Source organism: Erythranthe guttata, chromosome 8, assembly GCF_056151865.1.
Source record: "Erythranthe guttata isolate IM_541 chromosome 8, IM_541, whole genome shotgun sequence".
Classification (NCBI taxonomy): Eukaryota; Viridiplantae; Streptophyta; class Magnoliopsida; order Lamiales; family Phrymaceae; genus Erythranthe; species Erythranthe guttata.
Window position 1 is genome coordinate 22,620,817 of NC_142540.1, and position 60,845 is coordinate 22,681,661.

The 60,845-nt window shown below is 34.1% G+C and overlaps 3 protein-coding genes and 1 long non-coding RNA gene across 4 annotated transcripts; 3 read left to right on the top strand and 1 right to left on the bottom strand.

The window, feature by feature from the left end:
- The first annotated feature begins 7,509 nt into the window (after positions 1–7,509).
- On the top strand, positions 7,510–11,053 carry LOC105965086 (rac-like GTP-binding protein ARAC1). Its single transcript, XM_012989600.2, has 7 exons — positions 7,510–8,243; positions 9,045–9,132; positions 9,324–9,433; positions 9,519–9,582; positions 10,375–10,439; positions 10,530–10,595; positions 10,695–11,053. The coding sequence occupies exons 1-7, from the start codon at positions 8,145–8,147 to the stop codon at positions 10,794–10,796; spliced, it is 594 nt and encodes a 197-aa protein (XP_012845054.1). The 5' UTR covers positions 7,510–8,144; the 3' UTR covers positions 10,797–11,053.
- Positions 11,054–13,929: 2,876 nt separating this feature from the next.
- On the top strand, positions 13,930–16,451 carry LOC105965199 (ubiquitin-conjugating enzyme E2 10). The gene is made up of 4 exons (XM_012989727.2): positions 13,930–14,084; positions 14,233–14,360; positions 15,227–15,331; positions 16,135–16,451. Exons 1-4 carry the CDS (start codon positions 14,015–14,017, stop codon positions 16,276–16,278), a joined length of 447 nt encoding a protein of 148 aa, XP_012845181.1. The 5' UTR covers positions 13,930–14,014; the 3' UTR covers positions 16,279–16,451.
- Positions 16,452–23,772: 7,321 nt separating this feature from the next.
- LOC105965088 (vacuolar protein sorting-associated protein 35A) lies at positions 23,773–34,079 on the bottom strand. The gene is made up of 22 exons (XM_012989602.2): positions 33,762–34,079; positions 33,570–33,666; positions 33,353–33,476; positions 32,644–32,829; positions 31,653–31,740; positions 31,422–31,478; positions 31,241–31,330; positions 31,035–31,157; positions 30,831–30,905; positions 30,707–30,766; positions 29,815–29,931; positions 28,764–29,003; positions 28,625–28,690; positions 28,372–28,458; positions 27,082–27,171; positions 25,646–25,735; positions 25,443–25,511; positions 25,285–25,365; positions 25,054–25,161; positions 24,773–24,876; positions 24,544–24,657; positions 23,773–24,439 (listed from the first exon to the last, which is right to left on the bottom strand). Exons 1-22 carry the CDS (start codon positions 33,852–33,854, stop codon positions 24,229–24,231), a joined length of 2,370 nt encoding a protein of 789 aa, XP_012845056.2. The 5' UTR covers positions 33,855–34,079; the 3' UTR covers positions 23,773–24,228.
- Positions 34,080–57,662: 23,583 nt separating this feature from the next.
- On the top strand, positions 57,663–58,591 carry LOC148768847 (uncharacterized). The gene is made up of 3 exons (XR_016032924.1): positions 57,663–57,705; positions 58,085–58,285; positions 58,395–58,591. It is a non-coding gene; the product is annotated as an uncharacterized LOC148768847 (long non-coding RNA).
- Positions 58,592–60,845: the final 2,254 nt, after the last annotated feature.

The following is a 60,845-nucleotide window of genomic DNA, read 5'->3' on the forward strand; positions in this document are numbered from 1 at the left end:
TCATAGAATAATCTGCATGCCAGGTCGGTCGTATGCGCGTTCGATCAGAGTGGCGGGTTATGGGTGCAGGTGGTGGATCAAGTGGCTCAGCTTGGGTTGATGGAATGGTGGAAGATTGGGGTAGCTCAACATCCATGGATATGGATTGTTCTGCGCCTGAAAGGTCTGTTACCACTTGTGGTTCGTCAACGGAATGAGGTTCAGTGGTAGATGAGATGGTGTTTAGAGGATAGATATGGGGAGGACTCGGGTTAGGTAATGGTGGATTATTTGGTTGAAAAGGAAAGGTATTTACATAAAATTTGACGTCCCGACTAGTAAAAAAATTATTAGTGGATAAATCGAATAATTTGTAACCTTTTTGACCAGTAGGATATCCGACAAAAACGCAACGACTAGCACGTGGTTCAAACTTGGATTTAGATTGGACTATAGTTGCATAACATAGGCATCCAAACACACGAAGATGGTCGTATGACGGAGAACGACCATATAACCGTTCAAATGGAGTAAGATTAGAGAGAAGAGGTGTTGGCAAACGATTAATTAAATAAACAGCGGTTTGCACACATTCTCCCCAAAAAGTAAATGGCAAATTAGATTGAAAAATGAGAGCTCGGGCTACTTGTAAAATATGACGATGCTTGCGTTCGACAACCCCATTTTGTTGTGGAGTGTAAACACAAGATCGTTGAAATTCAATTCCATTTGTGATAAAAAAAATTGCTTAAGGAAGTGAATTCCTTACCATTATCACTCCGAAATATTTTTACGTGTGAGTTAAACTGATTTTGAATAAAAGTAAAAAAAGCCTTGAGCAAAATGGAAGCATCGGATTTGGTTTTCATAAGAAATGCCCATGTGCAACGAGTAAAATCATCAACAATTGTTAAGAAATAACGAAACCCTGAATGTGTGGGACATTTATGGGGACCCCAAATATCACAATGAATTATTTGAAATGGCAAACTCGAAGAAATTTGACTAGACGGAAAAGGAAAACGAGTTTGTTTAGCAAGATGACAAATATCACAAATATCATTAAAAGGTTCATCAAATGAAGAAATGGACTTAGATACTAGACGGAGGCATGCAGGAGATGGATGGCCAAGACGGTGGTGCCATGTATGCTTGTTGGTGTGGGTATGATGTACGAGGGGCGCATCGGGACCTGGTGACATGAAGTATAGACCTCCACTTTGCTTACCCCAACCAATCATCTTCCCCGTAGCCAAGTCCTGCAAAATACAATAATTTGGAAAAAGAATTACACAACAATTCAAGGTCTTAGTGATTTTACTGACGGATATCAGATTTAATTGAAAAGAAGGCACGTGGAGAACATCCTTTAGAGAAATATCTTTATTGAAGTAAATTGTGCCGGTAGAATGAATAGAGGCAGTAGAGCCGGTGGGTAAATTAACATGAGGTGTGTTTGGTGTGTGTTTGTGAACGAGTAATGAAGAATCAAAGGTGATGTGATCCGTAGCCCCACTATCTAAAATCCAACAATTCGACGAAACAGAATTAATAGAGGGATAACTATAAAGACCTGCTGCATTTGCATAAATATCACTCTTACTCTGAGACATAGAAGCCATGGCAGTGGTCAATTGCTGAATTTGTTCCTTAGAGAATCCCGAAAAGATGGCTTGTACGTCGGGGTTGAGAGAAGGTGGAACACCAGTTTGATTTTGCTGATTACCCATGTCGTTCGTAGCCATAGAAGTGGTGGTAGCGTGTGCAGCAGCATGCTTTAGTCCAAAAACAGGATTGCCAGATGGCTTAGTATGCTTTGATTTGTATTGAGGATCATATCTTGATTTGAAATTGGGATCATGTCTCGGATGGCCAAGAGGAAATCCGTGAAGTTTGTGACATGTGCTTATATTATGACCATCTTTTTTACAGTAGTGACAAAAATGATCTTCAGGCTTGGAAGAAGAATTACCGAAAGACTTTGTATGCACTTTGGATGTGCGCATAGCTGCTGCTACAGAAAATAATTCATTGGCAGCACCATTGCCGACCTCTTGTTGTTTCTCCTCTTGAGTGACCATGTTATATGCCTCTCGAATGTCAGGTACCGGCTTCAAGAGTAATATTTGACCACGAACGTTCTTGTACGAGTCATTGAGTCCCATAAGGAATTGCATGAGTCGATCCTCATTATGATACGCATCTCTGATCTTCCTTTCGTCACATTTGCAACAATCACATGAGCAAGGAGGACGATATGAATCGAGTTGGTCCCAATACCCACGCAATTTTGTAAAATAGTTTGCGACTGACATGGTCCCTTGAACGTGTGAGGCAATAGATTGTTTGATCTCGAAAATCCGGGGCAGATTGCCTTGGGAGAATTGAGCGCGAAAATCCTCCCAAACATGTTGTGCAGTAGGAGCAAAGAGAACATTCGGAATAAGATCCGATGAAACAGAATGGGAGAGCCATGAAATCAACATATGATTTGCTCGCTCCCATAGGTGATATTCTTCAGGATGTGTAGCTTTGGAAGGCTTCTTGAATCTGCCATCAATGAAACCTAATTTGTTACAAACAGAAAGAGCAATCTCGACTGATTTGCTCCATGTGGCCCAGTTTTCTCCATTTAATAATTGTGATGAAAGTGAGAGTGATGAATTATCGGAGTGATGAAAATAATAATAACTTGAGGGGTCAAGGTTTTCTTTTGGTTTCTCTTTAGATTGAGCATCAGTCATGATGAATATATTATTATATGAGGAATTGATGAGATAAGACAAATAACTATGGATTAATATGGAATAAAAAGAAAAGAATAAAGTTGGAAGCTTTCATTAATGGTGGGTGTAAATAAATGGATTTGTTGAAGATGGTGGAGAAGAAAGGATCGTTCTGTAGTCTGATACTATGATAAGAATAATAAGAATAATAAGAATGGATTTCTGTATATTTATTTTGTGATCACAAAGATCAATATATAGATACATACGAGAATCTATTCTAGGAAGGATATTGACCACAATATTCTATGCTATAATAAAGGTTACTTACAGGGCATATATACAGCAATTAATATATGCATATCACGGCACAAATTGTGGGATTTGTTCCAACATTCCCATCTTATTTTAAATATCATAATTAATTATTAATAAAATATAATAGCCAAACATAAATTGATGGATGTTAGACACGGACAATAAAATTTATCTATAAAATTTGTTGAATTAAAAAAGTAAAGGCTTTTATTTATAATGAAGAGTTGTTGGATTGAAACACAAAACCTGGTTGAATAAATTGCGTGAATCGGGTTACGAGAATTAGACATGCTACAGGTATATTAAAGGAAAAATATGGGGGTATTGAGAGGGTGATTGCTGAGTACTTTGAGCACATCTTTAAATCTATGAACCCTAATAAAGAAGAGATAGATGAGGTACTGGAAGACACCGAGGCAAGGGCTACCAATGAAGCTCGTCGGATCCTAGCCCGCCTATCTAGTGCCGATGAGATTATTCGAATTATATCAAATAGTGATGGCCTTCCTTATTTTTTTTATATATAAAGTATTGGCACATTTTGGGAGCTAATGTGATTTCTTGTATTCTTAATTTACTTAATTATCATTACTTCCTCAAGCCTTTAACTTCACCTTTATTTATTTAGCTGTTGTTCAGAAGCGCTCATAGCCATGATTTCGAAGGCTGTGGGACATCTTCAATTTGAGGGGGTTTGAGTGGCCCCAACGGCAACAACTCATGTTATCTCATCTCTTTGTTTCAACGATGACACATTCATCTTCACCCGGGCAGCCGAGGATAATGCGCTTTTATGTACGGTAGAGTATCTCTGCCCAAGAGATGAATTGGACAACTCGACTATGATGTTTATAGTCCAGCAACACGTACATCAGACAAACAATAGATTCACCAAATTATTGATTTCAAGGTAGTTGATCTCCATGAAAAATATATGGGAATGTCAGCTACAATGGGGAGGAGTCGGAAGGAGATTGTTGGCTATCATAGAGACAGATTATAGAATTAAAGGATGGGGAGAGAAACAATTATCCAAAGTGGGGAAAGAGATCTTAATTAAAATTGGTCTTGGTTAAGTCGGAGAAGAGTTTGTGAAGATTGTGAGTTGTGAAGGAGAAGATTGGCTTGTGGGGGTTGAGAAAAAGAAGATGAAGTTTGTGAATTGTGAAGGAGGAGATGGGCATGTGCATGGGTTTGTTGGTTTTTTAGTTTGAGTTTTCCGTGGTCTTGTATTTCATTAAGGGGAAAAATGGTATTTTCATGTGGGTGGTCTTATACTTAGTAAAAACTGGTATTGCAAATAGCCATCATTATCGAAAAAAAATGTTGGACTAGGGGTAGAGATCGGATCGGATATGACCCTTTGGAAAATTTCGAATTTTTTTCGGAAATCAAATATAGGTTCTGGTTCAGATTCCGATTTTTTCAAAATTGAAGAACTGATTCTGATTTCGATTTTTTCGGTCGGAAAATCGGAATTTTTCGAAATTAATTGGTTTTTTTTATTATTATTATTGTTTTAATATTTTGGAATATTTCATAATTTTTTGGAAGAAAACCCTAAATATTTGGAAGCATCTTCCAATAAACACGACGCCGGAATCACAAGAATCGAGACCCCTCAATTGCACAAAAAAACAAGATATGAGTTTTAAAAAATCGAAGCAAGATTACTGAGGAAAAATCTCCAATATATTAAGTCGAGATTGTTTAGATCTTGTGGTTGATTGAAAGAAACAAGAATGTTTAAATTTTCTGGTTGATTGAAAGAAACCAGAAATACCGTACGAGATTACGATGAAGAATAATCGATTAGAGAAAAAGAAACACCTTTTAATTGTTGGAACCACGGCTGCACTTCGACGATTGATCACGAAACTTGTGGATGAGGCTTGGACTCCATTTGTTCTCTAATTTTATAGGTAACAAGTTGCTGCAATAAAAAAACCACGATAATATGGAAATAGGCAAGGTGAGGCGCGGACTAGGTCGCTCTCTTAAGACGAATTTCACGACCCCTTCTCTAATGAGGTGCAAAAAGGTTCCGATTGTGTCGCCTATGGGATACAACAGCCTAGCCTATCTCTCCGCTGTAACTTCACCGAAATTGCACGTTCAAGTGAAGCAGAAGCTTACACCCGACACACAACAAAAGCTCAAAGTATATGTATATAGTATAGATGAAAAGTGTTTGTTTTTCTCTTCACTCCTCTCCATGTAAAGCCACAATATCCCCTTTATATAATATATAATATAACCCCCATAAAACCTCAATTTAATATAGAAATTATGGTATTTTATGTAGGAAAATAATGACTTTGAAGGTTTCAAAATAGTGGTCTAATGACCCTCATAAAAGTGGTCAAAGTCATTATTATAATTTATAATAAAATATATTGTTTTTATTAAAATAACCCAACAAAAACAATAAAAAGAAAAGTGCACGAGAGACGGCTTCGCAGGTAGAGCGGCTGAGCGTTGAAGGGAAAAGGAAAATTTGAGCGATGGCGCAAGAAAGAGAAAATAAATGGAAGGGTTTCTGTATTGCCCCTCTTCTTTTGTTGGTTTATAGACATGACCATAGTTCGATTTAGTTCTGGTTCCGGTTCCAAGCAGCCAGTTCCAGCTCCGGTTTTGGAGGAACCGGAACCGAATCGAATATTTCCACTTCCTTGAGGTTCAGTTCTTTACGGTTCCCGATTAGAACCGGTCGGTTTTGACTTTATATTATTGTAGACATCGAAATTTTGAGATAAATTACTGATTAATAATCAATTTATTTTAGTTATTAATTAGGTCTCAAATTAAAGTCCATGATATATTTGGGTTTTAAAATGTCCAGGTCATGCTGTAAATCATGAAACCCTAACTTGTGCTAAGAAACCCTAGCTTGCTTCTATAAAAGAAGGCATTCTATGCATGTAAAAATGAGACTCACACAGACACATATCGAGCTCTCAAGCTCACGTCTCGAGTCTCCGCCACGAATTCATAACATATTTGAATTCGAGGTGTTCGTGATAGGAAATCATTCATTCGATTCAAGAATAAAAGCTTTTAAGCTCTTGAATCAAATCTAGAATAGGAATGAGAGGGGAATTCACGGAGATTGTAATCCGCTTTCCTTTGATAATAAATTTATTTGTTTCCTATATTTTTCCTGTCTTGTATTTATGTTTTACAGATTCGAAAATTTGTGGTTTACAATTATATATATATATATATATATATATATAACTTAAAATATATAGTTAATCTTAAAAACAGTTGAAAGAATACTTCAAAGACTTAAATTGTTTTTTTTAAAATACTTAAAAAAAATACAGTTTTAAACAAATTGAAGGAATTAGTTTTAGTTTTAAAAATTAAAAAAGAAAAAGAAAAAGGAAATAAATTAAAAATTAAAAGAGCTTGCACTTAATTTTTAAATTTTAAAGTTTAGAGTTTAACATTAAATAATTTAATTTTTTTAATATGTAACTTAAAAATATACTTAAAAAATAGTTAATTTAGAAACAAGAAAAAGAAAAGTGGAAAGAATACTTCGAAGACTTACAAAAATATTAAAGTTTTTTTTGGAAGTACTTCAGAAAAATATATTTTACTTTTAAAAATTTGAAATTAGTTTTAGTTTTAAAAATTAAAAAGGGAAAAGGAAAAAAATTGAAAGGGCTTGCACTTAATTTTTAAATTTTAAAGTTTCAAGTTAAACTTTAAATATTTTTTTTTGGAAAGTACTTCAAAGACCATAAAACAATATTTTTTACTTTTAAAAACTTTGAAGGTATTAGTTTTAGTTTTAAAAATTAAACAAAGAAAAGGAAATAAATTGAAATGGTTTGCACTTAATTTTTAATTTTAAAGTTTAAAGCTAAACTTTAAATAATTTGATTTAAAAAAAAATGAAAAACCGGTTCGAACGATTAGAACCGCAGTTCTAACTGTCGGTTCTGGGTTCCAGAAATGGGGAACCGGAACCAAACCAAACCAATTTTCTCGGTTTTGGTTCCGATTCGGTTCTAAAATCGTTGAACTCGATACGGTTCCGCTTCCGGTTCCAATTCCAACCGAAGTGATGGTCATGTTAGGTCCATGAGGTCAATGTAGTTAACAAAAGGAATGTAGTTAAGAAAATGTCAGCCCAATATAAAAAAATTATACGCCTGAGTAGGTATGTATTCAATATGCATAGCATAATTTTTAAATATATAAAAAAATTGAAATTGTTCGGAATATTTTCGAATCAGAGGTGGGAACTTCCGAAGATTTATATCAAATTCCAATTTCGATCCGACTTTTTTTCAGAAAATTCGGAAATCGGATTACAAAAGTTCGTCCCAACATCGAATATATTTGAATCGGAATCGGCGAAAATCGAAAATTCCGTTCCAATTTTCACCCCTAGGACCATCATATTAAAAAAGTTAAAATAAAAAATTAAAGTAGGGCCACAAAATCATATAAATAGAAATAAAAATAATAATAAGACAGTATTATTAGCACATTTATTTTGAAGGTTTTGAAATTGAAGGGCCAGAGAAAATTGTTGAAGAAAAGAGGAACGGTTCCATGGCAGCATTTCCCGGCTAAATAAGAGGCATTATTTATTACCCACTCATTTATTCCTCTCCCCTCTCTCTCTCTCTCTCTCTCTCTCACACACACACACCCACTACTTCTTCGCTACTACCCACGCACGACAAATTTCTCCTCTTCGATTCACCATTTGTTTCTTCCTCTGTTTGTTTCTCTCTCTAGATCTCGATCCCCCATTTTCTCCCCCTCCCCCTTACATACATATGCCTTCCTTTAAGGATTAGGGTTTGATTTTTCCGCTGATTCTCTCCGTATGCCTGCCGGAGTTGAAACGGGGTTGAAAAACGCTGTTGATATTTTTTTTTGATTCCTGATTTTTTGCAAGGTGTGAATACGTACGTGTGAATTGTCAATTGCGGATTTGTATCAGGTCTTCAAGGGAAGATCTGAGTAACGTAGATAGAGAGAGAGAGATAGAGAAAGAAGGCGTTAGAGAGAGAGAGTGGAGGTTACAGGCGGCGATTTTTGCGAGGAAAAAAAAAACAATTAAAAAAAAAAGAGAGATAAATTTCCAATTTGTGAAGAATGAGCGCGTCGAGATTCATAAAGTGCGTTACAGTAGGCGATGGCGCTGTGGGCAAAACCTGCCTATTGATTTCCTATACCAGTAATACCTTTCCCACGGTTAGTTTGCCTCTTCCCCCATTGCCATTGTTTTTCTTGTTCCTAATTTTAATGCTGATATATCATGTATTTGTTTTTTGGGTGGTTGCATTTTTAAAGTAATTTTGCATCATTTTAATCTTGAAGAAAATGGTGAAACGGTTGCATTTCCCTTTCTCGACGTTCCTGGATCTACATTAGGATGATTTGTTTGTCAGGTTAGGTTATCGAGGCCAAAGGAAAAAAAAATGTATCGAAAGAAAATAGAGAATGATTAATAGAATCTTCGTGTAATTGTAGATTCATTTTTACGATTAATTTGAAAACCAGCACATTTTGAAATTAAAGACCAATTGGATTTGCTGAATGTTTCTGCTGATGGATGAGATAAAAGGAACGATATGTTTGTCTAAATATATTTTTTTTAATCTACAAATCCGGAATTGTTAGTTCATTGGAAAATTTTATTTCATGATCTTGGATAATTTAATTAATTTGAAGTGCATCTATTTTCAATTTAATTAAATCCACTATGTAGGGACCACATATCTGCTTGAAGCTTGGTCTAAATCATTTGATGCATTTGTTTTTACCTGTGTTTTTGTATTAAAAGAATGCTCGTTCATTGGCAATTAGCGTGTGAGGTTGTCTCACTAAGGGAAGGCTTTTTTATTTTTATTTTATTAAATTCTGAATGGAAGTTTTATCTATCTCGAATTGGGACAGAGATCTTTAGTGCTTCGTTAGTGATATTCTGCTTCTCGTGTCACTAACATATTTATTATCTATTAACATTTTTTCTCTATATTTTTAAATGAACAGGATTATGTGCCTACTGTATTTGATAATTTCAGTGCAAATGTGGTCGTAAATGGAGCCACTGTTAACCTTGGCCTGTGGGATACTGCTGGTAATTACCTTAAATATCCTTCATGACGACACCTCGTGCAGTCATTTTTTCATTATATATATATATATATATATATATATATATATATATATATATATATATATATATATATATATATATATATATATATATATACACTTCTGTTTTGTTATACCTATAAAACCTCCACTTTTTTCGATTTTATGGAACAGGACAGGAGGACTACAACAGATTAAGACCACTGAGTTATCGTGGGGCCGATGTTTTCATTTTGGCATTTTCTCTCATTAGCAAAGCCAGCTATGAAAATGTTTCCAAGAAGGTAAGTCCCAACTGCTCTTGATAATTTCATTTGATTCCGTTAACTTCCAAACTGAAATTATTTGGGTACCATTTTGTTTTTGCAGTGGATTCCCGAGCTGAAGCATTATGCACCTGGTGTTCCAATAGTCCTTGTTGGCACAAAACTCGGTGAGATCTCTGATTATTCTTTATTTAAAGTGCCGTGACGCAGCTTCTTCGCTCAACATATTCTTTTTGAATCTCATTTCGATTTGAATACTTCACATTGGATACTCTATCGAAGGATGGAGATACCATTCCCTTCCTCTAGAAGTCTCCACACTGCAATTTTCAGACAAGTGTTTGCTGTTTAGTGAAGGGTTCGGCTTTATATTATGTGCTATTTATATGTTATAAGTTGCAAGTCATCTCCAATATAAATGATTCAGTTGAAGTATGTAGAAGTTGTTTGGCATTAGCGTTACTGTTAGATTTTTCGCGTTTACGTTTTCTCATGTGGAGTTGTGACTTGTCCAGTCGTGGTACAGACCTACTAGAATGTTGCTTCTTCTGTGGCCTTTATAATATTTAGGGTAAATTACGTCTACACCCCTGAGGTACGCAAAAATAACTTTAAGATCCCTATGGTATCTGTGATTACAATCACCTCCCTGAAACATTGTTAGAAACCCTAACGGAATAATACATTGGGTAAGTTATTCCATTAGGGTTCTAACGGACTATTTGTTTCAGGCAGTGGTGCAGACAACATAGAGCGGGGAGGTGACATGGCACATATAACATTTCTTAAATGCTTATGATTGAAGGGTGTGGCTGTAATTACAAATACCGCAGCGACCTTAAAGTTATTTTAACATACCTTAGGGGTGTAGGTGTAATTTACCCTAATATTTATTGTAGAAAGTGAAAATTGTTGAAATATGTTAAAAATAATTGTTTTGTATATGTTGAGTGATTTAGATCTGCGGGATGACAAGCAGTTCTTCGTTGACCATCCGGGTGCTGTACCAATCACTACAGCACAGGTAACATATATTTGTTTCTATTACAGTTTGGCCTATTATATTTGTTTCTATTACGATTTGTTTATTCAGTCACTGCTCTAAAAATTGCAGGGTGAGGAGCTGAAAAAGTTGATTGGATCTCCAGCTTACATTGAATGTAGTTCAAAAACACAAGAGGTTCGTTCGTTCGTTCCTATGAAACTAACTAACTAACTATATTATTGTTATTACATACGAGTTTGTTTGTTGATATGTTTTTGTAAAAAAAAAAAACAGAATGTGAAAGGAGTGTTTGATGCTGCCATTAAAGTTGTGCTCCAACCACCAAAGGAAAAGAAAAAAAAGGGCAAGGGACAAAAAGCTTGCTCTATATTGTGATCAACCAGCCCTCCCCTCCGTCGCTCTGTAGATGTAATGATTTATATAAATATATATATGTATCGTCCGTCCACTTTTTTAATGCGTCCCCGAGTGTTAAAAATCAACACTTGAGGCCACTTTTTTTTGTGCTTAACGTTGTTTTGAATTGTTTTTTTTTTCTTTTCTTTTTAATTATTTTTTTGTTCATTTAATCAGACAGATTAAGAGATTTTTATGATGTTGGTTAATGCTGAGGGTTATCTTATTTTCTTCTATTCTGTTATGAATCCACATTATAATGTTGTAATTATTCATTTTGCTGCTACAACAGTATGGTCTCTTATTTTGTAAGATAAGTTATAATTAACTACGTAATTAGGTCTTATATTTCATGGATCTAGCAAGGGAGTTAAACTTTACATGTTAAAAAAGGGGCAATTTGCTATAAGTTAATTGTACAATTTATGACAAAAATATCCTTAAACTCCTACAAATATTTCTATCAAATCAAATTTCCATATCCCTCTCTCCGCATTTAAAAGAAAAAAGAGAGAAAAACCCACCACCTCGTCTCCGGCTTGGTTAAATGCAAACAACAAATCCGCTAAATGCAAACAACAAATCTGAATTATTTAATTGCGAACAATAAACCAGTTGCACATCACGCATATTCCGAAACTAACAGCAAAATAAGAACAATATGCTCTTCATATCCAAAAAAATGCAATTTGCAGTTTGGGAAATATCTAGTATTATAAATTACAATTTGCAGTTTATAATTTAATGTTGCAGATTTTGATTTTTTGTATTATTTTTGTTGAAGCAAAACCAATTACGAAATACAAAGAAAAATGATAAATCAAGTAATCAACTACAACTAAATATTGAGTGAGAAATATATATTGGGACGAGAGAGACATGTGAGAGAGAGAGAGAGAGAGAGGCGTGTGTGTGAGAAAGAGAGAAAGACACATGTGATTGAATATTGATCTATACATATATTCATCTAACATAATTATCCGGTGAAAAAAATATGTTATAATGTATTCCAACGACCAAATTTGATTGTGGCTATGATTAGTGGCGAGCCCAAGAATTTGTTACATGGTGAGCTTAAAATTTCGGGGGTTCGGGAGCAGCTCCCAAATTTTTTTGAAGGATTTTTTGGTGACAAAATCAGAAAATAGGAAAAGAAAAAAAAGGAACAGTAAAAAACATTAGAGCTTTTTTTCGTTATAATTTGAAATTTGAGTGGGCTAATTAATAAAAATTGGTGTTTTTCTTACATTAATTTGGATCTTGGGTGGGCTAATTAATAAAAGTTAGGTGGGTTAAATAGATATATATATATATATATATATATATATAACATAGGGTTAATATTATAAATTGAGGGAGGGCTTGAGTCCACCCTTGCCCAAGCGTGGATTCGCCCTTGGCTATGATATAAAATGGTATATCGTTAGTATTATATAGAGAACATTGTAATTTTGGTCATGTATGTTGTTCTCTATAGGGATTTGGTTTTATAATTAGTTATCTTACTTCAACTTTACATGCAACAATTATGCAAAATTAGTATTTTTAGTCCTATTTTACTCGAACTTTAAATTTTAGCCGTTGTTTATTAATGTACCTAACAAACTCGCAGAAAATTATTTACATGGACACTTAAAATCTAAAAATGCTCCTCTAATTTGGTTTATAGATGTCTCATCTCACATAATTAAAGCTCTACCAATGGTAAAATTAGATGTCGAATTTATCGATTTCCAAGCGTCAATATAAGTAAAATGCGTCAAATTTATTTAACGCGTCATAAAATTAAAAATCATGCAAAATAAGACTAAAAACACTATATTTGCAAAGTTATTGCATGTAAAACTAAAACATGACAAGTTAGAGGACTACATTCCTAAATAGGCCAACATAGAGGACCAAAAATATAAATTTTCCAATTATATAAATGGGTGGGTAGCCTAACTATCACGCGACGTGCTTACTATTTATGTATGTACGTACCACTACTTCTTGTTGTTGACATAAAGAAATAAATGGAATAATAATAATAATTATTATTATTTACAAAAAAAAATGAAGAAGAAGATTCCTTTTTATTTTAGGTATTAATGGAGTTCCACTCGTTTTTGTTGAAAATTGAGTCAAGCGTCCTACCTCCCCACAAGTTTTCTTCTACTATCAAGAATCATTCACCACTTACACATGACTTTGAACTTGGACCATACGTGTGTCTTCGTCTTCTTTCCTTTTCAATTCTTTTATTTATTTATAATTTATTATTGTTTCTTGCTACTTGATGCTATATTCGGTAAAATACATTAGGTGATTATTAACTGTTGATCTGCCATAATCACATATACACGCACATATATGTGTACTTGTATGAAATTATTTCACCTCATCAATGGTTTACCAATACCCGGTATATCTCATCAGATATAGCATCTGCACTGCAAGGGCATCAAAATTCAAAAACATATTATGGAATAAAATCCCCAATTAAATAATCCATTTATTCCATCCAGCTACTAATATATATATATATATATATATATATGACAAATTACGGTCACTCTCTGAGGTATGACCAAATTACGAAAAAATTCTCTTATTTGGGTAATTACAGCCACTCCTCTCCTTTTAAACATTTTTACTAAAAAATTATGTAATTCGAACGGTATGGAATGTTGGCGTAGCGAAATTTCGGTTTGGTTTGACCGATTTAACATCCCTAAATTTACCTCTTGAGGGGTATTTTTGTAGGATAATATATATTTGAGAGGAGTGACTGTAATTACCCAAACATGAGGGTGGTTTTCATAATTTAAGCATAACTTAAGGATGACGGTAATTTGCCATATATATATTATTTATTTATTTATTTATTAAAAAATGTTATCCTTATGGAATGTAGTATTTCATAAAGACCATATTGACCTTATTGGGGGGTGGATGGGATTGATGCTGTTGAAAAGCAAGTAAAAAGAGAGTATTATTTATCTCAAGGTCAAACAAATAAATAAATGGTCCACTTAACTTTTGTATCATGGAATTTGTACCATCAAACAATTTCTCCTCCATCTTCTATATAACCCATTATAGCACTTGCTCTCATATTTATATACATATCCATTGCTATTTAATTTCCTATATATATATATATATATATTTACAAAATTAAATTTCTGATAAATTAGTGTTTGTTTAAAGAAAAAATGGCGTCCAGAAGAATTCTCAAGGAGCTTAGAGAATTGCAAAGAGACCCCCCTACTTCATGCAGCGCAGGTGCTTTTTTATTATTATATTATTAATATTTTGTTTTGAAAAAAAACTATTATTTATTTAATTATGGATTATAAAAATAATAAAAATTATAAATAGGAAAGAAATAAAATCAATTATAAATAAATAAATAAATAAATGTTGTGACTAGGTCCTGTGGCTCAAGACATGTTCCACTGGCAAGCAACAATAATAGGACCAAATGAAAGCCCATATGCTGGTGGTGTTTTCCAAGTTACCATCCATTTCCCTCCTGATTATCCTTTCAAACCTCCCAAGGTACTTAATTAATTTCCACTGCATTTTGATCTCTCTCTTTTTTTTTTGTTTTTTTTTTTTTTTTATTATATATATTTTTTTTAATATACTTACATTTTCTGAAAATTAAACAGAGGTATAATTTGTTTTTCTATGTAAGAACTTTAAAGAGACTATATTTTTTTTATTTTTGTTAAAAAAAATGGATATTATAATATCGTGTGATAACAATTAACACATGAAACCAAAGAAATTCGAACATCTGACCTCGCACCAATATTTTTTAATACCACTATTTAGGTTAGGATCGGCCCTAGGCCGGTGCAAAAGAGGCAATTGCCGAAACAGTCTTATTAAAGAGATTTTGTTTCGATTTTTGAATTATGGAAGCTTTTACTAAACGGCCCTTTATAATCTCTTTTGGCCGAAAAAATAAAGAAGAAGAAAAAAAACGAATGTTCACATTCGAAATTTAGGCAATTGACAAATTCAGTTTTAACTTTCAAATATTTCAAACTATCTATTTTCTTCGGTTAATAAAATCAATCATCAGTTTCAAATTACTTTTACATTAAACTAATTATTATATACTTCTTGCTTTATTAAATTAAAATTCAAACATTTTTAAAATTTTATAGCTAAATATTTGTATGTTTGATATTATTTTACATATATACATCTTCAAGAAAAAGTTCTAAGTCGTTGCCCCTAAAACCCCGTATAAATAATATGGCTAACCAAATAGTTAATTTTGGCCAATCTTATCAACCAAACGAGACCGGAGCCTACAAAATATTAAAATATCTATTCTTTTATTAAAATATGTCTTTTTAATAAATAAAGTAATTTAATAACGAAATATTAATATTAATAATGATATGATTCAGGTAGCCTTCAGGACCAAAGTATTTCATCCCAACATAAACAATAATGGCAATATATGCTTGGATATCCTCAAGGATCAATGGAGTCCAGCTCTCACCATTTCCAAGGTATTAATCCTTTTTATTTTTATTTTTATTTAATATATATATTTTTTATATTTATTTATTGAAATAATGGAAATATCTTTATTTATTTACTATTATTGTTTTTTTTAGTAACTGGAAGTATCTTTATAGCCACGGTCCTTTAGCATTGATTTGTTGTCGAGATATGATTCACCAAGATAAGATTATGCATTTTATAAGAGCTTATTTATTGTGTAATTTACAATTTTATGATAAATCAAGATAAGAGTTCATTCTCCACATTTTTTTAGTACATCCAAATTAAATCAATCTCAATTATTTAATAAAAAATAACTTAGTTTAACGATGAAGCGAAGCCTTAGAAAATAATTAATATTGTCTAGATCAAAGTCTATTATTGCATATAAATTAGAAGCTTACATGTAAAGATTTAGGATGTTTGACTAAGTTTATAAGCTGTCAAAAGAAGATTATCAGGTGTTTAAGAGATTATAAACTCTTTCAAAGGGTTTGGTAATTGTTTTTTTTTTTAAATCTTAAAAATTCAAAATAAGCTGTTGGTCGGCAAAATTGATTTTTTTAAAAATAAATCAATCCCACATTTACCTTTTTATTTAAGATCTTATAAGTTCATTATCCAAACACTTTAAAAAGTATTTTTAAAAATAAAACACAATTGTTTATCATCTCTTAAAATAGCTTATCATACGTAAGAGCTTACGAGCTGTTTAAAATAAATTTAGTCAAACAGGTCAACTAGTACAAGTATATATGTATAAGTTGATGGTAATAATTGACGATGATAAGATATTGGATGGTTGCAGGTTCTTCTTTCGATATGTTCGTTGCTAACAGACCCAAACCCAGACGATCCTTTGGTACCTGAGATAGCACACATGTACAAAACTGATACTTCCAAATACGAATCAATGGCTCGTAGCTGGACCCAAAAGTATGCTATGTGCTGATCATCGATATATCACTATTTTTAGTTAATTTCCTAATTTTCCAGGATTTTTATTTATTTAATAATAGCAACCACATACGTACTTGTGTTGAGTGCTTCTCATATTTTCCTTGATTGTTCAAACTTGTTTTCGTTTCACTTCATGAATCGAATATCTATATAATATCATCAAAATACTGGCAATTATACTATATATATATATATGCTTGTTGGTGGCTTTACTTTTGTCATTCTTTAGACATGTTCAACGGTTGAATCCATATAATAATACGGGGTTTTAATGAATAAGTATCTGATGCAACCATTTTTATTATTTTAGGTTCAGGGATCAATAAGTTCATTTCTTTAATATTCATTATAAATAAAGGTAAAATTAATGTATATCACAAAATTACCTCCAATTCATTTAAACCCAATTCTTAATTGTAATCCCAATTTAATTTCAACATAATAAATTTTAACTACAAAGATTCAAATTTGATTTTTTCTTTTTTTGAACTTTTTTTTTTCTGATTTTTCTTGCCGCCGGTTTCAAACGTTGACATTTTTTTCTTGTTTTTCTGCCGTCGGGTTTCCGGCGTTGACCGCCGCTGATCTTCGACATTGACTTTTTAATTTTTAATTTTCTTATTTTTAACTTTTTTCCCCTATAAATTTTATTCATTTTTTTAAGATCACCGTTGAACGTTGACCGTAATTGTACTGTCATTAATTGTAATTATACTATCGCTGACAGTAGTTGGACTATCGTTGATAGTACATTTACATAATTGCACTATCAACCGATAGTACAATTACTATCAACCACAACAATTTTTAGTTTTTTGGTTTTTTTTTCTTATTTTGTTTGATTTGTTGACAAGTCAACGTAATTATATTACTGTCGTTGAAGGTAGAATTACTGTAATCCAATAATATTACTATCAACCACATCAATATTTTTTAGCCTTTTTGTTTTGTTTAATTTGTTGATCGATTAACGTAATAATGTTACTGTCTACTATTGTAATATTACTATAAACACAATAATATTATTGTGGTTACGTTGACGGTAATATTACTGTGGATGCCAGTAATTGTTGGGAATCAGACACCTGTACGCAGCGGAAAATAAAAATTTTATGTGATTTAAACAAATTTAAAACACATAACACATGCCCGATAATTGAAATCAATTAATTGCGTACCTTTGCGCTTCCAGCGAAATTAAAAATACCATACATGCTTAATTACTTAACCGAAATTAAATCAATTAGCATGCTCGCGTTTAAATCAAATAATCATGCTCGCAATAATATAATCAATTTCATGTAGTCACATAAAATCATACAATCATATTACTAAAACGAACATGCATATATTAATTTAAACATAAACGAATCGAATGACAATAGATTCGAAACATTACCTCTTGAAGCGTGAGGTAGGCGCACTAAGCAAAGCAAGATTGCCACGGAAACCAATCCGTGCAATCCGGGGCAACAACGGCGAAGCAGCAGCGGCAATAATATGAGCTACGACGGCGCGTGTGATTCACGGGCTGTCTTCGGGCGGCGCGTGCGTCGTCGATTCGGGGCTCCTCCTCGATTCTTCGATGTTTCGATTCTTCGATCTTCCTCCTCTCGGATTTCACCTCAAATACTTCGATCTACTAAATACGTGGCACTAGACACGTAATAGTTAGAAAACCGGAAGAATAAAAAGAAAGAAAGAATTACCAAAGGGATCGGCCAAGGGGTGGTCGATTCCGGCGAGTTGGCGGCAGCGACGGCGGTGGTGGCCGCGGGAGAAGATGGCCGAGATAGAGAGAGTGGAGCGGCTAGGGTTTCGTTCGTGGGTTGTGTTGTTATCTTATGTGTAAGACCTATAAATCAAGTATTTATAGTGTCTTGCATAAAACCCTAACGGGCTTAAGTTGGACCGGGCCCAACAACTTAAGTTCGTTAGTTCTTTTACTTGCTCGTCTCTCTCAATTCGATGATCGGAAAACTATAACAATTACATTTTCGGAATCATTATAATGTCCTCGTCATTACGAGTGCCAACTCTCGATTTCCAACTTTCCAAAAGTGGAAACCCTAATTCAGTGCACTTTCTAAATTTGGAAACTTCCCGATTAAGAATATTGGGACATGAATACGCATCAACAAACATGCACAAAAACACTCGCTCTAAAAGACATGCAAAAATTACAAGTACAAAAGCATGCGCAAGAGTACTTGCGCAAAAGTGCAGTTGTTAAACCACTCATGAAAACACGAACTACAATACTAAGACATGAATACGCATCAACAAACATGCACAAAAACACTCGCACAAAAAGGCATGCACAAAAGTGTAAGTACAAAACCATGCACAAAAGTACTCGTGTAAAAGAGCATTCGCAAAAACGCTCATAAAAACACGAACTACAATACTAGAGAACGTATACATATCAACAAACATGCACATAAAGGTATGCAGAAAAATAAATGTATGTAAAACCGTACACAAATTACTCACACGAAATTGCATGCAAAAAAACTCTCATGAAAAGACGAACTACCATGCTAGGACATGAATACGTATCAATAAACCTGTACAAAAATGCTCATGAAAACACGAACTACAATATTGGGACATGAATATGCATCAACAAACATGCACAAAAACACTCGCAGAAGAAGGCATGAACAAAAGTACTCGTGCAAAATTGCATGCACAAAAAAGCTCATGAAAACACGAACTTCAAGACTAGGGCATGTATACGCATCAACAGACATGAATAAAAAGACAAGACATGAAGAATGTCACACGCACAAAACCATGCACAAAAGTACTCGCACAAAAGTGCATGCGCAAAGAACGCTTATAAAAAGACGAACTACAGTACTAGAACATGGATACGCATCAACAAACATGCACAAAAAACACTCGCTCAAAAGACATGCACAAAAGAACAAGTAAACATGCAGAAAAGTACTAACACAAAAGTGCATTCGCAAAAACACTCATGAAAGCATTAGGACATGAATACGGATCAACAACATGCAGAAAAACAAGCGCTCAAAAAAACATGCACAAAAGTACAAGTACAAAATCATGCACAAAAGTACACACGCAAAAGTGCATTCTCAAAAACGCTAATGAATACATGAACTATAATACTAGAGAATGTATAAATCATTTACAAACATGCACAAAACACATCCAGAAAAATACACGTACAAAACCATGCACATAATTACTCACACTAAACTACGTGTACATAAACGATAATGAAAATACAAACTACCATACTAGGACATGAATACGTATCAATAAACATGCACAAAACCTCTCACACAAAAATACAAGTACATAAAAATCCACAACACTATTCGCGCAAAGGTGCAATTGCAAAAGCACTCATGAAAACTCAAACTGCAATACTAGGACATGAATACGCATCAAAAAACAATCCCAAAACACTCGCTCAAGAAGACCTGCACAAAAGTACATGTATAGAAGCATGCACAAAAGTGCATTTGCTAAAACCTCATCAAAACACGAACTAGAATACTAAGACATGAATACGCATCAACAAACGTGCACAAAAACACTCGCGCAAAAGTACATTCGCAAAAACGCTTATGAAAACCCGAACTACAATACTAGGGAACGTATTCGCATTAACAAACATGCACAAAAAGATATGCAAAAAGTATACGTACAAAACCATGCACAAAATTACTCGCACAAAAGTGCATGCGCAAAAATGCTCATGAAAAGACGAACTGCAATACTAGGACATGAAAACGTATCAATAAACGTGCACAAAAACTCTCGCACCAAAAGTCATGCACAAAAATAAACGTGCAAACCCAATTCAGAAAACTTCTCGCGCAAAGGTGCATGTGCAAAAATGCTCGTGAAACCACGAACTACAATAGTAGCACATGAATACGCATCCATAAACGTTCGCATAAACACTGGCTAAAAAGACATGCACATAAGTCAGAGTACAAAAGCATGGACAAAAGTACTTGTGCAAAAGTGCATTTGCAAAAACTCTCATGAAACATGAAATACAATACTACCACATGAATACGCATCAACAAACATGCACAAAATCAGTCGCACAAAAAGGTATGCATAAAAGTAAAAGTACAAACCATGCACAAAAGTACCCGCTTAAAAGTGCATTCGCAAAAACGCTCATTAAAACACGAACTACAATACTATGGAACGTATACGCACCAACAAAAATGCACAAAAGGATGTGCAGAAAAATACACGTACAAAACCATGCACACAAGTACTCGCACAAAATTGCATGCGCAAAAATGCATGAAGAGAAGAACTACAATGCTAGGACATGAAAATGTATCAATAAACGTGCACAAAAACTCTCGCACAAAAATACACATAACTACTCGCGCAAAGATGCATTTGCAAAAATGCTTGTGAAAAAACAAACTGCAATACTAGCACATGAATAAGCATCAACAAACATGAACGCTAAAAATGACATGCACAAAAGTATAAGTACAAAAGAATACACAAAAGTATCCGCGCAAAAGTGCATTTGCAAAAGCACTCACGAAAACACGAACTACAATACTAAGACATGAATGTGCATCAACACACATGCACAAAAATACTCGCACTAAAAGGCATTCACAAAAGTACAAGTACAAAGCCATGCACAATAGTACTCGCACGAAAGTGCATTCGCAAAAACACTCATAAAAACACGAACTACAATACTAGGACATGTACATGCTTCAACATACATGCACAAAAGCACTCGCTCAAATAGACATGCACGTTTGTTTTTTCACAAGCATTTTTGCAAAAATGACATGCACAAAAGTATAAGTACAAAAGAATACACAAAAGTATCCGCGCAAAAGTGCATTTGCAAAAGCACTCACGAAAACACGAACTACAATACTAAGACATGAATGTGCATCAACACACATGCACAAAAATACTCGCACTAAAAGGCATTCACAAAAGTACAAGTACAAAGCCATGCACAATAGTACTCGCACGAAAGTGCATTCGCAAAAACACTCATAAAAACACGAACTACAATACTAGGACATGTACATGCTTCAACATACATGCACAAAAGCACTCGCTCAAATAGACATGCACAAAGATACAAGTACAAAAGCATGCACACAAGTACTCGTGCAAAAGTGCATTTGGAAAAATGCCGATGAAAACAACAAATACAATCTTGGGACATGAATACGTATAAAAAGAACATGCATAAAAACACTCGCACGAAAAGGCTTGAACAAAAGTACATGTACAAATCCATGCACAAAAATTCAGGATCGGTGCCCCTGAACCCCGAAAAATTTAACCTACGGCTACATGTACTATTTTCAAACACTGGCTAAAAAGACATGCACATAAGTCAGAGTACAAAAGCATGGACAAAAGTACTTGTGCAAAAGTGCATTTGCAAAAACTCTCATGAAACATGAAATACAATACTACCACATGAATACGCATCAACAAACATGCACAAAATCAGTCGCACAAAAAGGTATGCATAAAAGTAAAAGTACAAACCATGCACAAAAGTACCCGCTTAAAAGTGCATTCGCAAAAACGCTCATTAAAACACGAACTACAATACTATGGAACGTATACGCACCAACAAAAATGCACAAAAGGATGTGCAGAAAAATACACGTACAAAACCATGCATACAAGTACTCGCACAAAATTGCATGCGCAAAAATGCATGAAGAGACGAACTACAATGCTAGGACATGAAAATGTATCAATAAACGTGCACAAAAACTCTCGCACAAAAATACACATAACTACTCGCGCAAAGATGCATTTGCAAAAATGCTTGTGAAAAAACAAACTACAATACTAGCACATGAATAAGCATCAACAAACATGCACGCTAAAAATGACATGCACAAAAGTATAAGTACAAAAGAGTACACAAAAGTATTCGCGCAAAAGTGCATTTGCAAAAGCACTCACGAAAACACGAACTACAATACTAAGACATGAATGTGCATCAACACACATGGACAAAAATACTCGCACTAAAAGGCATTCACAAAAGTACAAGTACAAAGCCATGCACAATAGTACTCGCACGAAAGTGCATTCGCAAAAACACCCATAAAAACACGAACTACAATACTAGGACATGTACATGCTTCAACATACATGCACAAAAACACTCGCTGAAATAGACATGCACAAAAATACAAGTACAAAAGCATGCACAAAAGTACTCGTGCAAAAGTGCATTTGGAAAAATGCTGATGAAAACAACAAATACAATCTTGGGACATGAATACGTATAAAAAGAACATGCATAAAAACACTCGCACGAAAAGGCTTGAACAAAAGTACATGTACAAATCCATGCACAAAAATTCAGGATCGGTGCCCCTGAACCCCGAAAAATTTAACCTACGGCTACATGTACTATTTTCAAACCCCCAAACCCCCCCCCCCCCCCCCCCAATATGGCACGGATCCGCCCCTCATTTACCGTCTTTTGTTGCGACCTCTACAATTATATTTCTGTCTGTTATAATTCTATAGATGATGATTTTTCACCTGAGCTTTTACTTGCAAACTTACCTCTCGCGGCTCCAAAGATAGATCTCGAGGTGCCCGCGAATTCTCCGCAATCTCAATAGATCAACCCGAAGTTAGGGTTCCAATGATACACCAACAGTATGTATGTATGTATGAAAACGGATAAAATCAAATGGGGAAAGATGATCCTTTTCTTCATTAGCTCGTCTATATATAGGTTTCCGAACGCAAATTACCACATCATTATGACCAACTATAATTCATTAAGTACTAAAAGACTCAACTAACTCTAACCAACGCTAGTACTCATAGTGTAAAACGGCGTTGTGCTCTTATTAATCAAAAAAAAAAAGAAAAAAAAAAGGGCGTTCTGGCAACTTATTCAGAAAACCCCACATCTTCTAAATGTCGGCGACTCGGCGTTACACCTTGAATAAACGCGTGCTTTAATTATTGAAATAGTAGTGCAATTGTTACTTCATTTATCATCTTATGCCATCATTGTCGAAGTGCCAATTATCAACATCAATAAAATATCAGAACTAAATGTACACGCTTACGAGTGTAGGGTGTCGACCTTTTGGGTCAAAACAGCGAGCGGTACCACCGATGGTGAGACGTTACAGGGAAAAATTCTGTTGTCAAACTAAACAATTGCTACTTTAACCAATCTCTGGAACTTATATTTTAAGTAAAATAAAATAAAAAATCTATTTGGTTACATCATCATGCAAATCAACGATAACGTTGACTGAATCGAACCTTAAGAGAAACTTGAATATTTTTTCAAATTTCAGTGTCTAGATGTATAACTTACCATTGTTTATTCACACGATCTTGAAATATTTTAAGGAGTATCGGTTTGCTGCTGGTATCATGAATCGGCTGTAGCATGCACAACTGCTAGAAACTGAGTTACCTGAGTTACAATTCTATGCAGAAAATATACAGTAACGCAAATGCTTCATTAGGGAGAAAAAAAAAAACTCGAATACAAAACCGTCAAGAGACTTCTTAGCGTCAAGCCTTCCCATGCCTCAACTAAGCAACACTCGGTAAAAACTTTGGATACAGATAAAATTACAGATAAAAAAAAAAATATATGTACCAAGGATGTTACATAATTCCGTGAACAATAATATTTCGACAATTCAGACATACTCTCTCAAACGATGTCAAACATTATTACCGAAGAAAATTACTACAAGTATCAACACTTCATGTAGCAGTGCTCCATGGATGTTAGCATTTGTCGAGCCAGCCAGCCACACTTTTTCATTCAGCCAAAAGAAAGGCTGACACATTCTCCGGGTGTCGGAAGAATCCAAATTGGGTTTTGCCTCCACCGGTTATACTTTTATATTTAGCTATGAAAATTTAATTCCGAAAAAACTCTCAAGAATTATACAATTATGAGCTTATATTTCTCCCCCACCGCACCACCTTTGTCCTTTTGGAACTGTATATAACGCAGTGTGCTTGCAAGGAAAGCATCTGCCGCTGGATCTGATGATGAACCGTCACCTTGCATCTCGCTTCGGATCAATTCAATCAGGCCTTGGATCGATTCGACGGTTATCTGTGTAACTCCTTTCTCGTAGAAGTAGAGATACCTACAATAATAAATTAGCAACAAAAAAAAATGGAATGAGTATTTCTCAGAAAATATAATGGAAATTGCATATAGAAGGTGAAATAGTATGAGTCGCTTCATCACTTGTTCAGTATCTCTATAAAAAGTACGACTGATCCACTGTTGCCTTTAGTTGCATTCGACATTTGCTGAACAGCATTTCCAATTCTTATGGCACGCTTTAAGCAAAGCAAGACCCTGAATAAACATTCAGCAATCACATACGATTGGAACAAAAACATACAGCCAATCAGATATGCAATCAACGCATTTTTCGTCGCTTTTGCATTAAATAAATGTTAGTAGATCGTACCTCTCTCCATCTCTGATACTATCGTGTTCATCAAGCCAGAACATATGTGAACATGCATAAACAGCTCTACATTGGTCTGGCTTCTTCAACAACTTTGCAGAATACTGGAGACAAAATTAAAGATAAATGAACAGACTATAAGTTTCATTTCTATATACCAACAAAAAGATCTGCGACATATAAATATTAATATACTAACTCAATACGGTATTATCCGTTATTCATCGTCCGGGGTTCACATACAATAATATTATGACTAGATAGGGCTTACAATAATTTACCCCAGTGGCCTTGTGTGTTAACGCATCTCGATTCTCAACCCCAAAGACATGCATCCGCTGGAGTGTTCCTATTATTAGGTGTATGGAAGTCACCTGAGCTTTTGAATCCTACGAAAATAATACATCCACCGGTGAAATTATAACATATGTGGGCTCTTTAACTGCATCCAATCAACAAATTTATTTGCTACTACACAGAAGCACGTGATAATAGAAAATTGTTAATTTTACCGTAATTTCTTCTTCGTATAAAATATAAGCTTGGGTGAAAAATTCATATGCCACAGGTTCTAGGTCAGAGTCATTTGCAGCCTGATAATGAACAGATTAGTAACCACAGGTCAGATAAAACACAGATAATTCAAGGTTTGAGGTGAAGAAAGAAATACCTCAGCGCACTGCAGATACAATGCTAAAGCCAGTTCAGGTGCTGGAATACTTGTCAAAGCCTCGATTGTCTACAATAAATAAACCGGTCATTTTATTGCCAACTAAAATCACAAGGTCTAAATTGAAAACTAATGAAGAAGATAGATATTTGCAAGCAGCCAATAATCAACGTAGGATCATTCTAAGGTAAAATCATTAACACCTGTGCCACTATCTGAAAGATCTTCTTTGGTGTAGTTGATGCTTCATCGCCCGATGCACTTTCATCCTGGCCTTCTAGTCGCCGTACTAGCTGCACATGAGACAGAACATCAGAAGTGCAAATAGATTTTGAAGCATTGTGCTAATCATATAGATATTAGCTTTGGGGAATTGATAAGGAGTTTGAATCACATACTGTGGAACTTTTACATAAAAACATGCGTCTACTTATTATAGACCCATGGAAACAGGACCTAGTTCTACAGTGGCCACTTTCACCCTTACTCATGCTAATCACAAGCCACACAAACATATCTCCAACCAAAAATGCAACGGAAAACTTAATGATTCTATGTTACAGCTCATCATTACGCGGACTGAATGGCAGAAACTGTGAGTCAATGGTATAGGATTTTGTAAATTGAAATTTTCTTTAACTTGCTTTTAGTTTTGCAGGGCCGAAAGAGATGCCCGACTCATCTTATTGTGCTCTTATCAAATAGATTCATGAGAAAATATATCTCAGAGCTAGAGCTTCACAAGCGACTTCAAACTCACTAGCTTGCACAATTGTCCATTACTTTGAATTCAGAAACTCTTCAAATGAGATAACAACTTCTATAAGTTGAATTATAAAACATGCCCACAACTGCCACTCTATCTCCACCCTCCTTTAGAATCAACAGCCACCCTTTGATTCAGCCTGAAATGTATCTCCTTTTCTCCATTATAAATTGAAAATGAGCAACAGGGCCATACTGATATCTTAAAGGATTCATAAATTCTGCTGATGAGAATTCATGAAGGATGCTGCTCACTTTAACAAGCCATACAGCCATAGTGTGTTTTTTCTTTTCTTTTTAAACAGGCCATATGTTCTCTTTCATTAGGAAATAAGAGCCGTCAAATGTTTCTAGTCTTATTATTCGGAAATAATAATGGTGGGAGGTAGTTTATGTTGAGCTTGCTGACCTTGCTGCCAGGAATAGTTTAGACACATATTATGCATTTTCATCGAATCCGTACTGATATCTGAAAGCATTTCTGTAAACTCATATTTAAAAAAACCATTTTGTTCATTGATTTTTTAACTTGCAACTAAACTCTACCTTAATGTTCATGTAGTAAATAAAGCTTATCCGTGTTTTAGAGAAAAAAGGTTTACAGGTATATCTCAAATAGCATTAACCACATGTTTGAAAAATGGCACTCTATGGGCAACTAGGACTGCATGCCTCATTTCGCACAATTAAGTTGTCTTTGCCACAAAATGAAATACAAGTACCAAAATGAGTGTTCATGCTCTTTTACATTGAAAACAAAATTAATCATAGCGTGAACAACTGCAGTCATGACTGTACAGTTGATAGGATTTGTTCTGAGAAGGATCAAGCATAAAATTTGAACTAAATAGGATATAGCTGAGAAATAATATACCTTTAGAGAATCAAATATAAGTGGAGGGACCGTGTATGGAAGCCTCTTTGGTCCTCCGGTCAAAATATGCTTCCTCACAGTATTGATTATCTGAAACTCAACAAACATATGACTTGTGAAAATAAAGCAGCAAACAAACGAAAACAAAAATGATTAACATAAAATGTATACACAAAATCAATCGCAAAATCCAGCGTCAAAATATTTCCGCGGTGAGACATGCAGAATAAAAATGATACAAATGATCTGACAAGAATCATTGCAAAAATAACAGTAACTATAAAGAATGCCAATAATAAAATGAAATCACAAGACCGTCGAATATCTTAGACATGTATATGTATTAATAGAATGTGTCTCGCTATTTGTATTTACATCAAATCAATTTGATTGGAAATGAGGTGTGATGCTTTTATATTAATTCAATATAAATTGAAAATATTAGTTGCTGAACCACATTCTCATTTTATATCTCGCCTTGTGACAATGTTAAAATTACATGGAATGTGATATCGTCAACTATGTGATGCTTTAAGCTTAAAAAGTGATCAGGGGCCAAAATGCTTTATGTCAACTAGTGGCAAAGGATCCTTGCCAGTCTAAAAGGCTCTTGTCATGCCCAGTCAAATACTGTAGAACTTACAGACTCAGGGAGCTCTACTCAAGCAATACTAAATAATAGAAATAATTAATAGTACCCTTCTCAGAGAGAGAGAGAGGAACTGGAGTGTCCTTTTCATGAGTTGCAACATTTGAGCAGAAACTTGAATAGAGGGAGAGGAGAATAATATAATCTGGGACATTTTTTTCATGTATAGAAGGGTAAGAAGGAGAGGAAGGGCAAGAGTAGCAGCTGCTAATATTGCTCCATCTGATTATACATCTCTAAGGAAATATATCCAGCAAATTTAATGTTGAGGCGAGAATTAACCAAGAGTACTACTTTCGATGTTTAACCTACAAATCAATACAAGTCAGATGATGCCAACTTGTGACTGACTATACACGTACTATAAAGATATTGGCAACTTCTAAGGTGTATAAAAAGAGATACCTGACTGGCTGTAAACGTATGGAGATATTGGCAACAAGGTGTATAAAAACAGATACCAACTTATGTGTATATATTGGAGTTGCAATAATAGTAAAAAGCATGAGAAAAAAATTGCATTCGAGTTTCCAAATTGAAAAAGTCAAGAAGAAAGCCAATCAATATACATAACAGAAGTGAAAGGGTTGCAGATACAAACTTATCAACTTGAAGCACCAATCAATAAATAATGGGATTACCTTCAACATCTCTTCTGGATCATCACTGTGCAGCATTTGTATAAGACGTGCAACAGAATTCTGCTCCTCTTGAAAGTCCTCATCAAGCTGATTATACATAGGAAATAAAGTACCTCAGAGAAAATAATGATAAAAACCATCAAAGGGTAGCTTATGTTTCAACCTAAATTAGAAGAGAAGACACCAAATAAAATAAAGAAACATGCCAATTTAAGCCACACATAAATTGATAAAAAAAACATCTAGACACTACCTCATCATTATGAACATCATCTAAATCCCTAATGAGCCCCTTTATCAATTCAAACAATGCATCCACCTATAAGAAAAGTAAACCAGGGTCAAAGAGGCGACCAAAAATTCATAATGGAAGGAAACTACGAAAATTATACCTTCTCAGCAGTTGAAATGCGAGTCTTGTTTTTCATTATATTTTGTATAATAACATTGGCCATCTCTTTATTTGTTCCATCATTTAGAAACTCCATAACACGGGGATAATTAGACAGCTTTAATGCAGTGTCTATATCTTTATATTTGTCGAGTGGAGCACTTAGAAGTGCAACTATCTGTTTTGTTGCTTTGTTATCATCAAGTTTTTCTCTTTCTGAAAGTTTTAATACACATGCTCCCTGCAAGAATGGTGAATGGGATTTGGTTAGTATAGATACATTGGAAAAAATAACACAAAAACTTCGAGCACGAGTTTCATATTACTCACATATGCAATTCTTAAAAGAATTCTACAACACTAAGGGCCACATGGAAAAGTAAGATTAACGTTAAGTTTTTCGATAGAATCAAAGTCATCACAGAATTTTATAGTACAGCGAAGGACAAGTGAAAAAGCAATATTACCTTCTGAAGAGGCGAGCTCTTCAATAGAACTCAATAAATTATAATTCCTATATACATCAGCTTACCACCAATATTTACAGACTTTGTGGATCGTGAATAACAAGAACGTGAGAAAGTGATACGAGTTAACAGTTCTTAATAATACTTGGCATTTCCCATCTCATATAAAACCCTTTTTGCTCCGCTTCGCCTTATCGCCCTCTTGAGGAAATTTAGTGATAGCTTCTCTAGGAACTGAATGATACTTGGTCAAATACCTAGGAACTCAACTGCTAAATATAAAGAATGCGCCAACTAATAATATAATGCCGGATATAGACTAATATCAACTGTTGGCTTCGTTTCTTTGTTCCGTTTCTTGCAGGGTGGAAGAGGGGCAGCAGGAAGGTTTTGTTATGTGTTTTTAGAGGAAGAAGCACATGGTTTTAAATCAACTTCATGATATTGTACAAGGCATTACCATTTACACGAAGCGTACTAGATACCTATTCATTCAATCAGGATGGTAATTAAACAATGTTTTGCCACAATAGTCAAGCCAACCAGGGGGACAGCAGTAAAACTACGTGCTATAAAAGAACTTACCAGGATTTGATCAACATAATCAAGCCGGTCAGGATGTACTTGTAGAGTAAATGTCAAAAGAGATGCATATAAAGTTACTACTCCAGCAATAGGCAGACTGTCTTGTGCCTCTATCACCTGCATAAAGAGTTGACATCACTTAAATGGAAGCGAAAAATCCAAAAAGGGAGAGAAAAAGCCTAATGTGGTCCAAGTCAATTCACAGCAACACTTTTCTAAATTGTGTTATTATTCGTAGCGATGACATCTAAAAGAGACAAACTGCATAACCAGAAAAGGAATGCAAGATATACGTATGTAGACAAGAAACAATCATAACAACCTTCAAATGATCAAAATTGCACAAAGCAGAACTAAAGAGATATTCAAGTCAGTTAATATCTCTAATGCTTCATGAACACGTGTCATTAATTCAAAGCGAGCAAGACTTACAAGATGCAAAGATCGAATCAAGCCCAAAGAAATTTGGTGTCTTAATAGGCATTAACCATGCTTTCTAGTAGATGGTTAGTCTCGAAGTCTTGTACCGTGATAGAGATGGAACTCATATATTAGCCAGAGCATGTAGAATCTACGATAACTCTTGGAAACTTTATGTGGCAATTTAAAATAGCATTGAACTCTTTCTTCACAATAAGTTTAAGAGATCAAGAAAACATATGCTCCAACAAAAGAACCATATTCATCATAACCATTGACCACCATATCAATATTTACAGGACATGTTAGATATTGAATTTAAATTCTTTTAATCGAAGTTATTAATGTTTCTTATCAGTTCAAGTTGTTTAGGCAGAGACAATAAACAGACAATAATCATTAGATTCAAACAATTCAAATCACCATTGAATTCGACATATCATTGAAAGTGAGATGGAAACAGAAAATTTACCTTGCCTATGGCATTGTTCAGTTTTGCAAAAGCTTCCACTTGAAAAAATTCAGTTAAGACCTGAAGCATGAAGTCGTGAGGCACAATCCTTTACACCTAATTTCATTAACTCATATTTACTTACTTCTCCACCAGTAGCAGCGTAATTTGAAAGCCTTTCCATTAGACGAGAAAGCACTGTTTTCACATCAACAGAAGACTGGAAAAGCGTGCAGGAGGAAAAATAGAATTTAGCATGATGAGTGATACAACAGTAATACCAATATGCATTGAGAGCTAGCATACACTTTTTAGGCGTTGCATATAATAGAGCTGAAAAAGTACCTACCTGAAGTTGAGGGCATGCATTTAATAAGGTTTCAAGAGTCTGCAAGTGGTATTCATCAGGGAAGACTTGAATTATGCAATCCATCAAGTAATACTGTGCAAGCTCATCCTTGCAGTTAATAATCTGGAGCCACATCACAGTTTCATAAAATCAAAATACAAGTAAAACAAACGTTAACAAATAATCCAACCTAAGAAAACAATTACTTGCTCCAACAGTCTGGGAAGCACAATTTCTTTGTACATTTCAAGGTCAACCCCCTCAATCTGGCTGAGAACGTGAAGGTTTTTACCAACCTAACCAAAATGAGTGGAACAAAACAAGAGTGTGTGAGTACATTCAACCACTGTGAAGAATTCTAAATTTACGAAGATTGAGGATTTTTACAAGCTCACGTAGCTCACTCCTTTCCTTTTCTCTTTTATCCTTTTCCCGTGTAGGTCCCTGCAAATTAAAAGGCCCAATAGCAAGGGAGAACGTGAGCAGAAAAAAACCTTTCGAGAAGGAAAAAAACAGTATAGACATGAACTTGCTCCCATGATCTACTTTTATCTTCATGACAGGAAACTTAAATCCATTACGAGAACAGCTACAAGATTTTGCCAAATCCTATCTCACCTGATGTTGCATTCTGACCCAAAGTTTGTTCATTTCAGTGAAATTTTGGAGCACAAACTCAACAGCATCCATGACAGTATCAGCATCCCTATCAGAGTCAAGGAACAATTTTAGCAAACAAGGTCCGTTAGGAGTTCCAAAAAAGATGATTGCATAAACATAACATGCACAAACAGCAGAATTACAAACAAAAATAGGACCCACCATGAGGGAGAGATAGAAAATAAACAGTTCAGTGTATGCACACGTAAGAACATAAGAAAACAGGTCCTTAAATTACATGATTCATAGTATGTGAAAATGAAAAAAAAAAATCATGCTGAATATTATAATTTGGAAATACTATATACAATTATATATACAAGCATATGTCCAATTTAAACCTAGAATTAAGACTTAATCCCTAGAACCAATCTATTAAATTTAAACTCCCGTAATTATGCTATCTAAAGAGTAAAGAATCAGTACTACGATTAAGAATCAGAACTATACTCGAGTATATATTACCTACACAATTTCTGACACTGACAATAAACAAAAGGAGTACTAACTGCTAAGCCATCCCCAACTGGTTTCATACTCCTTCACAAATAAAATCGGACAGGCAGATACCTAAACCTCCACGACCAAGTTATACTGCTATATGTAACATAACTATCTAAAGGAACACCATGCTAAAAAGTACAATTTCAAGAACAAGACAATAATATATGAAGTACCAGAAAATGCTGCCATTTGTTTCTATGACGTTTACGGAACTTAGTTTACTATTGTTCAAATATGAGGCAGATCGGGCATGGGATAGATGTTAATATGCAGCAAAGTGTAAAACGTAAATGCAAGCTCATGACAAATATATCATGTAAATGGATTTTCAAATAGGAATAAGTGTTACTTTATAGGTCGTCACAAATTTATATGAACCTTAATACATGAAATCTTTGGAAGATACATTCAAAGAGAAGTATATAATACCACATCACATTCTTACCCTTCATATTCAGAACCAATGTCAGGCAGTTTATCTCTACTGACTTGAGACAGATAACTCCTTAGAAACAGCCCACGCAGAGGATGCTCGATTCCACGACACATTTCTACAAGATCTTTAAGAACATCCTTTGCAGGAGCTTCTTTGGATTTTATGTAGACAGAACCCACGGTACAGAGCAAATATCTACGATAAAAGGACATATAAATATCTGTTATAACCAACTTCATTGTGTAGACATAATTTTAATTAAGGAAATTGAGACCACAGTTGGAATCAAGGAAATGAAGTTTTTACTATCAAGGGTAAGCTAAGCAGATCCAACTTTCAGAAACCATGGGATATGGAGTCTTGTGCATAAAATATGCGATATTTTGAACAAGTTGTTAAAAACAATTAAGTGGTTGGTATTCATGAGTATAGTTCGTAACGGATGTGCATATATATGATAAGATCTTTTAATCTTAGACAAGTGGAATTGCCTTTTCATGAGGAACTTAAGAAATAGTAAAACACGCGATTGAAGCATTATCAGTTACACGATACTCCTACTAACAATCTAGTTTTGTTGCCTATGTCGACATCTACCTTCTGACTTTCAATTATACAAGCACTTGTGATAAATTTAGATGCAACTCTCCACAGCAAACAAGAAAAAGAAACACTTCGCATACGAAATTCAATAAAGAGAAAAGCAAACGGTCCTTACAGTCTGGGCAAGATGTTGCCGGCGTGCTGCACAAGCTCGTAAAGCTCGACGATCGAGCAGCCACGGCTTGTCTCTTCCTTGAAAAAGATTTCCAACTTCCTCAACTCATCAAAAGCCCTCATATCTACACATCAATCTCAAAAGAAATATGATCCAGAAAAAAAAGATCAACTAAAATTAAATTGAAATACGACACAGAAAGGCTGTAGTTACACACAGAGTTCGTAGTATTTGTGAGGGGAAAGCCTCGAAGTACGGAGCTCCGAAAGCATCTGAGCGGAGTATTTGAGAGCATCCTTCAAATTGTTGGAATCCTAAACCAGAAAAAAAAAAAAAAGGCCCAATTGCAATTCAAAAAACTAGGGTTTAACCGAATCAGAGAAATTAGAAAGGGGAGAAATGCAAGTACGAGAGCGCGATGCATGTAGAAAGCATTCTGTTGAAGGCCGGCGATCCCAGCGGAGAGCCATTTTTCTTCGTCTTCAACTCCGTCAGCGATCATCCTCTCTCTCTCTCTCTCTCTGTCTTTTTCTTTCTCTAGAGCACTTCAACCAATTTAGCAAAGGTACTGAGAGAATGAAATTGAAAAAAACAAAAAAGGAAATTTATATTTAGGGTAAATAGCACTTAACCCCCTGTGGTTTTGACATTTTGCGCATGACCCTTTATAGTATGAAATTAGGCACATAACCCCCATGTGGTTTAACATTTTGCACATGACCCCCTTATGGTATGAAATTAGGCACATGACCCCCTCATAGTATGAAATTAGGCACATAACTTCCATGTGGTTTTAACATTTTGCACATGACTCACTTATGGTATGAAATTATGTAGGCACATAATCCCCTTGTAGTTTTGACATTTTGCACACGTCTTATGGTATGAAATTAGCACATAACCCCCTTCAATAGAAAACTGGAAACGACTGAATTAGCCCTATCAAGTCAAAAAATCTTGTTTTAATTTAAAAATAATTATTCTATAAAACGAAAAGCTTAATGTGCAATTTTTTTAAAATGAGAAATATAATATATTATTGTGTTTTTTTAATTTTACAGCACAAAAAGTAGGGGTGAGTTCGGGACGGAATTTCGGGAATTCGGGATTTTCGGGATCGGAATTTCGGGATTCGGGATAGAAATTTTAAATCCCAATCCCGTCCCAAACTATTAAATCCCGGTTATATCGGTATCCCTAAATATTTCGGGAATCGAGATTGGGATCGGGAAATCCCATATTTTGCCTAAAAACTAAGAAATATTGCATCTTTTTTCCATTAGTATTATTTTATACACTAAACCAACTTGAATATATTATATACATACTATTGTTCTTGCCTTATTTATTTTTACAACAAAACTTGGAACAAATAAAATTTTAAAAATTTAAAAATAAGTTGAAACAATATATTTTATATATTGTATTTCTCATCTCCTTGACTATATATATATATATATATATATATATATATATATATATATATATATATATATATATATATATATATATATATGTGTGTGTGTGTGTGTGTGTGTGTGTGTGTGTGTGTGTGTGTGTGTGTGTGTGTGTGTGTGTGTGTGTGTGTGTGTGTGTTTTTTTATTAGTTTTTTTTCATTTTTTCCTAATTCGGGATTAAAATATCCCGATTGGGATTGAACCAATTCCCTAATACCGATCCCGTATTTGTTCCTAATCCCAATCCCGAATCCCGTAATCCCGAATTCCCGAAGTTTTAGTCCCAAATAGTAAAATTCCGATCGGGACGGGACGGGATCCCGAATCCCGATCCCAAATGCCCAGCCCTAACAAAAAGTATATAATACTAGTAATTGTACTTGACAGTTCATTCAATTTTAGAAATCAATTTGAAAAACTTCAATATTATCATTAATTATGATTATTATATTACTATTTTCTATATAATATATTATATTATAGTTGTTACCTACTTTTATTTTTTTAAGAAATAAAGTCTATATTTTTTTTATTCTTTTGGAAAAATCTTAAAAAAACATTTCTCTAAAGTTGAAATGAAAATTAAATTAAAAAAAAAATATGTGCTGTAAAATTTAAAAAAAAAACACACAATAATATATTATATTTTTTCTTTTACAAAAAAAGTACATTACGCTTTTCATTTTATAGAATAATAATTTTTAAATTAAAACAAGAAATTTCGACTTGATAGAGTAACCAATAAATAATTGGTATGGTTGCAATTTGGCTAAATTTTAGGGATAATTTAGTCTTTTCCAGTTTTCTATTTAAGGGAGTTATGTGCTAATTTCATACCATAAGAGGGTCATGTGCAAAATGTCAAAACCACAAGGGAGTTATGTGCATAATTTCATGCCATAAGTGGGTCATGTGCAAACTGTCAAAACCACAAAAAGTTTATTTGCTATTTACCGAGATATATATATATATATATATATATATATATATATATATATATATATATATATATATATATATATATATATATATATATATATATATATATTATGTATTTATTTATTTTATCATTAAGGAATGATGAGTTAAAAGTAAACCAATGTTTTTTTAGTTAATAATATAAAGATAAAATTCACTTGTGTACCCATTATTGTTGTATTTAACTTTGTGATAACATTCAATACCCCTCGTTTAGGAAATATTTTGAATTAAACTCAAATGGCTTTAAAGACATTCCCCATAACTCAAATCTAAATTTGAATTAGTGAGACTCCCCTGACCAAATATGATAAGACTAAAGTACCTATATGTGCTAGGTTTTTAACGTGATATAATTTTATTTTCTCATTCTCTGTATCTTTCTTCATCTCTCTTTCATCCTATCTCTCTTTTATAAATTTTTTTTCCAGATCAGAAAACCACCGCCATCGCCTTCTTCTTTGAGATTTACACCACTGTCGCCGCCCTCCTTCCTCTTTTTCACACCAGCGCCCTAATCCGCTTACCCAGCCACCGATCGTCGCCACCACCTAGGGTTCCACCGTCACGCCTAGCTACGATGCCAAACCTCCCCAAAACCACATGTTTCCGTCTCCTACACACACCGTACCCCTTGCCGGACTACAATGTTGCCGCTGTTGTCACTCCGGCTGCCGCCTAATTCGTCTCCACATAAATCTCTTTCTCTCTTGTTCGTTATCTCTCTCTTTTTTTCAGATCTGTACACCACCACCACCATCACGCCTCCCTCACTCTCTCTTTCATTCACCACCAATGTCGTCGCGTCCCCCTCCCTCTCAGTTTCGATTTTTTTTTCTCCAGATCTGAAGACGTACGATTTTCTGCACTCCGAAATCCCTCCCTATTTTCCCGCCGGGTTCGCCGCTTCCACCTCCGACCGCCGCCACCTCCGTCACCGTTGTCGCCGGTGGCCAACGACGATAACAACGATATTGGCCATAAGCAACACCTCCACCATCGCCTAGTCCTCCACCACCACCACATCCGACCACCTCCACCTCCAAGACCGCCAAAAACGACCAAGACCTCCGCCGCTCCCGCATCCAAGGTCGTAACAATCAATTTAGGAGTGATATCGTCGTTGCCCGCCGTCGCCGCCGCCGTCACTGCTCCAATCTAGGGTTACTCAAATCTAGGATTACTCAAATCTAGGGTTTTGATAATTCCTCGGCCCATAGTTGATTAACGAGATGCATAGTCGAATTACATCTGTATTAATAGACTATCCCATATCATTTAATAGACTATCCCACTGGTATAATTTGACTATGGATCTCGTTAATCGACTATGGGCCGAAGAATCATCAAAACCCTAGATTTGAGAAGTGACGGCGGCGGATTTGTGTTTTAAAATTAATAGACTATTTCATATCATTTAATAGACTATCCCATGTATCTAATTCGACTATGGGTTTAGTTATCTGACTATTGGAAAAATAATAATATATGGAAACTGAATAATATGTTTGTTTGAAATACTAATCAATTAGGGTAATTTTCCTTATTATATGAAAACGATTAGGGTAAATAACAATATATATGAAAAAATAATAATATATATGGAAACTGAATAATATATTTGTTTGAAATACTAATCAATTAGGGTAATTTTCCTTATATCATGTAATAGACTATCTTATTGATCTAATTCGACTATGTATCTCGTTAATCGACTATGGATCCCGTATTATTCAACCACATACTATATTAATAATTTCAATATAGTACATTAATCTGCTATGATAGTATATTACGGTTATAGTAGTGATATGAAATTGTGTTACAAACAATATACCACTGAAATGACAAGAACATTGAGAACAAAACCAATGTAAAATATTCCAACATAACAATAAAATAGTACATTAATAATCTCATAATTTCAATCTAGGGTTTTGATAAAATACATAAAACACATCATAACACAATCAAACCAATCGAGTTAAAAAACTCTAGTACATTAATAATCTCATAATAGTATAATAAAATGATAATGGTAGTATCATACGATATTCATAATAGTATACTACTGTATTACAACGGTTTAACACTTAACCGAAGTTACCGAGCCATTACATCGTAAACACCTCTTTATAGCAACCAACCCACCAAACCTCAACAAAATCCATACGAAATTCGCCATCGAAAAAACCTAAAATCATGAAACAAAATTAAAAATGCAGAATACTAAAAAATGATTAAATAGACTGCAAATACATTTGAATGACAATACATTAATATCATCAAAAATAAACTTAAAATGCAAAATCCATACGCTAAATTAAAAAAAACTACGAAATATATTTTAATGTACTACCGAACACACTAAAATCGACTGTTGTAAACAAATAAACCAACTATCAATATGGATCAAACTCATGAACTCGACCACAGCAGACATTTATTTCGATTATTGCATAAACCAACTACGACGCTCAAATAAAACAACTCTGGTCCGACTGCGTGAACCATCCTCTTATAACTCTGTGAATCCTCTTCCAAACAAACATCATCAGCCAAAAATAACGATGTATATGTGACGACGTAATTTTGTTAAAAAACGTTCTACTTAATATAATCAAGTATCAACACAACTCTTAAAAATGTCTAACCACCGTACACGACAACCCTGGACATACAGCGAAAATAAAAAACGAAAAAAAAACGCACTCATACCCGCTTAACAACGTACAACAATGAACTCTCAAATCCGATCCTATTTCCACGCCGGTGAAAAAATCTTCAAAGACGATAGAAAAACGATGAAACGCTGGAGAAAATCTTCAAAACAGATTGTACACGATTTGATAGAAACGGCCAATAAACTCACGTAAATTTATTCCGTGATTTTAGGCAACATATCAGCAAATCTCATATCACGTAGTTAAGGAAATAAATGGCGTTCAAAAATAAAACAAGGGTATTAAAGGGAAATTATATAATATATTTTGCCAAGTTGGCAAATTTGGGTGTATCTCAAAAAGGGAAAAATTAATTGGATCTACCTCATTAGAAAATATGAACAAGGGGGTTATCCCTAATAAACCCTAATACATAAGAGTTTGTAAATATATAAAAATACACTATATATATATATATATATATATATATATATATATATATATATATATAAAGAAGAAGGAAAATTCTTGGGGGTCATTAGCCCCTGCCTGCGCCTATGATGTTCCGCCAGTGCAAATAATTGTATCTTGTATCGAACATTGATTGAAACCGAAAATGTCGTAATATCCAAATATTAGTACAGTAGAAGGACTTCTAAATTAATGCTCGATAAATTAATAATCTCGTTGAAATAATAATTTCTTCTGGTTCTGACTTGATAAAAAAGTATTAAATTATTAGTTTGATAGTTTAATATTTCGCTGAAATTAACATTGTAACAAAGAAAATCAATAAAAAATGGAAACAATACCAGAGTTAATAATCCGCTTATCATCGATAAACTCTATATAAAAAGGAAAAAGTGTGTAAAAAAGTTGCGGCGTACCTTCAAATTTAAAAAGAACTATTGTTGCCTTATACTACGTAATCCAATTTTTTTTATTCCAAAAACAATTTTCAAAGTTTAGCTAGTCAGAAAAAAATGGCGATGGTGAAATACAAAAGTACAATTCCGAAGAGGTCCAAATTACTGACTTCCACCACGAAGAGGTTTTTTAATAAGAAGTTTTTGTCGTTCTCTACAATTTCTACGATAATTAGAGGAGATGAAAAGGAGTGCTCCTCCATCGTGAAGCCGCCACCAGTACTTATTTTGGCGGCAATGAACTCCTCCAAGAGGCTGGGACGGTGGTGCTCGAAGAGTAAAAAATTAATATTTGACGACGTGAAATAATATTAGCAATCAGACAAGGTTATATATATATATATATATATATATATATATATATATATATATATATATATATATCTTAGGTCTTTTTCTTTTCTTTTAGTCTGCCGCAATTAATTCAGCTGATTTCTCTTCTTAAATTAACAGAACGTTGTTTACTCTTCTCGATGAAGTTCCAATTTCTTCTCCTTCAAATGTCAATAAATCGGCTGCTCTCCTCAATCTCTTTTCCTCATTCAATTTCAAAGCATAAAGTATTATTGACAAGAATTTTTTGTACCCAATTTTTTGCATTATTCCACCGCCACCGTCACGGTCACCGTCTTATTTCTGGTCGAAGCTCGATAGTCTCCACTTTCTGCTATTTTTTTTGGGTAAGTTCTAAGGTCGTCACGAATTTTTTTAGCTCCTTTCTCCCTTGAGGTTTCTATTTTTCTCTGATTTGTTCGGAAAAAAAAATTAATTTTCTGTTTTATTTATTTATTTTGTCTTTACTTTTAAAATCTAGAATCAGGAAGACATAGCAAATAGGGGAGGATAATTTGCTCAATTGCGCAACCAAAGGTAATTGTTCATTATGTAGTTAATTTTATTTTCTATTTTTCAGTGATTTCAAATCACTGATTTGGTCCATAATATAATTTTTTAGCTAATGGTAATTCATTAGTTAATAATTATTAATCATATTCACTAATTAATAATTATGAAAACCACACAGCTACGTTACAGATGAAACATTGAAATTTTGAAAGCGAGGGTCATACCTGGGAAGACTTATCTCCTTCGTGTGACTCCAAATACCTATCCGAATTGCATTTTGAATTTCAGAACAAAGAAAATTGACATCACCAGGTGATATCGTTCTTTTCCTTACTTGACTTTATTTTGTATTTATTGAAGCTTTATAGTGTTCTAGTACTGCAGGTAGCGCTGGAAAAAAAAAGTCAATTACCATATACCACGGTATACCTACTACGAAATACCGAAAAATTCTTGAAAGAACGGTTACTATTGTTTACTGTACGGTACTAGTATCGTACCATTACAATATGGTACACTAGTGGTATTGTATTTCTAATACCACGGTCCTACCGTACCGTACCACAATTTATATTTTATAATTCGATTAAGATATTTACTTCGATATTATTTTTTGTAATTATATTTTTTACTTGGAAGCTTATGAATTGCAATAATTATTTTTATCTTAAAGTTAGTGGTAGTGTATTTATTTTTTTCCGACCAAGTTTAATTTTATAATTGTACATATATATTATGTTAGATTGTCTTTTATGTTCCCTATTGCCAACTAATTTTATTATATTTGATGTATGAATATCTTTTTTTACATACATATACATGTATGTATTGTATTAGTAAAGTATATATTGTATGTACTAATTATTAAATACAATCAAGTACCTAAGATATACATATTTGTTCCATTAAACCACATTTATTTGGTTTATATTCTTGTTACAGTGAAGCAACTTATCTTAATTATTCATGATTATACGCTCGGGCCATCTTAGAAAATTAGATACAAGAGTAACTAGAACTATTTTCAATTGAGATTTACATACTTGTTAACTCATTTGTTCTTTAATCTTTGACACATCACCAACTACGGCAGAGTACCACGTACCGAAAATAACGGTATACCCAACATTGGTATACCGAATTTTTCGGTACGGTATTAGTATGAAATTTTTCAATATCACAATGCACGGTATGTACACGGTATTGAGCCAAATGTTGGGCAACCGTACCGAATCCACCCTTAATTTCAGTAGTCTATTTCTTTCACCAAAATTGAATATGTTTCCTAGAAAACAAGCATTTGGTTATGAAAAAAAAGCAAAAAAAGAAAAAGACAAGAAGAAGAAGAGGATAAAATATTGAGAAAAACGATGGGTAAATGGATTTTAAAAAATCGTGATAGTTTAGGTGACACAATAGTTGAGAATTTAGAAAATACTAATGAAGTAAATGACGAGATTAAAACTTGTGTGGGTGAAGAAATTGGTGATATAATTGAAAATGCGACTGAAGTGAATTTGAATGAAAAAAATGACCATATATTTAATGAACCAAATTTAGATGTCGATATTTATGACCCAAGGGTCTGGGATGGTTTAGATGCAAAGTGTAGAGATTTGCTCGTAGAAAAAGGTCCTAAAAGACAATCAAATTTGGAATATCCTATTGATAAACTTGGTAGGCATTTCTCTTCAAATTTTTATATTCGTGTATTATCAAATGGCGAAAAACATGATAGAAATTGCCTTGTTTGCTCAGAGAATTTAGATAAAGTATTTTGTTTTTGTTGCAAGTTATTTAAAACAATGCATAGTAGAAACTTATTAGCAACTGAAGGAATTTGTGATTGGAAACATTTTAGCGAGAAACTTACACAACATGAAAATAGTAAAGAACATCTCATGAACTTAAGAAGTTGTGTTGAGTTACGAATTCGATTGAGCAAAAATCAAACAATTGATACAGAAATGCAAGAGCTAATGAAACAAGAAACTCAACATTGGAAACAAGTTATGCTTCGAATAATTGTTGTTGTGAAATGTCTTGCAGTACATAATTTAGCATTTCGTGGTACAAATGAACGACTTAATGAAGATACTAATGGAATTTTTTTGGGTTAATTGAAATGATTGGAGAGTTTGATCCAATGATGCAGCATCATTTTCGACTTATTCAAGATAAAAAAATTCATTATCACTATCTTAGCCATAAAATACATAATGAGTTGATTCAAATTCTAGCTTCAAGGGTCAAAGATGCAATTATTAAAATAAAAAAAATGCAAAATATTATTCAGTAATCCTTGATTGTACTCCCGATGCAAATCATCAAGAAGAAATAACATTAATCATAAGATGTTTGGATGTGTCAAATACTCCAATAAAAATAGAAGAGCACTTTTTAGAATATAGAAATGTGGTTGATACTTCTGGATTTGGATTTTTGAATGAAATTGAAATCTGTGTTAACATCTCTTTCACTTGATATTCATAATGTTCGGGGACAAGGGTATGATAATGGCTCTAATATGAAAGAAAAAAATATAGGTGTTCAGAGAAGATTGCTTGAAATTAACCCAAGAGTGTTTTATATGCCATGTGCTTCTCATTGTCTTAATTTGATTCTTTGTGAAATGGCAAACTCTAGTATCAAAGCAAAAAGTCTTTTTGGAGCTTGTCAATGCATATATAATGTGTTTGCTAATCCCACAAATCGTTGGAATATTTTACTTGATTATATTGATGGGCTAACTTTAAAGTCATTGTCAACCACACGTAGGGAAAGCCGTATTGAAAGTGTTAAAGCAATTTTATCTCAAGTTTCCAAAACTACAGAGAAGCTTTGCTTAAGTTCGTAGAAATTAGTGATGATGCCAAATTATGTAGAGATGTTGAATCATTAGCATTCAGAAAACTTTCAAATCTTGAATTTATATTAAGTTTAGTCATTTGGCATGATGTTTTGCTTCGAATTAATGTAGTTAGCAAAAAACTACAATCCGAAGATATGTGTCTTGATGTTGTTGTTAAACAATTGGAAGGGCTTATTTCATTTTTTTAAAATTATAGAATAAATGCACTGAATTCAGCAATTATAGATGCTAAAAAGATAGCAATTGATATGGAAATTGAGCCTATATTTGTCATAAGAAGAAGACTTTGTCAAAAGAGGCATTTCGATGAAACTTCTAATAATGAAAGAGAACATGCATCACCAGAAGAATATTTTAGAACGGATGATTTTCTTGTAATAGTGGATAATGCTCTTTCTCAACTGAGGGGTAGGCTTGAACAGTTGCAATTGTTTCAATCTATTTTTGGATTTTTATTCAATGCAATAAAATTAATTTCATTAGATAGTGAAGAATTAAAGTGTTGTTGTGAGAATCTTGAAAATGCTTTAAAATTTGATGATGTTTCTAATGTTAATGCTAGAGATTTACTCTCAGAAATAGAGGTATTGCAAGTTATGTTACCAAGCGAATCGTATGAAATAAATAAACCATGGAATTCCATTAAGATATTAGAGGTCGTAAAAAGTATGGATATATTTCCAAATGTTATGATTGCTTATAGAATACTATTGACTATCCCTGTTACCGTGGCATTCGCCGAAAGGAGTTTTTCCAATTAAAGTTGTTCGAAGCTTATTTAAGAACCACAATGGATCAAGAAAGGCTTAATGCATTAGCCATATTATGTATTGAAAAAAATATATTGGAAAATATTTCATATGATAGTATAATTGATGATTTTTCTTCTAAAAGTGAAACAAGAAGACATTTCAAATGATTATGTTGCTATTTGATTGGCTATTTTTGTAGGTGATATTATACCAAGGTGTTGAAAATGAAGCTGTTAGTTTTATTTTATTTAATTGATAAGGAACGTCAAATTGGATTCGAATTGCAAAATAACTACTTAATTCGGAGAAGAGTTGTTTATGGCCATTGGTGGAAATATAGAAAGAAATTATGAAAAATAAGGGTTTTCTACGAACTCAAATTGTATTTGAGTACGAAACGAACTCTATCTCAAGTGAAATGGCGCAAGGAACAAAACTCATAAGCAAGTTTCAGCAATCCAACGTTCTTTAGACTCCCAAAAGTTTGTTTTTGCTATTTTAGGCATGTTTAGAAAATTAATATCAAATCATAGAAAAGTCGGATTAGGATTCCGTAAATTGGGTTGTTCCCAAAATTACGAGATCTACTAGAACCGGACTCTGACTCGTTTTTGCCGTTTTTGGTAATTTTTAGTATTTTCTTAGTTTAATTAGGGTTTTCAGTTTTTTAGTATAAATAGTTGTCTTAGGACTTTATTTTGAGAAGAATTTCGAATTTAAATAAAATATTTAGAGTTTTCTCTATTTTTCTGGTGGATTCCAGAGTTTTCGGTGGATTCCGAATGTTATCGTGTTCTATAGGATTAATTCGTAGAAATTAATCATTTACCGTGCTTCCGTTCTGCGTATTTAATTTATTAATTGTGGGTAATTCAATTATGGAATTAATGATGATTTTGTGGTAATTGATTTGTAACCTTGATGGCTAAAAGACCATGATGGGTGGGATTTGTCTTCTGCCGTTACAAATCAATCGTGGCCCTGTTCTCTCGTCTATAAAAGAATCCACAACTCTTTTCCTCAACCCTCAGACGCAATTTGAGAATTCCATCACTTACAGAATATTTACGAGTTGTGATATTGGAGAGATAGAGAGAAGACGTTGTGCGTACGAATAAGGTTCTTGCAAGGAGATTCAGAGGAGGTCTAGCTAGGCTTAGCTTGTAGATTGCTATCGTTAATTGTTCATCTTCTCTATCGAAATCCATGACGAACGGTATGTCGATAATCCCAATTATGTGCTTATGTTCTTAAGATGAATTTGATTTCAAGATTCTGTGATAAAGGTTTTCCGCAGAAAGTTAAATAAAAGTCTTTCAATTGGTATCAGAGCAGGGTTTTGAAATCAATTTATCTTAGAACTCAAATTTGCCATCTTGTTTATGTTTTGCTGCTCCGGTGGATATTTATTTTTCATTCCACATGAAATCGCCAATAGTTTTCTGTTTCAAAGTTTGTTTTGAAAATCAAATGACATAATTTTCTTTTCAAGTAAAATTCCCTGACTACCGTATTTAAAAAAAAAAAAAAAAAATTGTTCCGGTTAGAATTGTTAATTGGAACCGGTAGTGGGGTTGCGGGTTTTACCTTCCATTTTAATATTTGTCAATGAATGAATTCAATTTGTTTGATTCTCCATGGATTTAATCAAATAAATTTGTCATGCACAATGCATGTACGATTAAGGTTCTTGCAGGCACTTCATTTGTATCTAGGGAATCATGACGCGTAGTTGCTAGACGCCAATCTTAGCTTGATTCGTTGGTGATTAAGGTGAAACGAGCTTCATCTTAATCGTAACTCTAAGGGACGAGTTTTGACCACAAAGGGTTGTGGGCCCACGGCTAGCTTACACCTGAACCATCGAGGTGTCAGAGTAGGTGACCAACAAGCCAACATGTGGCTGTGGTCTTTCATATTTATTATGGTAATAAACAAACCTTTTTCGTATTAATGATAAAACACCTTGGCATTCTATATCTTTGTCCCTTTGTCACAAGCATAGATATAGTCCTTACTGTTATTACAAGTACTAGTAATTGATCGTTAGGATCCTGAGATATTTACTTAAGTATTATAACTGTTAAACGTGTTCCTAGTTGAAGGGTTACGCCACCAATGAGGATATCGGCCTTTCACATTAAGAGACTAGCACTAAGTGTATGTGTACTGCATCTCATCAGTAAACGGTATTGTGCTATCGGCATGCATAAGTGGGTGCTCGTAAGTTGACGAATTCACTGAACTCCCTCACCCTAGAAATCTCTAAGTAGTTCTCAATAATCGAGTAGAGATATCTGTGGTATAGTTGTACGAGGATTCCCAACAGTGGTATCGAGACTTCTCTTTCTTAATGATGGTTATGTGACTACATGAAATTCATGATTTACTGCGAGCATGTTATTTGATTTAAACGCGAGCATGTTAGTTGATTTAATTTCGATTAAGTAATTAAGCATGTATGTTGTTTTTAATTTCGCTAGAAGCGCAAAGGTACGCAATTAATTGTTTTCAATTATCGGGCATGTGTTTATGTGTTTTAAATTTGTTTAAATCGCATAAAATTTTTGTTTTCCGCTGCGTACACGTATCTGATTCCCAACACGAGGGTCACACTGCTCGTGCACATGAGATCTTTGAATAAACGGTCAAAGGTAAAAATGGTTTATCTTTGCATGATTGGAGGTCAATATGATTGGGTCCAACATTCGTAATTTAGAATTATGAATGAGAATGAGAAAAGGAAAAGAATAGGCGAACATCTTAGTGGACTTTCTAAATCGGGAAGTTTCCAAATTTTGAAAGTGCACTGAATTAGGGTTTCCACTTTTAGAAAGTTGGAAATTGAGAATTGGCACTCGTAATGACGAAGACATTATAATGATTCCGAAAATGTAATTGTTACAATTTTACGATCATCGAATTGAGAGAGACGAGCGAGTAAAAGAACTAACGAACTTAAGCTGTTGGGCCCGATCCAACTTAAGGCCGTTAGGGTTTTATACAAGTCACTATAAATACTTGATTTATAGGTCTTGCACAACACACAACACACACACACACGATACCCTAGCCGCTTCTCTTTCTCTCTCTCGGCCATCATCTCCCGTGGCCACCACCGCCGTCGCCGCCGCCAATTCGCCGGAATCGGCCACCCCTTGGCCAATCTTATTGGTACATCTTTTTTTATTCTTTCCGTTTTATTCTAACTACTTCGTGTCTAGTGCCACGTTCTAGTAGATCGAAGTATACGAGGTGAAATCCGAGAGGAGGAAGATCAAAGATCGAAGAATCGAGGAGGAGCACACGAGCCGATGCTGCACGCAATCCCACGCGCCGCCCGAAGTCAGCGCGTGAGCCACACGCGCCGCCGTAGCTCGCCTAGCCGCAGCTGTCGTTTCGCTGTTGTTGCCCGGATTTCACGGATTGGTTTTCGTGGCAATCTAGTTTTGCTCAGTGCGCCTACCTCGCGCTTCAAGAGATAAAGTTTCGAATCCATTGTCGTTCGATTCGGTTTCGTTTAAATTAATATATGCATGTTCGTTTTAGTAAGATAATTGTATGATTTTATGTGACTACATGAAAATGTTTATTTACTGCGAGCATGATTATTTGATTGAAACGCGAGCATGCTAGTTGATTTAATTTCGATTAAGTAATGAAGCATGTATGTTGTTTTTAATTTCGCTGGAAGCGCAAAGGTATGCAATTAATTGTTTTTCAATTATCGGGCATGTGTTTATGTGTTTTAAATTTGTTTAAATCGCATAAAGTTTTTGTTTTCCGCTGCGTACACGTGTTCGATTCCCTACAACAAATTCATTACAGGAATTCCTTACAACTCGGAAACCGGAGGAAAGTGAAAAGTACATCTATATGGGGTACCGTCTCAAATCTAAAGTGGTGTTTGTTGGCACTTATCGCCTCATATTAGAGACAGGTCCTAAGATGGATCTTGAAACACTTTTTATGTACCTTCGTTTTCTAGCAATTTGGTTTCTTTGTCAAAACTGAATGTTTGTGGTTATTCAGCTTTAACTGGTTGTGGAAAACTCAGTTTTATGTTTAATTCAATAATAATTGGTTTCGGTATTTTATGTGATAGTTTTTATAAAATATCTTTGAATCAAGAATTTGAACAATCATTATTAACCACTCATTCGGAAGTTGGCATAAAGAGAAGCCTAAATAGCGAAAATTCTTCTATCTTGTGGCATAACAGTTTGGGGCATATCTCCAAGGAAAGAATCGAAAGATTGGTAAAAACTGGAATTTTGGAAAATCTAGACTTTACTAATTTTCAAATGTGTGTGGATTTCATTAAGGGTAAGCAAACCAAACACAATAAAAGAGGTTCCACAAGAAGTAAAGAGCTTCCTCAGTTAATCCATACAGATATCTGCTCACTACCTATTCCATGTTTTAGTGGAGAAAAGTATTTTACCACCTTCATTGATGATCTATCTCGTTATGGTTATCTCCATCTCATTCATGAAAAATCTCAAGCTGTTGACATGCTTGAGGTGTTTGTTACGGAAGTCGAAAGACAATTAGATAGAAAAATTAAAGTTATACGATCAGATCGGGATGGGGAATACTATGGTAGATATGATGAGTCGGGACAAAATCCTGGCCCATTTCCTAAATACTTAGAAAAGCGTTGTATTTGTGCTCAATACACAATGCCTAGAACACCACAGCAGAATGGAGTTGTTGAATGTCGTAATCGTACTCTTATGGATATGGATAGGAGTATGTTAAGTAATTCAACTGTACACATTTCACTTTTGAATGAAGCCTTGAAAACCGCTATGTATATCTTAAACTGGGTTCTCAGTAAGGTAGTCCCAACAACTTCCTATGAGTTGTGGACTGGTAGGAAACCTAGTTTAAGACATTTACATGTTTGGGGTTGTCCAGCAGAGGCTAGAATATACAATCCGAATGAAAAGAAATTGGACCGTAGAGCAATTTCTCGATATTTTATTGGTTATCCACTAAAGTCAAAAGGGTACAGATTTTACTGTCCTAACCAAACTACGAGGGTAGTTGAAACCGGAAACGCCAAATTCTTAGAGAATGGTAAAGTTAGTGGGAGTGTTGAATCAAGAAAGGTAAAACTTGAGGAAATTAGGGTGGATATGTTACCATCTTATTTCCCTCAAGATAAAGTTACTCTATAACCTATATAGCAGGTTGAAACAAATGATTCGCCACTCCATTCACCACTTCATGAAGATGTTATCATTGGCAATACTGTAGAACCACCACAACCGGTAGCTTTGAGGAAATCTCAAAGGGAAAGGAAATCTGCCATTTCCGATGATTATGTGGTGTATCTACAAGAATACGATTTTGATATTGGTATTCAAAATGATCCAGTTTCATATTCACAAGCCATGAAAAGTAAAGATTCTAGTAAATGGATTGATGCTATGAATGAAGAGTTGAAATCAATGGACTATAACGGTGTCTGGATCTTGTCGAATTGCCTAAGAACAGTAAGAAAGTCGGTTTTAGATGGGTCTTCAAGACCAAACGTGACTCTAAGGGCAATATCGAAAGATTTAAAGACAGACTAGTGGCCAAAGGTTTCACTCAAAAAGAAGGCATTGATTATATAGAGACTTTCTCTCCGGTATCTAAGAAAGACTCTCTTAGAATCGCTATGGCTCTTGTAGCTCATTATGATTTGGAGTTGCACCAAATGGACGTGAAAACCGCTTTTTTGAATGTGGATTTAGATGAAGATATCTATATGGACCAGCCTGAAGGATTTGCAAAACAAGAAAATGAACACTTGGCTTGTAAATTAAAGAAATCCATATATGGACTTAAACAAGATTCTAGAAAATGGTATATAAAATTTAATGATACCATTACTTCCTTTGGATTTAAGGAAAACACTGTTGATCAGTGTATATATCTAAAGGTCATTGGGAGCAAGTTTATATTTTTAGTCTTGTATGTGGATGATATTTTACTGGCAAGTAGTGATCTTGGTTTACTTCACGAAACCAAGAATTATCTTTCCAAGCATTTTAATATGGTTGATATGGGTGAGGCAAATTATGATATTGGGATAGAGATCTTTAGAGATCGATCTCGAGGATTGTTAGGCTTGTCTTAGAAAGGATATATCAATCGAGTTCTTGAAAGATTTAATATGCAATTTTGTTCATCCATTAATGCTCCTATTACGAAAGGTGATAAATTAAATGAAAAACGATGTCCGAAGAATGATTTGGAAAAGGAGAAAATGAAATTGATTCCATATGCATCAGCAGTTGGAAGTCTGATGTATGCATAGACTTGTACTAGGCCAGATATTAGTTATGCAGTGGGTGTACTTTGTAGATATCAAAGTAATCTGGGAATAGAACATTGGAAAGCAGCAAAGAAGATTATGATGTATCTTCAAGGAACAAAAGATTACATGCTTACTTATAGAAGATTGGACCAATTAGAGGTTATTGGTTATTCAGACTCCGATTTTGCTGGTTGTTTAGATAGTAGAAAGTCCACATCGGGCTTTGTATTTCTACTAGCTGGTGAAGCAATCTCTTGGAAGAGTGTAAAGCCAAGTATTATTGCTTCTTTCACAATGGAGGCTGAGTTTGTAGCATGTTTTGAGGCCTCGAGTCATGCACTATGGTTGCAAAATTTTATCTTAGAGCTTAAGGTTGTTGACTCAATTGCTAAGCGTTTGAAGATATATTGTGATAACACCGCAGCCGTTTTTTTCTCTAAGAATGGAAAGTATTCAAGTGGATCCAAGCACATGGATCTTAAGTACTTGGTTGTTAAAGAAAGGGTCCAGAAACAACAAGTGTCAATAGAAACTTTAAGTACAAAATTTATGGTTGATGATCCATTAACCAAGGGATTGCCTATAAAGACATATGAGGAACATGTTATTAGAATGGGTATTTTGAGCAATCCGTGATTTGATGAGTTATGATTATGTAATTGACAGTTAATTTATTTCATTAAATGTTAATGTTTTCCTGTTTCCAATTATGTGTGCACATATTATATTTGGATTTAACAGTATTTGTCCTAACAATACAAAATTAAAGGGGCTATTATGGATTAGAATAGTAAGGGTTATTAATGGCGTGATACATAGAAGAAAATATGATGAATGAATCATATAACCGCTATGATTCACATTAATAACTCAAACTAGTTAAAGTATTAAAGTACTTTATTTACCTATTATGAGAATCAGCTTATTTTTTTTTTTTTAAATCGTGATCACGTGTCAAATGTTTTGTATGAAGAACCCACCGAGTCAAATGTTTTTTCTTAAACGGTTCAATGGACCAAGTAGGAGAATGTTAGTTTTATTTTATTTAATGGCCCATTATCCTTAGTATGTAATTAATTAATTGTGGGTGATTCAATTGTGAAATTAATGCTGATTTTATGGTAATTGAGTTGTAACGTTGATGGCAATAAAAGACCATGATGGGTGGGATTTGTCTTCTGCCGTTATAAATCAATTGTGGCCTTCTTCTCTTGTCTATAAAAGAATCCACAACTCTTCTCCTCAACCATCAGACGCGATTTGAGAATTCCATCACTTACAGAATATTTACGAGTTGTGATATTGGAGAGATAGAGTGAAGAAGGTGTGTCTACGAATAAAGTTCTCGCAAGGAGATTCAGAGGAGGCCTGGCTAGGCTTAGCTTGTAGATTGCTATCTTTAATTGTTCATATTCGCTATCGAAATCCATGGCGAACGGTATGTCGATAATCCCAATTATGTGCTTATGTTCTTAAGATAAATTTGATTTTAAGATTCAGTGATTAAGGTTTTCCGCTTAAAGTTAAATAAAAGTCTTTCAGAAGCTACAAGAAATTGAATGATAATTTTATGTCTGTATCATGTAATCTTAATTGTATTTTTTTTTTACATTTTTTTTTTGGGTTAGGGTATTCCTTCTTTAGGGGTTTTGTCCCATCGGGTTTTTCTCTAAGAAGGTTTTAACGAGGCCCAAAGAATCACCCAATTTTTGTAAACTCGTTTTATTGCAACAAAGTTAATCATTTAGCTTAGAGAGGGCCCATTTTTCAAGTTTCGCCCTAGGCTTCCATTTAGGCCGGACCGGCTCCGGCAACAACAACAATTACAAGGAAAAATCAGAATTGAAGCAAAGATGAAATCTGAGGGTTTGAAAAAGTGGCAGAGAGGGAAAGAGCGGCAATGTGAGTAAATGAAGAAGACGCTATAGTTAAACAATCATATCGGAAATATAAAAAAGGAGCTGGAGGTGATGGGTTGTGGGAGGTTATGGGTTGTGGGCGGAGATGGGGCAGCGTTAACCCTTTCAAGCAGCTTGGCTTGTTTATTTTTCAAGGCGAATGATTATGACTATCTCCATCATGATCAATATCAAGATATAGATAGAATTGTATTACTTGTGAATGATTTCGAAGAAGGATAAGTTATTATGAGATCATTTTGTTATTTTTTCTTCTCGTGTAACATGTATATATGTACATTTTTTCTTCTTGACATGTATATATTTAGCCCAAAAAGCAAAATGAATGAAGAACATAAAATATATATATCGTTTGATTATTTTGGTTCTCTAAGTATTTACAAGTATTACTTGACTGGTTTAGAAATAAAATATTACTCTTATTTATACTTCCCCACATCTTAATGGATGGTGGAAATTTATTTAGTCCTATGCGTGTGAGTAGCTCTTTAGAGCAGTAGATGAATGTTCTAGGTACAATACTTTTTAAAAAGTAAGTGTAATGGAGAGGTTTTTGAGAAGTTCATCGAAATGAATAAAACTAGGCGAAATTTTCCTACATATTTCTAGAGAGTTCCTATCTACAAGTGATGTAACTTGAGTTTTGCCTTTTCAAAGAGTTTTCTTGGTCTAGTGAGAACATCTTTGGCCAAAATATCATAAGATTTGGTTCAAACGGATCGACATCAACCTCATTTCATATTATTGAGAGTAGTTGTGGAAAATAAATCACAGTAAAAAAATTGCAATGAAATAATTTTTTCCGAACTTAGAAATATTTGGACATTGTCAATGGAATTCAAAAAAAATATTTTTATATTCACCTTGGTATTCTTAAAATTATTTAAAAGTTAAAATCGGATTGAAATTTAAAACCTCGTTTATTCAAAATATGAAATTACAAAATAACATTTTTTATATCTACAGCTAGATGGGAAGTCAGACGTAACAGCCCAGAATTAGCCTTATCGGAAAATTTCCATTTTTTTCCGAAAGTACAAAAATACTTCCAATTCCAACTTCAATGTTTTAGTTTCTAGAATGTAGAGACCCATTCCAATACTAAAATTTTAAAGTTTGGAGTTTCAAAATTTTTAAAAAATCACATTAATTCTATTAATTTCGAACAAGTTTTGGAATTTTCGTTAATAAGGCGAAGAAACGAGTGGAGGAAAAAGAAACTAAGTTTATTTTTTGTGAATAAGAAATGACAAAGAAAAAAAAATATGCCCCCTAAACTAAGGGTCATTTTGCACTTTGTCCCCCAAACAAAAAAAAAAGGTTGCATATTTTACATGAACTCGTTAACTCGTGCCACGACACACTGAAAAAAAGGAATTTTCAGACAATTTTAGCCATAATGTTAAACACGTGCTTTTTTTTTTGGGGAAATATGCAATACCCCCCTTAAATGAAAAATATTTTGAACTAAACCCAATTGACTTTTAAAGACTTTTCCTACACCCAAATTTCATTCTTAATTAGTGAGACCCCCCTCTACTAGTGTGAGAAGACAAATATACCCTCAACTACTATAACCCTAATTATTTGCCCACATCTATCACTTTCATCTTCTCCACCTCTCCACCTCTCCACCTCTCCACCTCCTTCAATTCAATCCGGAAATTCCAATCTTCATCCTCCGGCGTTGCAACCGCCGCTGCCGCCGCGCCAGTCGTCGCCGAGCCATCGCCACTCATTGCCGTCGTCGCTTCCCCCTTCACCTCCACATAAATATATTTCTCTCTCATTCTTTATCACTCTCGGTTTCTCTCTCTTTACACCACCATCATTTTCACATAGATCTTTACACCACCACCATTGCCGCCCGTTGCCACCGCCGCGTCTTTCGTCTCTTGGTAAGGTTTTTTATCTCTCTTTTGTTACTTCTCTCTATTTCTCAAAAAAAAAAAAAAAAATTCAGATCTGTCCACCACCAACATTGTAGCTTTCTTCTCCACTCTCTCTTTCACCGTCATTGTTGCCGCCTCCCCTTCCCTTCCTTTCGTTATTTTCTGACTTTTTTTTTTCCCAGATCTGAAGCAGCAGAGAATTAACGTGACTATGGTCTGGTTCGAATATGACTATTGCTAATTCACTCGATTAGTGATTTATTAACCTCTCTTACTCTCGCTTTCATTCACCGCCGCCCCCGCCGTTGTCGTGAACTCCCCTCTTTCTCTTTTGTTATATTTCTCTCTCTATTTGTGTATTTTTTTTCGATTTTTTTCCCTTCAAATCTAAACTATGTGCAGTAACATGACTATAGTCATATTCAACATGACTATAGTCATATTCGAATTTTTTTTTTCTCCAGATCTGAAGCAGCAGAATTAACGTGACTATAGTCTGGTTCGAATATGACTATTGCTAATTCACTCTATTAGTGATTTATTAACCTCTCCTAGTCTCGCTTTCATTCACCGCCGCCACCGCCGTTGTCGTGAACTCCCCTCTTTATCTTTTGTTATATTTCTCTCTCTATTTGTGTATTTTTTTCGATTTTTTTCCTTCAGATCTAAACTATGAGCTGTAATATGACTATAGTCATATTCGACATGACTATAGTCATATTCGAATATTTTTTTATTTCTCCAAATCTGAACTAGCAGTAGTAATATGACTATAGTCATATTTGAATATGACTACAGTTTGAATATGACTTTAGTCATATTCAAATATGTTCCATATTTTCGTTTCAAGTTGACTTGTAATAACAGCATTCAAATTATGACTTTTTTGTGTGGATATTTTTCGTAAACAATAGGCAATTTTTTTTTTTTTTATAATTTGGTAAACATGACTCTGACATTATATAATCGGAATTTATCAATTGAAAATATAAAAAGCAGCTATATAAAAAATAAATATGACTACAGTCGATATAGTCATATTCACCTATAGTCATATTCGACAAAGTGAAAAAGTTGAGAGAAAAAAAATCATTTTTTTAATAATTTATAAAATATTTTTATTAAAAAAATATTAAAAAATAAAAAATAAAAAATATTTAAAAAATAAAAATAATGCGAAAAAAATCTGAAATAATAAAAAATAAGAAATAAAAAAAAAGCGAATAAATCCGAAATAATAAAAAATAAAAAATATAATATTCAATTTACTTATTTATTTTTGATTTGGTAGCATATTTTTAGGAATTTGGAAGCAATTTTTTAGGGAATTAAATTGTTGTTATGGAAAGAGAGAGAAATGGAATAATTGAGACAAATTATGCTAATTGACTCAAGGGTATTATTGGGAATACAATTTATAGGGGGTTATCACAAAGAAAGATTTAAGGGGTGGACATATCACCATTTATTAGCTATATGAGGGGCTTATTGCTAATGACCCCTTTTTTTTTACCATCAAAATAAAAATGGAAACAAAGTATGATCGGTAATGAGATTCGTCATACTGCTTTTTTTTTATATCATAATACCAATTATCAAAGAGAGAAAACTAAACACGGTATATATTTTTTTTTCGTACAATGTTCACAAAAAATTCTTCAGAAAAGATGATGATAAAACAAACGATCAAACACTATTTCGATATAAAGTTATGTTGTTTGTCCAACCTATGACCTAGTTAACTATATTACTTATATCAAGGTTCTCTTTATTTAATGATTCTCAAATCTTTGCATATATCTTAATTCCGGAAAATACAATGCAAAACTTGTTAGCTACTGTATAATGGGTAATTTATTTCATTATGTATTAGTGGGTAGTTTTTATTATGTTAGTGGGTGAGTTGTTTAGTTCATAGTGTTAGTGATTTAGGGCTCTTTTGGTTGGTGGGATAAGGGGTGATTGACAGATTAGTCACCCCTAATCCGACATTTGGTACGAATGATAGAAACCCGGTATTGACACAGGACCCGGTATCCAATCACTCAAATAGGTGATAACTTATTCCACCCCAATAGCTGTGATCAAATTATCCAATGAGGACAATGTTAATGAAAATACAAAAAAACCCTCAAAATAAAGCCCCATCTGATCCACCAAATTACAATTTTCAAAAAACATATTTTAAAAAACTACTTTTTACATTAGCTCATTTTTTTATTTTTTACAATACATAGCTGCAAAATTCAAAAAAAAAAATTACATTAAATCGAAAAAGCATATTTTCAAAAATTATAGAAATAAAAAAATTATAAATGTTTATCCGCGAAGCCTAGAATTATAGAATTATTGTAATTACAGATTACAATAATTATAGATTTTTTTCCCCAAAGTAATTACATGAAGCCTAGAACTACGAACCTTCTTGGTTGAGAAGGAGTGCATGATAAATTGGGATTGTTTTTTGTTAAATGTTTTTATGAGTAATGAAGTTAATTTAAACAAGGGTTGTGTTGTAAATTTAAGAATAATCAATCATAATCATTATAACCAAACATCAATTTAAGTTATTCAGTATTAATAATCCCTCATACCAAATGAGTTTTTTATCCTACTAAATAGTTGTGAATAGTGCAATAATCAATAATCAATCATGTGTTTGTAATCATATCCTACCAACCAAAAGAGCCCTTAGTGGATTATTAAGTGGGTTAGTGAGTCCTTATTTTATGTTTTGTGTATGCCTATATAACGGCATTTCCATTGAAGTTTTATATATCGATTGCAGTAGTTTCCTTCATTTCTTTATGTTTTCATTATTATTATTATCTTTCATTTACTATCAAAACTAAGAGATCCTACAATGTAAAATATGTCTCTATTCGACTCACAACAATGTTAATTACATGGAAAAGGAACTTCATTAGACATCCTCCAAATTCGACTAATTTGACTTCCTCTAAGAGATAATAGAGGTAAATCAGTATTAAAGTATGAGAAATTACGGCCAGCCTCTAAGGGAAGTCAAATTACGTAAAATAATTGATGTTTGAGTAATTACAACCACTCCCTTAACTATAATTCATGTTACACATTGCCTTTGTGCTATCAAATTTTAGTAAAATCTTCTACGTTATGTGGAATATTCTCCTATTAATACCGTTTGCTGAATTTCTTTTCGCTTTTCCTTCTTTTTCCATTCTCCAATGGAGGAGGCAGCAGATTTGGTGGGCATTCGGGGAAGAAACAGAGGTGAGAACATCTCCTCCTCTCACCTCTCTTCGGAGCCGCCTCAAAAGCTCCTGCACCACCGCCCCGCGATCGCCGACCACGAGAGGCAATCGAGCATCAAGCCGCCGCCTGCGCGGACGACAACCTCGCCTCCGTTATGTAGTATGTGCACTCCTTTTTTTCTGCCCCCAATTTAATTTTCTTTTTTCTTCAGCTTCGCATCTCACTAAGGTCCTATTTTTTCTGTGTCTGCGGCTCAAAGCTTGTGCTTTTAGAGAGAATGATTAAGCAATTGTTTCCTGAATTAGAATCCCAAAATTGGCCTCCAACTTTGGTTCAGTCTATTTGGAAAACAGTTTGGGAAAAAAAAAACTGCTTGTCTTAGAGAAGGGGTTTTAGGACACCTTGTAATGAGCAGCTTCTCAATGCATTGCCGCCCGAGAGTCTCACCGCAAGGGTTGCTTTCGTTTCGCCGGAAAAGATGGCATGTGTTGTTCATCTTGCAGGTATATCCTATGTTCAAGTTCTAACGTCGTATTTTTTATGTACTGAATTTAGTTGTGGCTTTGTAGTGATGATAGTAATGATCGAAGAGTACGATAAGATTTAGAAATTTCGCGTAGGTGGTCTAGGCTTGTATTGAGAATAGGTTCTGTTTTTTTGGTTATTGAATTGATAAAGGTTCTTGCTCTACTGTACTACATGTAGATTGGATTGTTTCTGCATTAGTGGGTGTGCACATAAGTGCAATCTGCATTCACGACATAATAACGAAGCGGGAGATGTTTTTTCAGTTGAGGCAAATTTCGAGTTTTTTACTTGTGCATTTTTTTGTCGCTTGCTCAAATCATGATGGAGATGCCAAACATAACTCCTTTGTTTCAGGTACGGGGGATCATACATTTGACCGAAGTTTACGTCTTGGTGGACCTCTGCTGAAGGAAAACATAGCAATAATGGTGCTAGAGAGGTGAAATTAATCTAAACGAAGTAGGTGTTGTAAATGCAGAATGGAGCTTGATACATCCATTATGGGAGTTCAGCAAGAAATGAAGAAAATAAAGGTTACCCTTCCCTCAATTCTGGGTAAATGAAATGAAATATCCGTTATAAAATTTCTTCAATGAATTTCTTTTATGTTTTCTGCAGTTTGAATTGCTACACAAATTAAAATAAATAATCTTTGGGTTGATAGGTGTGTTGGGCGGCATATGTCTTTGGTTTTCACTTTCAGTTCTTAGCTATTTAGATGCTCATATGGATTTCGTGGATTGTGCTCTTGGCCAGCCGTGCATCTTTGAGGGAATTACCTCATTAGTTGGCACATTTTTCCGCTTTTGGCTCTGTACATTACGCCCTGTTTTTTCGTCGTGGATTCAGTTGTGTGTTTTTTTGTCTTTTTAGTGTCAAATTTATGTTTTATGAAAATGGCAATTCTTTGAGCATGCGTCCATCAGGCATTTGTTTTTTTTTTTTTCGTCTCCTCCTTTTGTAATTACCTTTCAATTGTTAGCTCTTTATGTGTTCGCATGTATTTCGTTGAATCGTCTGCCTGCTTATTTGTGCGTACATGTCACATTTATTTGTATGCTTGCTCGTGTCCTGCATCTATTTTCTTTAATACTTAGTTAGCAGTTACTTTGCCGGTTTTAATGTTGCATTCCATACCATATAACAATAATCTAACATAAATTTCTGCTACGAAGAAAAGATTGAGGTAGTGCTCCATCAAGCAAATATTAATAGTTCGAAATAAATCGAAATTTATACCTTATGAAGAAAATTAACTGGGCACCGACACCGCACCTTGTGCGTTGCTTCGAGACTAGTATATATATATATATACATATATATACACACACACACACGAGTCTTTAAGACTCAATGAGGATTCCGAAGGATAATGAATTCACATAGACATTTAATCAAATGTCTTTTTACATCCATGTTTTTTAAATGAGATGGAAAAATATGATAAAGGAAAACTATTTTATTGATTGTTGGCGCAAAAATATCAGCCTTATTCTTTCGTCTCTAACGATAATAATATTTAGGCTTTGTTCCAACGAAGATGTACTATGTGCACAAGTCGGGAATCTAAAAGACTTTAAATATTTGTGTTTTTTCCCGTGACATATTTATTCGTGTTGCGTCGGATAACTTTGGGTATTTTATTAATTGTTATAACGGTCTAATTCTTAGCCATAACTGTCGTAATCAATACTCCGTGATCAATCCGATTACGAGGATGTTTGTAATCATGTCGGCGTCATCTTCTCGTGATTAGTATTTAATTTGAAGCACCAACATTTTTTATTGGTTGATATCATTGTTGGTTGAAAATACCTACACGCAAGTGCACGTATCGAACAAGTAATACAGTGGACAAATAAGTCCGGATATCAATCACACGAAAAATATTCAAATGTTTCATCCTAAGCGCTAGAATCTCACAATTATGTTCAAGTCCACTCTACACAGTCTAATTAACGATGATCTATCCTAATTTTAAACTAAGCTAAATTGTAAAGCGCAAATTAAAATGCAAGAAAAATAAATAAACACGAAGATTATCAAAGTAAACGAGCCTAGGATTTTATCTTCCCCTATGTGATTATAATTCCCCAATTCTTTTAATTATGCAAGTGATTAACCCGAATTATTAACCTGAGATGCTAAATTAATCATAACCCGCTTTCGCGTGTATTATGATTCTAATATTCTAGATTAAATTATTGTATTCCTACGCAATTAGATGTAGAACACAACATTAAGTATAGATCTCAATAATGGCTACCTAATAGGCTAACTACATTCCAATGATAGCACAACAAAGATTCTTCTACCAAAGTTCTAATTGTTAAACCGATTTTCCGATTCATGCGTTTAACAATAACAGAAAAGCACATAAAGTGGCCAGTTTCATGCACTTAATAAAACAAGTAGAAGAAATAACCCGAAATTAAAACTTACGTAATATCATAGAAAAGGGTTCATAAATCTTACATAGGGTTCGAATAAAATCCTAGAAGAAAAGAGTTTAGCGACTCGTAATTCTTATGATAAACAAAATAGAATAAATAAAATAAATAAGAAAAACTATGCTTGAGTCTTCGTCTTCGTTATTTGCGTTTTGTGGTGGTAATTTCGTCCTTGGATCCCATTGAATTGTGTCTGTATAGTGGTTAAGACTTTCAAATGGAAAGAGCTATCTTGTGTAATTAAAACTTCCAAACTGTGCAGAATCGGGGTCTCGGACGACTGTCTGAGATTTCAGGCTATTTTGGGACAGCTGTCTCAATTTCTGTAGCCTACTGCTCAACTTCGCATGACGGGACGACTGTCTTAAATTTTAGTACAACATTGGGACGGTTGTCCGAAGCTTTGTCTGCACTTTGATCGGTTTTAAATCCAATTTTGACCATGTTGGAGTTCGAATTTTGGAATGTTGCATGAAATACACATTGTAGCCCTTTAAGTTAGCTTGTCAATGCCGCTTGAATCAAGTGATTTGGAGTTTGTGGGAGAGAGATATGCTTGAAATCGGGGACACTGCCAAAGTTCCGAGATTCCTTCTTCCAATTTGATTTATTTCCTTATTTGCAATTTGTTCCCTTTTTTTTTATCATTTTTTCCTTCATGGACA

What these genes read in the sequence shown, in the direction of transcription:
- LOC105965088 (XM_012989602.2), bottom strand. Translation starts at nt 33,854, where the DNA reads ATGATCGCTGACGGAGTTGAAGACGAAGAAAAATGGCTCTCCGCTGGG. An exon ending in TTCCCAGACTGTTGGAGCAA is followed by an intron (nt 31,158 to 31,240) that starts GTAATTGTTTTC and finishes ATGTGGCTCCAG; the next exon opens with ATTATTAACTGCAAGGATGA. An exon ending in TGTATCTGCAGTGCGCTGAG is followed by an intron (nt 25,366 to 25,442) that starts GTATTTCTTTCT and finishes GTTCATTATCAG; the next exon opens with GCTGCAAATGACTCTGACCT.
- LOC105965199 (XM_012989727.2), top strand. Translation starts at nt 14,015, where the DNA reads ATGGCGTCCAGAAGAATTCTCAAGGAGCTTAGAGAATTGCAAAGAGAC. An exon ending in CCCTACTTCATGCAGCGCAG is followed by an intron (nt 14,085 to 14,232) that starts GTGCTTTTTTAT and finishes TGTTGTGACTAG; the next exon opens with GTCCTGTGGCTCAAGACATG. An exon ending in CAGCTCTCACCATTTCCAAG is followed by an intron (nt 15,332 to 16,134) that starts GTATTAATCCTT and finishes GGATGGTTGCAG; the next exon opens with GTTCTTCTTTCGATATGTTC.
- LOC105965086 (XM_012989600.2), top strand. Translation starts at nt 8,145, where the DNA reads ATGAGCGCGTCGAGATTCATAAAGTGCGTTACAGTAGGCGATGGCGCT. An exon ending in ATGAAAATGTTTCCAAGAAG is followed by an intron (nt 9,434 to 9,518) that starts GTAAGTCCCAAC and finishes TTGTTTTTGCAG; the next exon opens with TGGATTCCCGAGCTGAAGCA. An exon ending in TACCAATCACTACAGCACAG is followed by an intron (nt 10,440 to 10,529) that starts GTAACATATATT and finishes TAAAAATTGCAG; the next exon opens with GGTGAGGAGCTGAAAAAGTT.